Source organism: Pistacia vera, unplaced genomic scaffold (assembly GCF_008641045.1).
Source record: "Pistacia vera cultivar Batoury unplaced genomic scaffold, PisVer_v2 Contig706, whole genome shotgun sequence".
In the NCBI taxonomy this organism is placed as follows: domain Eukaryota; kingdom Viridiplantae; phylum Streptophyta; class Magnoliopsida; order Sapindales; family Anacardiaceae; genus Pistacia; species Pistacia vera.
The window spans coordinates 110,855-182,943 of NW_022196564.1; the positions used below are offsets into that span (position 1 = coordinate 110,855).

Below are 72,089 nucleotides of genomic sequence, written 5' to 3' on the forward strand. Positions count from 1 at the left end.
TATTCCCAAATCAACCTTGGGCCCTGTTGGGCCGTTGCTAATGTTGTTTACTTGGACCTAACTACTTACTGGAAAGGTAAAAAAAAATTTCCTCAAGGTTTAAAGGAAGGAAAATAAGAGAGTCACCGGGAGTAGTGCACCGAATTTATGCACCGAATGATGTGATGAAATCTTGACCATTGATTAATTATAACTTAATATTAATCGACGGTTAGAATTTCGCCATGTCATTCGATGCACTACTCCCGGTGACTGTAGCATTATTCTTAAAAGAATAATCATAAATTCATGATACCCTTTTGGTCATTTTTGCTAATATTGTTTACCTAAAACTAACTGATAACGGGAGGGAAAAAGGACTTTCCAAACATGATGAAATGAACATAGTATCCTTTTCAACCTATAATAAACTAGATTGGATAAAACTCACCCCAAAAGCTAGTTCAAGGGAGAAGGAAGTTTAATTGCATATATACACCATAACAGTCTACCAAATTAGTATGTGAGACAAACACAATTATTAGCAATAAATAAGATAAAAGAAGACAGAAAACAGAAAACAGAAGAAGAAAATCAAGAACAAATACAAAAACCGATCGAGAGCTTTCTTATAACAATAGTTTTCAGAAATCATCTTAGGTTAGATAAGAGAACAGGGAGAGTTTTAATTAACCATGATGGAGGGAAAGAAATTAACCTATATTTTGATATCCTATAAAAAAGGAGCTGCAGCTGGAACGACAGAGAACGATTCCAGGTAGATGGATCATTGACAAAATGAGTAGAGGTTGTGATGGAAGAGAGATCGCTGAACAGAAGGAAGCTATTTCCATCAAAAAGATAATTGAGTACACTCATCCTCTCCACAGGCTCTTCAGTCTCTGTAGAGAACATATTGAAAAGATGAGCAGCTACTGCTTTCTCTAAACCCAACTCAAAGATGTGAACCGTCATAATGTTGAGAAGATGAGCAGCTACTCCCTTGGAGAGTTGCCAACGTGAAAGATTCCATGCAAAACTATGGATTCGGAAAACACTAGGGATTCCTATATGGCCTCTCAAAAAATTCAGAATAAAACAAGCGCATTTCTGGTAAGCCGGTCGCTGAAGTTATTCGATAAAACAAGCGCATTTCGTTAACAACTTTTTCGATGAGACAATTTTCTTCCCTGTCATGAACATTTGATTAAAGCTTGTTGTACTGGAGCGCGGAGTTGACAATGTAAATTAATTTCATTGGTTCGTCTTACGCGGTAGTTGTTGAACATAAGATATTCATATATGAACATATTATTTGTGCATATATGACTACTCAATAATTAAATAACTTATAAAGGCACTAGAGTCTAAGTTTACAATTGTTTACTTGATTACCCCTTCAGCCGACGGTTGAGTCACCCTCTCTAAAATCATAAATATGAACAATAGATGACAAAGGAACCTTAATTTAAAAGTTGGAATATTGAGAGGGCGTTTGGTTGGGGGTAATATGGGATTATTGGAGTTATGTCATCTTATATTATTTTATTACTACGTTTGGTTATCAAGTAATATAAAATTCTAGTAATCTTCAAATATTAATAGTAGTTAATGTTGGTAATATTGAAGGTAATCTGATTACCTTTATTTTCTTATGTATTCTAAGATTACTTTTTTTTTTTTTTTTGTTACAATTCTATCCCTTATTAATAAAATTTTAGGACAATAATGCCCTTATTTTTAAATTTATTTACATGAATTTGGCTTTTACTATTTCACCCCAATTAATTAACTTTTTGGACAAAATTACCCTTGAATTCAAAACAATTTGCAGTCCACCCAAGCCACCACCCCCACCCACCTACCGCCGGCAACCACCACCACTGGAACGGCACATTGAAGTCCGAAAATGGTCGTCGTGCACTGATATGACCATTTTCCGCCAATATCTGGCCGGAAATGGCAAGATCATGCTAGATCTAGCCATCCGATCTGGCCGTCAACGGCCACATCTGTGGTCGTTGACGGTCATCGATCTGGCCATTGACCGGTTGGTGGGGGTGCTTTGTTGATTTTTCAAACTTTTATTATGAGATTGTTTTTGCTAAGTTTTTAAATGTGTCGCCGGGGGGGGGGTTATAATAATCCAAATAATAATCAATATTAAAAAATAATATTTAATTAGAAGACAATTCAATAATTTAAATAACATACCCACCAATTTATTCCTCCCAACCAAACATATTAATATAACATACCCACCAATTAACCAAATATATTTTCCAAAAAATTCTCAACAATCTTCAAGTTAATCTAACTTTCTAGTGCTCTAACATTCCATGAACCAAACGCCCCATGAGGGTTTTTAATTTGTAACGTGGGAGGACTTCATCAATGGAGGCTAATTATAATAATAGAAGTTGTTGAACTACTGACTTTGGAAATTTCGTTTTAGCAACAATGCAATATGTTAATACATATTTTTGTATCATTTAATTGACACCCCTAGTTTACTAAAAGAACATGCTTACCCACAAGTTTCAAAACTAACATTTGTACCCCTATACCAGATTGTGTTAGTAAAAATGGCATTTTGACTGAGAAATAGTGTTAAAAAAACAAAAATGCACTCAATTCCCAAATCAACACAAAACCAAACCTCAGTCTTCGATACCCAAATTGGAGGATTTGAAACTTCAAAGAACATAAATCAAGAAAAGCTGATGCCTTCATGGTGGTGGGTCAATCGTGGCAACGTTGTGAGCCAGACTTGCACACCCTAGCTTGCGGTGTTGGACACTCATGCAGGTTGCATGAGACCACGTCACATCAACGATCGACCCTACAAGCTTCATCATTATAGGTTCCCTATACCGTACGGTGTCTCCAATACACTAACCAATGCTTCATCGCACTGGTTATACAAAGTGATCATGCCAACCTTGTTCCCATTAGTGTGTAAAAAGTTTTTGATTTGTTTGAAGGAATGGAAGTGGTATAAATTGTCGAAAACATAGTAATAATGTTTTCAGATAACATATAATTAAAATATTTATACAAAAAAGGAAATAGTAAATTATATTTTTACTAAAATGTAAGCTATAGTAAATATTAGAATATTAATTCACATAAGCTTTCTATTGATTGGCTTTTTTTTCAAAAAAAAAAAAAAAAAATCAATTCAAATGATTGTGTTGTAGATTAGGGCATTGGTTTTGATACAATTAATCAAGTTTTAAAAACATTTATAATAGTAATTATTTAATATGTATTTGATTTGTTGAAGTCTCACACTAATTAGACACGCTTAAGTCTACTGCGATATAAGAGAGGATAATTCTTCCATTCAATAAGACCTTGTTGGGTGAGGAATCAGACCCACCTCAAATTCTATCATGATTTATTCGAAATTTGTAAATTTACATTATAAAATGAACTAATATTCAATAAACACCTTCCACCATGGAAAGAAAGGTAACTAAAATATATGGATGAAACTGTAAGATTATGAATATATAAGGGTAAAATTACGTAGGCTAAACCTTTAGAATGAAAGTGTTATTCCCACCTAAATAAGGTGGCTTATTAACCATTGCTTGGACATTTTCTAAACAGTAACAAATATAGAGTCGTTAGAACAACCTGATAATGAAATATTGCCTTTCTTTATTCTCAAGAGATGGAAAATTTTCCCTTTCCCATCACTTTCAAAAATTTATTAAATATTTCCCTTAAAATAATAATGATTTTTTGTTTGTATTTTACTAATATGTATTATATTTGCAAGTTGTTGCATTAAATTAAACAATAAAACTTAACTCAACAAAGAGCAAATAGTTATTTATCTCATGTATATGAAGGAAATTATATATTAAGTAAGAAATTAATACCCAGAAATTTGCAACATTTTGATATACATCCTACATAAATTCTTTTATTCAACTAATATCACTACATAAAATAATTGTAAAAAACTAATAAAAAGTGATAATGATCTTTCTAAAATATTTTTCAACTGGCCACCTAACTTGTGGTTTCTTAGATCTTTCAGTTCATGCAATAAAATATTTTCGATTTTTATCAGTTGGAGCCTTGGAGGTTGCTCATTAGAGAAGATATATAATTATAATATATTACAGAACTCTGCAAGATCAGAAACAATAACCCAGATTTGGGACGTGATCTGATCTTCATGGGAATCTTTTAAATTTTCTTTCTAATTGCTGGATTGATCCATAATACTTGATCCAGCGAAGGAAGCTTTTGTTCGATGATGAATCTGACACCTGTATTAATGGTGACTTGCATATATCCGAATAAAAAAACTCTGACGATGGTATGAATTTTTTAAGAAATAAATAATACTTGAATTTTGTATTAGCCTTTATTCTGGTGGTTGTTGATGTTTACGGGTATTTTTTATTTTATTTTTTCTCATTACTTTTTAATATTAATCATGTCAAATGACGTTTGTACCCTTCAGCTATTTTAAATTTCAACAAATATTAACTTCCTTTATCATTTTTCTGGTTTCTACCAAACTTGTTCTAGTGAATAAAAAACACCACAAGAAAAAAAAAATTATCCTTTTATTTGAATCTTTTTATTTTTTATTTTAAGTTATTGTCAAATTGATTACTACCCACATTACTAAATACTTTTTAAAATTTTTATTTAATATCGACTATAACTTTCATAGCTTTAGTAACATATTTTCGTCAAACAAATAAATGTTTAAAAAAAAAAATGTTTCAATAATTTAGAAGATTTAAAGTTACGGTTTATGATCATGAATTAATGGTTAAGAATTAAAATATATGATACAACACTGTCTCATAAGAGGAGGACACGTGGACAGCGAACTCTATCAATATATATAATAGAGAATGAGTGTAATTAGAAATTAATATGTAATTTAAAAAAAAAAAATTCATTAAGATTAAAATTGCTAAAAACAAAATAATATATATTTAAAAGTATTCACACTAATTTCTTTTTTCTTTCATTATCTATATAGCCAGAAGTATTCTTATGAAGCGTCGCAATATTTGTTGGATTAATCAAAGACAGCTATAAAGAAGAAGGAGCATCATTTTTAAAGAAGGTGCAAACTAAAAAAAAAAAAGTCAAATGTTATATGGATGTAATTATACGAGTAATGCTACAGTCATCGAAGTAGTGTATCGAATTTATGTATTGAATGACGTGACAAAATCTTGATTGATGATTAATTTTAACTTAATATTAATCAATGATCAAGATTTTATCACGTCATTCGGTGTACTACCTTTGGTGGCTATATCTTTTTCGTTAACGTACATAGTATTGTTTTTGTCCCATTCAAGAAAGTTGGTTTCCGAAGACCATTGGAGGTAATGAGTTGTTTGTCCGACAACGTGCACCTGTTATACATTGAGCAATAATCAATAGTATTACGACTGTGATCTTCTTTCCCATTACTGCAGGCCTCACTGTCTTCATTGCCAACATTCCTGAAACCAAACAAAAATGCAGTAGATGATGCCCAAGTCAATTACTAAGCAGTGTTTGCTTTCAATTTAGCCATGCACAGTCATGCTTTTCTGCTGTAACACATCAATGTAGAAACCTAGTTTATAGCAAAGACATTTCGAAACTTTGATATGTCAAAGGAGCAAAGCTCGTCAATTAAACCATTATTAAGAGCCTGTGTTATATAACAGTTACATTACAACAATCAAAACAATACCAAATTTTAGAAATCGAACAAATTTGGCAACCAAAAGGTGCAATTCAACAACTATACCCAGGAAATCATTACTTACCTCCCTTTGACCATGAAATTCAATGGTCAAAATTAAACTAATTAGGGGAGGTAATATATAATTTCTAATACTTGTCACAATGTTCTGAAAATTGGACCGGGTGTTTGACCGGTAAAGGGTCCGGTCCTACCAGTCCCTAAACCCTAAGGAAGTTATTAACCCCACTAATTTTTCTTCTCCGCCGCGAACGCCACCTCCCCCCAACAACTGTCGTTGCCATTAGTAAAAGTTAAAAGAACAAGAAACCACCCTCGAAACCTAACTCATCTAAAAAAATCCTAAAAAGAAAAGTCTTAACTTTCTCCATCTTTAGTTCTCCAAGGCTCCAAGCTCGCTGCCTCCAGCCACCATAGCAGCATAAGCAACAGTCGACCCTTACCTCCTTAAAGGCTACAAAGCCGCATCTTTACTTGGCGGCACCAGACAGCGGCTTGCAGCTTCAAAGCTTGGCCGTCCAAACGCCTCAAAGCCGCTGGAATTGTTGATAGTTGAATGGTTGATTTGGTTGGGTTCAATTGGCTTATTGGCTGTGAATTTTATGTTGAATTTTACTTTGGTTTCTTGATTGAGTCTTTGTTTCCTAATGTGTGGGTTTGAGAATGACGGGCAGTCTCGATGGGGATGGATTGCAATGGGAATAGCAGAAGTAGTGAAGAATGAGGAATGAAATTTGGGAAAGGCGATTAGGGGTTTTAATTATAGAATTTGAGAGTTTTAAGTGACCCGGTTTCGCAAACAATCCGATCGGACCGGAGGTTTGACACTATTTCGTACATCCGTTAGCGGTCCAAACTGTTTTTACTTTTTAGTGTACAACTGGATTAAGCTTTGGATCAGACCGGAGTTAGGGCCGGTTCGTGATCAAACCGGTCTGCCCAGTCAGTCCGATCCGGGTTTCCAAACAAAGCCTGTTAGTCTTCCCGCTCTTCTCTTAAACTCAAAGGAGGTAGAAGTATTAAGCCGAGGAATTGAAATTTTTGGAAACCTCACGTTTCTATATTATTCCCAAATCACCCTTGGGCTCTGTTGGGCCGATGCAAATGTTGTTTACTTGGACGTAACCACTTACTGGAAGGGTAAAAAAAAAAAAAACTGTTAATGAAACGTTGGCCTATTGTTGTCAGGGACAATATCCCCTTATTCCAATCCACTCAAAGATGTGAAGCTTCATAATGTTGAGAAGGATGCTCCCTCGGGGAGTTGCCGATGTAAAAGATTCCACGCAAAACTATGGATTCGGAAAACAGTAGGGCATTCCTATATGGTCTCTCAATTAATTCAGAATAAAACAAGCACATTTCTGGTAAGCCGGTCGCTGAAGTTATTGGATACACGAACCAATTAATTTCATTGGTTCGTGTTAAAATATCACATACTGAGAGTTTTTAATTTGTACACGGGAGGACTTAGTCAATGGATGATTTAATTAATTAATAATAGAAGTTATTGAACTACTGACTTTGGAAATTTCGTGTTAGCAATAATGCAATATGTTAATACATTTTTCTGGATCATTTAATTGGCACTCCTAGTTTAGTGGAAGATTATGATCACCCACAAGTTTCAAAACTAACATCTGTACCCCTATACCAGATTTCGTTAGAAAAAATGGTATTTGACTGAGAAATAGTGTTAACAAATCTAAAAAATGCACTCAATTCCAAAATCATGGCAACACCAAACCTCAGTCTTCAAAACCCAAATAGGAGGATTTGAAACTTCAAAGAACATAAATCAAGAAAAGTCGAGATTGATGCATTCATGGTGGTATCTAGGTCAAATGTGGTAACGTTGTGAGCCAGTCATCGCACACCCTAGCTTGCGGCGTTGGACACTCATGCGGGCTGCACAAGACCACGTCACAGCAACGATCGACCCTATAGGCTTCCTATACCTTACGGCGTCTCCAGTACACTGGCCAATGCTTCATCTTGTTAGTTATACGAAGTGATCATGCCAACCTCAGTTCCCAATACCGTGTAAAAAGTTTCTAGATTTGATTGATTTTTTAATTATTTAAGAATTATATTATTTTATTTCTTTTACGTTTTTCAGATATGTTTGATTTTAACCATACAATAAAATCTTCCATAAAATGAATATGTAGCAACAATCAAACAATTATTATAAAAGATCTACAATACTCTTATTTCTTCTTATTTATTTGAAGGAATGGAAATGGTATAAATTGTGGAAAACATTGTAATAATGTTTTCACATAACATATAATTCAAATGTTTATACAAAACAAAAATAGTAAACTATTTTTTACTATCAGATAAAGTATATTAAATATTAGAATATTAAATCATATAAGCTTTATATTGATTGGCATTTTTTCAAAAAAAAAAAAAAAATCAATTCGAATGATTGTGTTGCAGATTAGGGCATTGGTTTTGAAAAAATTAATCAAAATTTCTAAATATTTATAATATTAATTGTTAATATGTATTTGATTAATTCGAAATTTGTAAATTTATATTATAAAAATGAAATAATATTCAATAAACACCTTCCACCATGGAAAGAAAGGTAGCTATCATTAAAATATATGGATAAAACTGTAAGATTTTGAATATATTAGGGTAAAGGATACTTAAGCTAAACCTTTAGAACAAAAGTGTTATTCCAAGAAATTAGCTGGCTTATTGCTTGGACATTTTCAAATATATCTGTATCCACATCACTAAATATACTTCTATTATATTTTCAAATTTTCTCTTTAAAACACCATTTAATATCCCCTACTTAATTAGGTTTAATCAAGGTTTTGGTAATCTGAAGGGCTGCTCCTGAATTAAGGCCCTACTGTACACTTATCTAATATGCACTAAATGGATTAGATTTAGGATAATATATAGTATTAAATTGTTGAGTAATAAACGTGTATGGAATAGAAATGTCGACCCTCCCAATAGCTTAATGTTCAGGTATCTCACTGATTACACCATTGGTTTTCATGGGTGATTTTTAGAGACACTTATACATTCTCTGTAATCAGTGGGTTTAGTATGAAATCTAATTCAATTAAATTCATAACAAGAAATTTATAAATTGTTACTATTTGAGATATTAGATTAGGTGGGTTTTTTTTTTTTTTTTTTTTTTTAAATGATTGGGAGTGTCCGGATCAATTTACGTACACCTCAACTAATTTTATGGGATCCTGAAACTAATGGTCGAGTAAGAGCTCTAATGGTTACCCTATTAGCAACCGAGGTAGAATTCGAACTCAAGATTTTTTGAATAATACACGTAAGAGTGTTAATCGAACCATTCTGTCACCTAAAGGTAATTTAGGTGTGGTTCTTTGAATATATCGTCTTCTTTTTCCTATATAGACCATAGTTACTATACACGGAGTTGATAATGGCGAAGGCAAGTTCTGGTTTTTGTGGGTAGTTTTTCACAAATATAACAAATGCTTTACTTTTGAGAAAAAAAAAAAAAATATATATATATGACTTTCTCAATCTTACAGCGTAAAAATAACTTACAAATTCTCATGATTTAAATGTAATTATCCAGAATTAAAGAGTTGCGTGGGAGCCTGGGAGGGGAGGGATTTTCATTTTTAAATATCGTTATTGTTGTTCTCAACCGCGTTAAGAAAGAGATCTGACCCTTCCATTTTCATTTGCTCCACCCCAGTGGTGGACCAGGATTTTTACCCAGAGGAGGCCTCCATAGCTCTGTCATTGTTTATCAAACAACTAGTAAAGAATTTAAAAAAATCACCAAACCTTAAGCAAAAGAAACAATATAATATCAATAATCTGAAAAAAAATAATACAACAATACAATATTTTACCACTTGAATAAATCTATGAGAAGTAAAATCTTAAGTAAATTATGTTGAAAATAACATTCAATTCACGAGGAAACACAACAAATTTTTTTACGTGAAAAAACATTTTTAATTAAAGAGAGCAAAAGACCACAATAATCAAGCGATCAACTTAAATCCAATATAATTAAAAGAGTTTACAACAATCACAATCCACCAAAAGTAATCTAACGATCAACTTAAATCCAATATAATTAAAAGAGTTTACAACAATCATAATCCACCAAAAATATTCTACGCAAATTTCGTATTTCTCCTCTTTTTTTTTTTTAAAAAAAATATTATAATATAAATTTTCATGACTTTGATCAGGCCTAACCTAAGCTAAATTCAACCAAAACTTAAATTAAGTCAATGTTGTCTTGACTTTTAATATGAATTAATAAAAAAAAAGAGAAATTTTCTTAGTATAAACATAGATAATAACTTAAACTTCTTTAATAATTTTGAACAACTAAACGGTGACATTTGAAATGTAGGAAAATGGTAGGTGAAGAGTGAAAAATAATGTTCAGTAAAATATAGTTAAGGTTGAATTTATGAAAATGGGAACATTCTTAAACACAAAATAAACTCACAAGATCCATGCTTCTTTCCATCAAATTAGAATAAAAATCCTTAAAAAAATAAGCATGATTCAACCCTAAAATAAATTAAAATAAAATGAGCAATACACATACCTAAAACTGAGAAAACAGAAAACGAAGCTAATTGTGGCACTTTGATGAGTGAAAACTTCAACAATTTCAGTTTTCAAAAGTTTTAAAAACGAATAACATAGAGAAAGTGAAAGAGAAAATGAGAGAATAAAAAACTGTAGGGATAAAATCATAAAAAACAGATATACGTAGAAAAAAGTGGTGAGAGTTTTAAATTTTTAATATGATGTAGACGTGGAATATATATATTAATAAAAAGTTTTGTATGAGTCTGGATATATATATAATATTTCTTATTTTTTTTAAAATCTAAAGATAGGCTCTATATATACATAATTTTTTATAAGCCTATATAAAGATTTTTTTTTTTTTTTTTTTTTTTAAATGTGAGGGTAGGCCCAACGGGCTGGCTCGCCCCTGCTCCACCCGTGATTAGATGCTCGGAGAATTATCTCTGACAACATTGCTATTATTTTAACCCATCCCCTCGTTTTCCCCAGAAAACGCCTGCTGTGTTAGAATTGAATTATCTCTCAGCTCAGGTTTGGCTATTACCAGCGTTTCTCTCTGTTTGTAGAAACATCAAATATTCTCTAACTTAACCATCTGCATTTTTTTTTTTTTTTTTTTGTCTTGTCTTGTTCTGAGTTCCGCTGCTGTTTGGGTAACCATTTTTATTTCTGTTTCGGTTTAAACCATTATGATATCTCTGTTCTCCGAATTCTATCATCATTAACTTCTTTCTTTTACCGCATCAAACATGATAATATAAGCAAATTTTACTCTCTTTTCATTAACTGTCCCTTGTTTTATTTGTGTTCTTTCAACAGGGAAAAGTCAGAAGAAAACCATGAGGGGTGATAGTAATGGCATTTATTTTATTAAAAAAATTGGAAGTTGATGTGCATCAGCTCCCTCAAGCTCGCCTTCAACAACCAAAATGAATTTATTTTATTAAACTATATTTTCTAATCATAAATATAAATGGTGTTATGTGAGGCCTAAATCTATTTTTTAGTATTTATATTATTATATGATTTTAAATTGACATTTACTAAAATTCATGGATAACTGCATCCCATTTCATAAAACTAACCCTACTAGACATCTATACAAATGTTTCCTTCACTCCCACTCCCATAAACCCTAAACCTTAAATTTAAACCCTAAAGCAGAAGGTATATTGTATAAAAAACAAAAAAGGTAAATTGGGAATATTATTAGAATTAAATTTGATTTGATTGGTTAAAATAACACCCTCCATTTGTTGTTGGTCAATACTTAATGTGCTTTTGCGAATCATGGTTGTAAATATTTATTTATTATAATAATATGATATATTTTTATAAGTAATGTTATATTTACAAAGAAATATTATAAAAATCTCCATACAAAATAATATGGTAAAAAATAAATGGAAGAGTAAATATAATGAGTTTGAATTTTTATTTCACTATTCTATTCATTTTATATCACCTTACTTTATATAAAAATCTTTATAAGATTTATTTATTGGTACAGTATTATTATATTTTTATAAAATGATTCCTTTAACCCTCCTCTCTTTTTAATTAAATAACAAAATTCTCCTCGAATTTAAGAAGAAACAAAAGTTTTCTACAGTTAATTAGTTATTAATATTTAACAGATAGATAAATATTTACTTAATTATCTTTTTATTATTTATTTTAACATAAAAAATAATTAATAATAAAAGTAATATTATGTTTATAATTAAATTATATAACTGAGTCGTACTATACGCAAAAACAAATGGTAAAATAATTATTTTTATCTGAATTTTATATAATTTTTGTCTTATGTAAACAGAACAATATTAAATTCCATTATATAATATAATGATAAGGTTGCAATTTGCATGCGAGAATAGAATCTACAAAAAGTCACATTGATTTGACATTTACGTACGGATTAAATTAATTATATATTAACTTTATTAGAATATTCAAAGATGGAGTATAAAAACAATCATATTTATTATTATTTTTAAAAAGTGTAGTAATGGGAAAATTACACAAAAACCCCATGTAGATCGTCTAAAACTATTTGCCTCCACACATATGGGAAATTGAACCATAGCCCCCTTTACTTTTACGGACTGTTTGGTTTTTCCATCTCAAAAAGTTGTCAAAGATCCAAATGACCATTCTGCCCTTCATCATAAAATGAGTTGTTGCATGAAATTTGACTGTTTTAGTGTGATCCAACGATCACGTTTTTGGGGGTTATTTAAGTGCTTGACACGCATTGAAGTTAAAGAAGTAAATACATCCCTAAAATCAAATCCATTTTCGAATCAAAACATAGGGTTGCCTAAGTTGGAGAATCTTTATACAAGGCTTGATAAATTAGAGTCGTTGCAAGGTGTTATGCAATCAGAAATTTCGTTCTTGAAGAACCAAGAAGAAACTGGAAGGAGGAAAATACATGTCATATATTTGTTTATCATCATTTCCATTGCACTCCTAATTTTTATTTTTATTTATGACCAGAATGCCCGAGCCAGCTTGCACGTATCACAACTAATCCACGATACTCTCAGCTTATACACAACACAACTAATCTCTAAGGTCCATTAAACATCTTACAAGCCCTCCAGGGTATGCCACAAATGTGGTAAATTATCACAAGATGATTCAAACCTAAAAGGTCAATGAAGAGAACAAATCTTCTTGACCATCAAGTCAACCCCTTAGGTTTTTATACACTCTTATTTTGTATGTATAAACCTTAAAATAATGCAATGCATTCACATTATTCCTGTTATGACTAAAATTGCAAGGGCTGACATCAGGACCCTTTAGCCCACAATAGTCAGACCATTGGAACAGCCATCGTCTGCGTCTGCTAGGATAGTGGGTGCGCGTCAGGCTTTCAGGAGGCCGTGGTGCTCCCACGTGTCCAATCCTTGTTCTAAATCGCGCAAGTCACTCTGGAAGGTGGGCAATGTGACATAAAGAAGGATTCGCACGGATAATCCCACCAACTTGCAGATTTAGTGATCATTGCCTCAAGGCACCTGACTATAAATTAGGAATTCATCTCTCATTAAGGGGGATTGACACATTTTACGCTTGATTAATTACTCTCTCTTTTCTTGGTATTCAATACCTTGTAATATCATTGTAAAAGTCAGTCAGCTAACAACGACCTGACCCCTATCATCAATACAAGTATCAGTGGACATAAGACTTGCTACCTTAGCATCTGAACCACTTTAAAAACTGTCTCCATTGCATTTACTATACCTTATCGATTACTTTCACGTGTGGTTTCTGGGCCCATACAGGATTCCACACGTGCGTTTCGTTGGTGCAAAATCACACATCAACAGTTTGGCGCTAGAAGGAGGGCCTGATTTAGTGTTCATCCTTCATCAGGAGAGTCTCCAACTTACCTGTTCTACAGCAATGCATGGCCCGCCAACCAAAACATTAGCAAACCAACCAGGGCACTCAGGGGTCCCCCTAAGTTTAGGGGAATACTTCTTCCAAAAAACCTTCAGCCCCGCAGAACGCTGTGGGAGATATCCCGTCAAGCTCACAGCTTGACCTCGCTATAAGAAGCTACCTGGAGAGGTTTGACAATACTCTCCAGACGGTCAACCAAAGGTTGGATCGTTTGGACCAAGGCGCGCCATCCAAATCAGCTGCGGCGGTACAACCGCCAAAAACGCCTGCAGGTCGCGCGAAAGCACAGCAACGGGAAATAGCTGGTGCTGCGAGCACTGCAGCGCAAAGGCGAAAGTGTAAGCAAGTGGCAAAAAGCAAGCCCACGGGCTCCAAAGGGCCAACAAACACCGACCACGTCCCAAGCAGAATACCAGTCTCGCTGAGACTCGGTGAAAAGATGCAGCCTGAGCTGTCCCACTCCACGTCGCAGGTATGTACCCATAAAAGTGCTGGACGGGTCGATTCTTATCACCGTCAGCAAGCCAATCCTGGTCGCCACTGTGCGAAGGGGTCCCACACTTCGCGGGACGGTTCTTACCACCACGAAGGTCATGAGAATACCCTGCACCTCTCATCGCCATCGCACGCCTCTAGCTAGCATGTGTCAAGAGTGGCTAGAACCGCCAACCGAGGCGAAGAAGAGCCCGACCTTCGAACATTCCTTAATCGTAACTACGAGAATCGAACTGTCGTGGGTGAAAGCAACCCCCAAGCGGCTCCATTGCCGCAAATTGAAGAGCTGCAGCAAGCTCTAGACAGGCTAAGGGCTCAGCAAAACGAGCAGGGATAGGTCGCATCTACATCCCCCTTCTCTCCCGAAGTGTTAGCCGCTCCACTCCCGCATGGATTCAGGATGCCTGACATGCAGGCGTTTGATGGAAACTCCGATCCGCAGGATCATCTGTATGACTTCAACGACCTGATGGAGCTTCACCAGGTCTCAGACTTGGCAAAATGCCTCTGTCTAGCAGTAACATTGACCTCCCATGCCAAAAGATGGTTCAGGTCGCTCCCAGCAGGGTCAGTCGATTCGTGGCCTCAGATGAGCACGACGTTCCTAAGGCATTTTCAAGTGAATAGGAAGTTTTCAATGCCTTTGAGCTACCTTAACAACATAAGGCAAGAAAGGGATGAATCCTTCCAGTCTTACATCGATCGTTTCCACAGGGAACTTAACAAAGTGGCTCATACTCCCGAAGAGTCTGTTCGGACTCTCATCATAGCCGGAGTTTGCCCGCAAACCGACCTGTGGAAAGAACTACAAGCTGAGGACAATGTCTCCCTCACAGAATTCTACAACCTTACGGATAAATACATCCAAATAGAAAATTAGGTGGCGGCACTACGCCGTCGTGACCCCGACGTGACCCCGGCACATCAAGCAGTATGTCTGGTCGGGGGGAAAGTAGAAGAGCTGATCGCAGAGGGGATGCTAATGATCAGCGAAAAGGGAAGAAACCACACTACGAGCACAGGAAATCCTATGCTCCTGTTCCTCGTCGTGACCGCGACAGAGTTCAGTATACTCCACTGAATCCGTCTGTATCAGCCATTCTTGATAAATCCGAGGAGGCCAGTCTGCTCGATGAGCCAGAACCCATGAAAACTCCTGCAACAGCCAGGAATAATAAAAAATATTGTCGCTTCTATCAGGACAACAGGCATCATACGGATGAATGCCGAGCTCTAAGGCAAGCAATCGAAGAGCTTATCAAGAAAGGGCACTTCAAGGAGTATATTGATGATTCCGCTCCTGCAAAAGAGAAGAGCCAAGAGGAACATGGAAGAAAGCGTCGTGATCTCAGAGGGTATAGCAGCGTCAACATAATCTTTGGAGGACCACACCTTGCAGGAAACACACGAGGTGCACAGGAAAGGTACGCTTGCGAAGCCCATCACGACCTAATCAGGGTGATGAGCACATCGCAGCGACCACAAAAGGCTCGGAAAGAGGAGCCGATCGCCTTCTACGAGAAGGAGGCAGCTCGTTTGCATTATCCTCACAATGATGCCCTTGTGATCACGCCCCTGATAGGATGCCATAATGTCCGCAGAATGCTCGTGGACAACGGCAGTGCTGTGAACATCCTATTCCAGATCGCTTTTAAAAGAATGAACTTGGACGAGGCCGACCTGAAGCCTGCCTCGATCCCTCTTTACGGCTTTACAGGGGACCACCTGATCCCCAAATGAACGATCCAGCTCCCAGTCACGCTTGGTGACTACGACGAGGTGACTAGGGTTACTGAATTATTGGTCGTGGATTGCCCATCGGCCTTCAATGGAATCTTGGGGCAACCTCTGTTGAGAAGCTTCAAGGCAGTTACTTTCATATACCATCTCAAGATGAAGTTCCCAACTCCAACGGGGATAGGGGAAGTGAGTGGATCGCAAAGCGCATCTCGCGACTGCTACACAAAAGCAGTGCAAATGGCGTGTAAAGGAAAGGACATTTCGCGATGTGTGCCCCGACATGCTATGGCGATCAGTTGGATCGAGCCACAGCCTGGCCCAACAGAGGATAATATAGATCCTTGAATCCTGGAAATCCCTCCTAGCAGCCCGGTTGAGGATTTGTCTGAGGTTTCGGTAGATCCGAAAAAGCTGAGCTGAGTGTTAAGGATTGGGAGCTGTCTCAACCCCCAGGTCGTGTCTGAGTTGATAAGCTTCCTGATTGAAAACATCGATGTGTTTGCCTGGTCGCACGCAGATATGGTGGGGATTAGCCCGAACATCATTTATCATGCGTTTAACATCGACAGCGAAGCCAAGCCGGTTTGCCAGAAAAGAAGAGCAATGGATCCAGAGCGGTATGCCGCCTTAAAATTAGAAGTGGACAACCTCCTCCGAAATGGGTCCATCCAGGAGGCACTCTACCCGACCTGAGTTGCCAATCTGGTTCTGGTAAAGAAGCCAACTGGCAAGTGGCGAACCTGCGTCGACTTTTGCGACCTCAATAAGGCTTGCCCAAAAGATAGCTTCCCTTTGCCGAGAATTGACCAGCTCGTGGATGCCACCTCGGGGCACGAGCTGTTAAGCTTCATGGATGCATACTCGGGATACAATCAAATTCTGATGTATGGGCCGGACGAGGAGCATACGTCCTTCATTACGGACCGGGGGCTGTATTGTTATAAAGTCATGCCTTTCGACCTTAAGAATGCTGGCGCGACCTACTAGCGATTGGTTAACCGAATGTTCTCCGACCAGATCGGAAGAACAATGGAGGTCTATGTGGATGATATGCTAGTCAAATCCCGGGTCGCCTCAGGCACATTACGCATCTCACTAAGATGTTTGACATCCTTCGGCTGTATAGAATGAAACTGAATCCTCTCAAGTGTTCATTCGGAGTATCGCCAGGAAAGTTCCTGGGGTACATGGTTAACCAACGGGGGATAGAAATAAACCCCGAGAAGATTCAAGCTCTGCTCGATATGGAGAGCCCGACCAGCAAAAAACAGGTTATGTGTCTTAATGGGGGAATAGCGACACTTAGCCGCTTCATATCGAGATTAACAGATCGCTGCTTGCCGTTCTTCAATGTCCTAAAGGCCAATAAGAAGTTTGAGTGGACACCCGAGTGTGAATAGGTGTTCCAAGGTATAAAAGAACACCTCGGGAAACCGCCTCTCATGTCCAAGTCTTTTCCACAAGAAATCTTGCTTCTGTACCTGTCCGTCTCTCAGTTCGTGGCCAGTGCAGCCCTTATTCGGGAAGAGGAAAGTCGTAGTGGCTAGTGTACTATGCAAGCAAGCGCCTGACGGATGCCGAGATATGGTATCCAGAGATGGAACGATTAGCCTATGCCTTGCTGATCACCTCCAGAAAGCTGTGACCTTATTTCCACGCCCATACTATCCATGTGATGACTAATTACCCACTCAGGCAAGTCCTTCAAAAGCCAGAAGCATCGGGTAAATTACTTAAATAGGCCATAGAACTGAGTTAGTTCAACCTTAAGTATAAGCCGAGACCAACTATAAAAGGGCAGACAGTTGCTGACTTCATCTCAGAATTTTCCTATCTTCCGAGTGAGCAACAACCTGGCAAAGCCATTCAGGAAGATATTCAGAAACTGTCGACCTGGAGCCTCTATGTCGACGGGTCATCGAACAGAAAAAGGGCCGGTGTCGGTCTTCTTCTCTTGAGCCCGAAAGGGGCTCGCATTCATAGCATTCTTCAGTTCGGATTTAAGGCGACCAACAACGAGGCTGAGTATGAAGCTCTGCTTGTCGGGTTGCGGTTGGCCAGAGAAATGGGCGCGACCGCTATCAGTGTCTACAACGATTCCATGCTAGTCGTCAACCAAATTTTGGGGGAATATCAAGCCAAGGAAGAGAACATAGTCCGTTATCTGAAAGAAGCTAAGGCCGCACTCGAGCCGTTCAAACATTTTGAAATCACTCAGATTCCCAAAGATAACAACTCTGTGGCGGACGCCCTGGCAAGGATAGCCTCGTCGTTGGACTCAGAGGTGCCAGATAGCATTCCTGTTCGGCTCGTTGAAACCCCAAGTATCAGTCCGACGGAACAGGCCGTGAATGTGACGCAATCTGATTCCTGGATCACTTCCATCTTTCTGCACCTCAAGAATGGGATCTTGCCGGACGACAAGGTAGAGGCAAGGGTCCTGCGAATAAGATCTGGTCGCTATACCCTCATCGAGGACCAGCTGTATAAGAGGGGATTTAGTGCCCCTCTCCTTCGATGTGTAACCAGCAAAGAAGCGGATTATATCATAAGGGAAATTCATGAAGGGATCTGCGGTAATCACACCGCCACATAATCTCTTGCAAACAAGGTTGTTCGTCAAGGATACTATTGGCCCCGAATTCAAGATGATGCTCACGACTTTGTCAAGAGGTGTGATAAATGTCAGTGGTTCGCAAGCATACCGTGAGCTGCCTCCAACGAATTGATAACTATGACTAGCCCTTGGCCTTTTTCCATGTGGGGGATCGATCTCATTGGCCCCATGCCAGTTAGAAAAGGGGGAGTCAAATATGTCCTGGTTGCTATAGATTACTTCACCAAATGGGTAGAAGCCGAACCGCTAGCCGCGATCACGACCAAAAAGCTGAAAGACTTCGTTTTCAGGAATATTGTGTGCCGTTTTGGAATTCCTCACACCCTCATTTCAGATAATGGAAAACAGTTCGATAATGAGGAGTTCAAACAGTTTTGTGACGAGCTGGGCATCCATAAGAAATTCACCTTTGTGGCAAGACCACAAGCAAATGGCCAAGTTGAAGTTGTCAACAAAACCATCAAGCACACTCTAAAGGCAAAACTTGGCGCAGCTAAGGGAAATTGGGCCGACAACCTCCCCAAAGTCCTATGGGCATATAGGACAACTCTAAGAACCTCCACCTCGGAAACACCCTTTTCGCTGGCATACGGGTGTGAGTCAATGATTCCTGTCGAGGTAGGAACTGGTTCGCTTCGGAAGATTTATACAATGAAACTGATAATGAAGCACTCATGAGGGCAAGCCTGGACCTTATTGAACAACATCGCAGCAAGGCTTCGCTAAGGATAGCAGCGTATCAGCAACGCACGAAGAAGTTCTTCGATTCAAAGGTCAGGCGAAGAGACTTCCAGGTCGACGACCTGGTATTAAAAGAAGTTCTTCTGGAACCAGAGAACCAAGTGAGGGAGTTTTAGGGCCAAACTGGGAAGGTCCTTACCGCATTGATAAAGTAATCAGACCAAGGACTTATCACCTCAAAAGACTAAATGGTTCTAAGGTACCTCGAGCCTGGAATGCTGAACATCTTCGACCATACTATCAGTAATTCCGAACCCAGCTTTCCTTGTAAATTAATTTCTAATATTTTGTAAGTCTTTACTCTGTAAAGTTTTTATTTTTATCGTTTGTAAACAATCTCTATGTATGATCCTTTTCGCACAAATGAGTTATGAATGTAAACAATCAGAAAGCACTCATGTATGATAAAGCGAACAGAAAATTGTAAAGGCAAAAATGTATTTCATTACTATGAGAAAACAGCAGGAAAGAAGACATGATTACACGACCTAATCCAGCTCCTACAGGGCCGACCTCTATCTCCTAAGGTTGGTCGGCTGGGGGTTTGTCCGCGGCGTGTCCCAAACCTTCTAGTCAAAAGGTCGCCGCTTCATCATCCTCCCGTGCCATGGTCATGATTGTTTCCTGCCAGTCTGGCGGGAGGTCAAACATGTCAAGAAGAGGATTCTTTGGTCTCAAGGCATAAATGGAGTCGATTGCCCAATCGGCAGCCTTCTCCTCGAGCTCCTCTGTCAAGGAAGCAACTTTCCCTTGACTCTCCTGAAGTTCAACTTCAAAGGCCTGCCTTAGCTTTTTAGAAGCCTCTCTCTCCTTTTCTGCTCGTGCGACCTACAGAGAGGTCACTTTCAGCTCCTGGTCTTTCTCCCTGGCCAGTCTGGAGAGTCTGGCTATGGTCCTTTGCAGCTCCTTCATCTCCTCTCCCCGCTTCTCAAGTTGCGCTTTCTGAAAATCCACCATGCGAAAAGCTGCGTTTCTTTCATTCAAATAGCTGTTCGCCGATTCGAGAGACAGATTTCTCTCTGCTTCGGCAGCTTCCAGGTTTCGCTTAAGCACCGTGTTCTCTTCCTTCATATTAGCACCGCCCTTCGCAGCTCCCAGTTGTATCTTTTCCTTGGACATTCTCATGGAAAGAAGAGCCTGCGAACAATGGAAAAAAGAGTTAGTTAATCAAAAGAAGGTAAATTAAGTCCTTGCCAAGGACAGCTCACTCACCTTGCTGATATGTTGGATCGATGTGGACATTAGGTCCACGTCGCTGGAACTTGTGAACTACTCGAAAGATTCTGAGAGTTCGCATTCCAGCAAGGCGTATACCACCGGCTGCAAGTACTCCAACAGTTTCCCCAACGAGTCTAACACTGGGGGACCCTTCTTCGCGGCCTCTACAGCCGTTGTGTCGTCCATAGGCACCTTGCCCAACTTGCTCACGTTTGGCTGCGACCTCTTTGGTTGCTCGCCTTCAGATTCAGTCTCCGATTCCTCGACCTGAATCTGCTTCCTCTTCTTTCGCTGAGCCATGGTTTTCATTCTTGGCCGAGCAGGCGATGGCTGGGTGACCTTCGTGGTTCACGTTGGTACGTCCTCTACAGGCTGTGGCTGGGATGTTCCGAAAGGTCGCGCCGATTGGCTTGGGGTCACGTCCTCAGCCTGGGGGACTGTTCGTACAGCTTTGGCCGTCTTAGCTTTCTTCGTCCAAGGGAAGTTGGTGGGCCTTCGACGAGGTTGCTCTGGTTCCTTCGGTGGCATGGTTGTTGCTGCATGCAAGGCAAGGTTAGGAAAGGCATTCTGTTCCACGACTAAGAAAAGGATCAGTTAGTGAAACTTACATGGTAGAGGCTCTAACGATGCGCTCGCGTTAAAGTAATCGTACTTCTTCAAATTTGCGATTGTTACAAGTGTCCTCGCGTCGCGCTTGTCCTCAGGAAGGGAGCCGAACTGCAAGATTCTTCTTCTATCATGGAGCAGTCCTATTTCAGTTGTTTTGTTAACTGTCAAGAAAGAAAAATCAGGTCGTTAGAGCGAACACGCTTCGAGCACAATGAGTTCGCCAAAAACAAAACAGATATGCAAATAAAGAAAAAGAGGCCTACTCGGATCCTGGAAGCGGCAATGGCCATCATAACGAAAGAAGAAAACCTTTGTTTCGTAGGCCCCCGCATTGCTGGGATAACTGTGTATCCCATCAGCAATGGTAGGTCGCTTGGACAAGTAATACGAATCCTTGTCCTTGCTCTTCTTCAGATAATACAAGTAGCCAAGCTCTAAGGCTGTCAGCTCACCCAATCCATTTTCCCAGCACGCGATGTACATCGCAACAGTGATGACGTACGCATTTGGGGTTAATTACATCGGCGTGACCCTAAATTGGTCCAAAAACGACTTGATGAAAGGGTGCAGGAGGATAAGTCCTCCACCCTTAATAATCTCCTCGGAGATCGCGGCTAGGCCTCTTGCTGGGTATCGCGACGAGTGTGTCAGGTCGTGGAAAACGTCCACTTCGATCCCGGATTGGCTTATCACCCTCTCAAGTTCTTCCTCGGTGAGTACCGAGAAAACCTCAAGAGGGATATGCGGGGACAAGTTGGTTCCCTGCTCGGGTCCGATAGCTGAGGGGTCCATTTTGCCAGTCTGCAAAAGCGACAAGCAGAGGGATTATTTGGTCTCCGTACGCTATCTCGTACGATGACATGGGAGGAAATAAACTCCCTAAACCCTAAATAAATACCCTAGCAACATGGTTTGAGCCGCCATTCACGGCTCGAACCCAACACAGACGACTAGTCTCCGATGGGTTACCAGAAGACCGACGCCATTAACTCATAAAAAAAATGAGATGATGGCAAGAAAACTCTTACCTCTCGGAGTACGATGATGGTATCTGCTTCAGATGCCGGAAAAATGCAAGTTTGGAAGACAAAGGATCTTGGCCTACGAAAATCTTTTGCTCTCTGTGAAAAAGGTTTTGGTATCATTGCCTGAGAACGATTCGAAGTTTTTATAGTGCGTGGATCGGCGTTTGGATTTCCCGAAATCGAAACGACGTTTGAGTGGTAAAGGTTTTTTACCGTTGATTTTGGCCACGTGTCATTCATCAGCGGGGAAAGGTGAACGAAACGTCTGGATGAAGTCAAACTTTCATCTTTCTAGTTGAAAAGCTCAAACGATGGCCATGCATCTCTCAGAGCATTAATTGCGTTTCAAATCTTCATTTAATGCTCTAATAAGGTGCACCATTCCAACGCATAATGCATTTAATGTCTCGATAAAGCGCACTGTTTCAGCATGCAAGCCATTAAATGTGATTGGCCGACATTTACCACGCAAGGGACATCTATCAGCGCACGGGTTGCTTCATTAAATATCTTCATGTTATCAGAATGAATGGGTGACGTCAGACAAAATCAGGTCGCACATCCTTAAGTGTGCGAGGTCGCGCTCATGCAAATGCCGCTCCAACCTGCTCTCAAACAGATTAAAATTTCCAGAGATCATCCAGGCGCGGCATGACCTGTAGTTTCCAAGGTTCAATTCAAACCTTAAAAACTAGGGGGCTTCTGTTATGACTAAAATTGCAAGGGTTGACGTCAGGACCCTTTAGCCCACAATAGTCAGACCATTAGAACAGCCATCGTCTGCGTCTGTCAGGATAGTGGGCACTCGTCAGGCTTTCAGGAGGCCGTGGTGCTCCCACATGTCCAATCCTTGCTCTAAATCGCGCAAATCACTCTGGAAGGTGGGCAATGTGACATAAAGAAGGATTCGCACGGATAATCCCACCAACTTGCAGATTTAGTGATCATTGCCTCAAGGCATCTGACTATAAATTAGGAATTCATCTCTCATTAAGGGGGATTAGCACATTTTACGCTTGATTAATTACTCTCTCTTTTCTTAGTATTCAATACCTTGTAATATCATTGTAAAAGTCAATCAGCTAACAGCGACTTGACCCCTATCATCAATACAAGTATTAGTGGACGCAGGACTTGCTACCTTAGCATTCGAACCACTTTAAAAACTGTCTCCATTGCATTTATTATACCTTATCCATTACTTTCATGTGTGGTTTCTGGGCCTATACAGCATTCCACACGTGCGTTTCGTTGGTGCAGCATCAACAATTCCTTTGAAAATGCACAGCATGTAACACATAACAATTAAATAAATCCATTTTCACATTATCTCGAGTATATGGTGCATAGTTGATTGGTCATACATCCAATTACAACTTTTTTGCGATGTAAACAGAAGCAAAGCTAAGGAATGCTTTCCAGACAATATATAATATAGGAATTTCAGCATTATCTTTTAAAAAATAAAAAAATAAAATAAAATAAAATAAAAAACATTAGTCATATAATTGCTCAACATCACCCAGAAATTGACATTAATACCCAATGTCAGAAGATACAAAGTTCTAGTCAGTTTAATTAGGTAATGCATATAAAGAACAATGTAAGTAATCTGTGAGTCTGTGACTCAGGTAATGGCTGACTAGGTCTCGGGGCGTTTAAATCTCTTGGTCCAAAAGTTGTTGCAGTGGTTGAATATGGATTTGATTGAACATTATCCATAGAGGTTTGAGCTGAAGCATGATTCGGTGTAGAACTTGAGGCTGACAATATGCCAATCTGATAATTAAAATGGAAGTTTATGTAAATAATAATCAAAATAGAAGTTTATGTAAACAATAATCAAAATTGAAGTTTATGTAAATAAAGTAAAAATATGTATAAGGTTATCTAGTCAGAATTTGCCTTAGTTTTCTTGTTCTTCCTTAGTGAAAGCGGCATACATTCACAAGTCCTCTTGCTATGGCCAGGAGCTAAGCGGTAGCCACATTTTGAAGTTCCAATTTTCTTCAATGTACTCCCTCTTTTTCTTCACCCCAGTCCCACGTTTCCTTGCTGTTCTTGGTCTCCTAGCGTTTTCTGCACCACAGGTGGCTGTAGTGGTGTGTACTCAATCTCAGGGTATGTCAACAGGTACTTGTCCTTCTTCAATATATCATCAATATACATCAAGGGGGATTCTTTTCTAATGTTAATACCCACTTTTCACATTGTAAAATAAGAAGGATTTTTCACAGCAAAAGGTATAAAAAAAATACAAAGAAAAAAAGGTATTTTTCACAGCAAAATACCCATTTCTCACAAGTCACATGTAACCATTGTTACCAAACCTGTATATGAGAAACCCACAACGAAAAATCCCTAAAAAAATATCCATGTTTCACATTGTAAAAGAGAACGATTTTTCACATAAAAAGATATCAATAGTCATGTAATAATGGTTACATGTAATAACCATTGTCATAACCTGCCCCTCCGAAACCCACACCAAAACAACCAACCCACCCCCAAATACATTGGAAAAAAGAACGATTTTTCACAGCGAAATATATCAACAATGAAACATATCATCAGCTCATGCCAATAAACATGGAAAAAATAACTTTTTTTTTTTTCATTTTCTCCATTTATAGTAGAACTACTCACTTGTTTCGTCGTTATAGAATAGGAATAATGCAACGTTGCTAACTGTACTTGTTACATACTTACATTCAACACTAGCACTCAGTAATGGAAACCTTCTCGACGGTCAGCGGTGCTTCTTCTCCGGAAAGCCTTTCCGTAACCCCGGCTATGGTTCAAAGTGTTTGTTTGTCTTAGGGGTCAGGCAATACTTTGGGTGCTAGAGAACCCTTTAGTCCAATCTAAACACAAACGAATTATATTAGCATTTTATTGCTAGAGTTTTTTAGTCCTAGCTCAATTACTTATATGCCCTTAAGATTGATAAGTTAACCAAACAGTTCGTCAAAAATAGGGGTTATGGTCCAATTTCCCATATGTGCGGGGGCTTGGAATATTAGGCGACCTACGTGGGGGTGATGTAATTATCCCTATATTAATTGTCTACCTTTTTAATTTATTCTATTATCATTTTAAAATTAAGAAAAAATTAGTAAAAACAAATTGGAGGAAGGAGGCCACGTGGGGATATAAGCTTGAAGAGATGACATGTGGAGAGACTCTATAGAGTCTTATGACATGTGCCTAAAGCAGATGGTACGGTACGTGACATGTCAAATTATTAATGCTTGTACATGAAAGCGAATTAAACAAGGACGAGCGAGAAGTTCCCACCCAAGGTTTGGGCCTAACATCAGTTCGCGCCCAAAAGGTTTCAAAACGACAGTTTCCCACCCATCCATTTAATTTTTCTGTTATTTTTAACAACAGAAGGATAGAATAGTAATTTCACAAAACAATTAAAGGGCAATTATGTCAATTCACCCTTATATAAAATTGAAAAGCAAAATCCCTAATTCTTTTTTTCTCTTTTCTTCTTTCTTCTTTCTCCTAATTATACAAACCAACCCACTTCAGTATCTCATCCACTCTCAAAAACCGGTCTCCTTCATTTCTTTCCATTCAATTATACCTTTCTTCTTCATCTCCACTTGCCTCCCCCCTTCATATCTTGATATATATCACTCATTCTCCATCTGCATCTCTTCACCTCTCCCCCCTCTCCCTCTTCCCAAATTCTCCCCAAACACCTCTCGTTTCTTTCAAGTTTTTGCCATCAGAACTCTCTCCTAATTTGATCTTTATACAAAATCAGAAAACAGAAAAAAAAAAAAAAAAAAATGTCAGCCACTGTAGCTTTCGTTTTCGCCGCCACCTCCTCTTGCTACTCCTCTACAGCCACTTCTTCTCGTAGTCAGAACCACTGCCAGCACCACCACCATTCAGTTTTATCTTTACTTCCAGTCTTCTTTCCTTCTCCACCGCTAGTTTGACCCTCCTTCAATCGATACGAGACAAAAAAGGAAATATTGGAACACGTTTCTGCAATATCTCAACAACCACCGGCATTGAGGCAGATCCGTGAGGGCACGGCCATGATTCGGACGAAGGGAAAAGCGGGTGGTGTGATTGATTGTTAATTGTGTTGAAGTCGTCGTCGACGGCATTTGACCCAAAAAAGCGAGAAACGTCTACCACTTTTCCAGCCAAGTGTTGTCAACAATGGCTCCTCTATTTGTACCATTGGATAAATCGACTTGAGATCTACCCGACAGTGCCAGCGGTGGCAGTAGACTGGCCACCGTCGATGGTTCTGAGAATCGCCAGCAGCAATTGGCCGACAATTTTTTAATTTTCAAAATTTCTATTTATTTTATATAATTTTTGAAATGTTTTAATAATTTAAAAGAAAATAAAAAATTAAAATAAGCTGGATATACTATTCTCTCCTTCTGCAGTTAAAAATAACGGAAAAATTGGATGGATGGGAGGCAAACTATCGTTTTGAAACCTTTTGGATGGGAATTGTGATTTGGCCAAACCTTGTGTGGGAACTTGTCCTTTGCCCATTAAACAAAGGCAATTTCCTTGAATGGTAATAAGATTCTGGAAGATGCGGGTGGATCATGATTATTCATTCAACGTGGGTAGAGTTAAATAAAGAGATAATGTCATAATGGCAACATTTCTTCTACTTATAATTTCCAGCTACTGCTTCTCGCTACGCTAAAACTTCGGTTGCTCTGTTTCTTCTTTAACTTCTTCTAGTCACGTTTAATTTCATTAATGGCTCCAAACTTCGCTCTGCTTGTCTTCATCCTCTGCTGCTTCTGCTCTGCAGGTGCTACAACCATTTATGTGGGTGGATCTAAAGGTTGGAGTCCTGATTCTGATATTTCAACCATTCAGGCTCGCGTGGGAGACGCTCTAGGTACTACTTCTAAGTTCATATATTTCTCTAACTTGATTTTCCCTTTAAATTTGTTTTTAACGATTGATGTGTTGTTATTGGGGCAGTTTTCAGGTACACCCAAGACTATGACGTGGAAGAAGTACCCCAACTGTTATACACCACCTGTAATACAGATTCAAAGAAGCCGCATCAAGTTTATGACGACGGCGACACCGTTATCTCTCTGACTCAACCCGGCGATCTGTACTTCATTTCCGGCAATTTCTGCAGAACGCTCAGGTTGTACGTCTATGTTGATCCCTGACGCCTTGCCTCATGAGTGCCAATCCATATTTGCTTCATTATTTTATTATTTATTTCTTTTTCGTGTATCTAAAAATTTCTTATTTTGGTTGATATGTCTTTCTGAATTTCATTTATTCATGTTGGAATGAATATGTATACTAGCAGACATTGCGTTTTCTGATTGCTGAAGCCCTTGTTTCAGTTTTTTTAACCAAAAGTGCTAAATTGTAAACCACTTATTATCATCGTTAACTCGCAAACTTGACTCACCGGACTCATCAACCTCCACTTTCCTCTCCCGCTTCAACGACTCCAAAAACTCTATTACCTCCTGACGCCAAATCACCACCGAACGCTCTCGTCTACCCTGTATCTTCGTCGTCATCTCTGCCCTCGAAGAACTCATACTCCCTCCCCTCCTACGAATTCCGATCAACTCTACAACTCATCTCGAATTTGCAGCAAAACCTCATAATTTATGGAAAAATTATTTACTTGACCTTTTTTAAAAAGTCAAATTAAAAGTAAAACACAATCAATTTAATTAGTTTTATATAGGTAAATTGATATTTTATATATAATCTATTAGGTTGTTTGATTGATTGATTTAATTTGTTGAGTATATGCGATTATATTTTCGGGTCATTAACAAAAGATAATCTAAAGGAGATTGGATTTCAAGCAATAAAGTTGCTATAAAAACTAAAAAGTGGAGCCGACAGTGTGACCCACAAATCTATGTTCTCAATTCTTTGTTAAAAGGGTTTTTTTCAAAGTCGGAAGTCAAAAGCACTTATCTATATCTATATGTCTCTCAACTCACATGACTCATCTCATCAACAACCATGTGTCTCTCAACTCACATTACTCATCTCATCAGTGATCAAGCTTCACTTTCCTCTCCCGCTTCAACAACCCTGTCTGCTCCGCTGCGTCTCCACCCTTGAAGAAGTTGTACTATCGCTACTCCTACAAAGTGTGGTTATCTCTCAATTCGGGTTAAGTGTGCTGTTAACTGATTAAACACATTTAATATACGAAGACCAGTCATATTTCAAGGGCTGCCTGGCCCAAAGCCCAATTTCAATTTGAACTTGGATAACTATCTACCCAACTACTAAAACGGATCATTGAAACCCCTTACCCCTTTGACTAAAAAAGAAATAAGAGAAAATTCTATCACCTCCCCTTGAAGAACTCATACTCCCTCCCCTTCTACGAATTCCGATCACCTCTCAAACTCATCTCGGATTTGAAGCAAAATCTCATTGATACCCATAAACAAATTCGCCTTAAAAAACAAACCCACCGTTGGATGCTTAACTCAAATAATAATAAATGGATCAAGCATGCTTCTAAAAGATTAAACAGATTTAATACGTAATATGATGCTTAAAGTACACTTTTTCATCTATTCAAGCTACACCCAAACGAAAAACAACCACTGAGCCTCTAAAAGTTATCGCCATACCATCAGCCCCACTAGAACTCGTATGAGCTACAAAAGCTGGAGGTCCAGGAGCAGGAACACCTAAGATGAAGACTCATGTTAATTTCCCTCATTGTCAGCCCTTAGATTGATGATCAGAGGAACGCTAACAATAAGAGTAACATTAGCCCTAGCAACATAATCACTCTTGAGAACTTAACAACAAGTGCGCTAGCAACGCTCTCTTTTTCACTCTCCTTTTGAAATGTGTAGAAAAAATAAAGTGGTGGCTTCCTCATACTAGTAAAATTAAAATAGCAATTAACAAGAAGTTAACAGCTGCAGAACAGACAATATATATGTGCAATGTCAGACCAGGTATCACAGGCAATAATATACTCTAGAGCCAATCAATTCAACTAAGGCAGCAACCAAATGATGCATTATAAGTTACAACAAAAAGTGGCAAAGATTACCATACTGTTCGCACTAAACCACCATCAATCCAAGCAATGAACCATGAGTCCATGATCATTTCACCAGCACCACAAACACGCACAGGGGTCAAGGAGCCTCATTGACCCCTTACATTGGATCTCTCACATTCACTTGCCACTTGAGGCCATCTCTGCAAAGATCAGCCTGTTCGCTGATTATAAAGCGTGTCTGTGTATCAGTCAATGGAATCACGGTCACACTTCCCGTCTCTACACTAAATGGTTCCGATGTATTACAATTTATGTGATGCAATGCACTCACCAGTAGAAAGCCATCAGGTGTGTTGTTAGTGATCACTGCAACATGAAGCTAATTGTTATGATTAATTCACAAATCTTTACTTCTAACTAACATAAAAACGTAACAAACCCTGATCAGGATCCTCAAAAACAATCACTAAAGCTATAATCACCCCAAGAGCAACCTCCAAAAAAATACAAAATAAAAAAACAAACACATACTGAAGTTCCAGAGCCAAGAACATATCATAACCTACATACTCCAGAGCCAGTGAAATTTCACAAAGGCAGTAACCAAATGATGCAATATAAGTTACATGCGCAGTGCAAATTCTAAAAATGGGCTTTTAGGTCTCTCATTGTAATGTTCTAAGAACAGAGGAATTTCTCATACGAAAGCTCCTGTTCTATGATATTCTTTGTTATATCAATAGGAGAATGTTCTCAGCTCCTATGTTCCTATTAATTGTACTTGTTCAATAATATTGATACACAAGTTTCTGTTTCCATTCTATCATAGCAGCATTAAACAGTTGTATCAGAATTACAAACCCTCCAATGTATAGTAAATCGTAAAACTAGCACAGGAAAATAATTGTCCATTAATTGATGAAACAAAAAGAAAGAAAAATAGGAAGACAGCAAATAACCATGGCCAAGAGACTCTGACTGAAGTATTAGAACATGGATTCTTAGGATTTTTACACAACAGATTGAATGTTGGTCTCAAGAATACTCCTACCCTTGTATGATTAAAGGTCAGTCCTTCTATTTGTAACAAGCTACAGATAGCCTCTCAAGTAATACAAGTATAATCAATCCCCATTTTGTGATGAAAAGTTATTCAAATCAAAGTGGACTCATACTCTTTCTCTATACAATTCCTGTTAGTGGTATCAGAACCTTAAGAAAAAACCACTCCAACTTTACAAAACAAGCAATCTTTTTCTTTCATTATCCAGGGCCACAAGTATTCAGATGAAGATAACAATCAAAAAGAGGGAGCATCATTTTCAAAGGAGGTGCAAACTTAACAAACTACGAGAAGTCAGGAAAAAAGATGCCAAAGATGCAGCTTATTTACCAAGGGTTTCCCAAGAATCATGAATGCTACTAAATCAAGAGAGGAAATGGAAAAAAATAAAAGCATTCAACCACTTTCTTCAGAGTAGATGAAACTTTAAAACCAAAATAGAATCTTTGGTGATGAGGTTCAAGAAAAAAAAGTTTGACCCTGAGGAAGTTGGACACAGCTACGACAATTGAAGAATCCAGAATCTATTCTACACATACGTTTCATGAACTGATGGAATCCCTAAGACACCTGACCAAAGTATCAACAACCACTCTACTTGCCTTTAGATCAAGCTTTTCAGTAACATTCAAAGGAATCTCCTATTATCAATCCATAAAAAAAGAAAGAAAATAAGAACATAGGAGTTTCTTACTGAATCTGCCATTCAATCATCACAACTTCCACCTTCAAACAATAACAATGCTCTATTTCATAATTTCTAATTGTGATACAAGCTTCTAGATACAAAACACACCATTAAAATTAAAAATTGGAAGCAAGCTGAAAGTAAGCTTGACAAAATGGTAAAGATAAAGCTGTAAGGATATGGATTTTTTTGTTATTTTTGTAAAACAGGAAAAAAAAAGGGGGGGAAAGAAAGAAACTCAGTTGAACTTCTTTGAGACATGAATTTGTTAAAAAGAAGACAATAAATTAGGTGTTTTACCTCTCTTCCTCAGAAGAGTCTCAAGATTTGGGTCTCTTCATCTATCTTGGAGGTGCCAAGTGCCCTATCAATAGCCTTCAAAATTGTCTCTTACAAAGGGTGAAGGGAATATAGGAGGCAATGAGGCATGGTGGGGATATGAACAAAAAAGATAAAGAAACTTCAGTTGGATTAAGATGGTTGATTCTTTACAGTTCCATTTCCAGATCGAATGGATTTTGAGGGAGTGGAGATGAAGTTGACTCACCAAATACCAGGTTTACCTCAAAATCTGCAATTTTTTACACAAGGATTTTGTCCATAGCGCATATAAAAAAACCTTTTCATGCACCAAAAACATTTAAATATATGGAAGAATAAAATCAAAGTCCTAAAGCTCATTTGTTTGAGGCTATCTTTCTTTCATATCACTAAATCAGAGCTCATTTACATAAAATTAACTAAATTAAGCCTTCATATGCTCCAAATTACAAATACTCCCCTTCAAAATCTTTATGCTTTGAAGCCTACTTGCACATCTCAACATAATCATAATTTAATACCATTATTAAATCACAAACCTATGGAATATACCATAATCATAATTTAATACCATTATAATTCACAAGTACGACAACAAACAAAATCTATGAAAAAAAAACACGTTTCTCAAGAAAAAGTGATTAAAAACGAAGAAATTATTTTGGGAGATGTGTAATCTTAACTGTATTTTCTATAATTTTCACAATATTAGTGTTATTACTCATAAATTTTGTGGTGTGTTATGTGAACATCTACACATATAGGTCATAGCGCAACCATTAAAGGATAAAGAAACAAGCTAACCAAGACTGAAAAAGCGATGATCTTTCAGACCCGAAAGCTTTCATAGAACCGAATCAAACCTTACAAGCTGGTTTGGTCCGATTTCGGTTTTCAAGTTTAGGGTAGTTTTCACACCCCTATTAAATATAGCGCAGCCATTGAAAGAAAAGAAATAGAGAAAGAAGCTTACCCAGATTGTCACCGAGGGAGAAAGTGAAGATCATTCCAGGACTAGAATCAGACCAGAGAAGGTGATGATCAACTCCTGCGTGAACACGTATACCTGCAAAATGAAAAAGAATCAATGCCATGGTTGCCGCCATTGCCAATAAACCTCTCACCGCCATCGTTGTCGTTCTCAAATCGCAACCGTCTTAAAAATGTGGGTTGGTACATAATTGCTAACCGGTTAATAAACACATGTTTATATTACTTTTTAATTAATTAAAAAACAACTATCACAATTACTTTTATATTTCAAATAAGAAAGCACCTAAAATTTCATATCTTAGAACAACCAAATTGGAGATTGATTTCATATCTTCACTAAAATGAGTTAACGAACTTTTTCCCAACCAAGTAATAATTTAAGAAAAATGATATCTTTACAAAGACCATATAAAGAGGACTACAAAGTGACATCAGTCAGAAGAAAAAAATAAGAAAAAAATGGAAAAAGAAAAATAGAGAGAGAGATAAATCATGAAAATCAAGGGTGTAGATTATCTTTGTATACCCCATTTGTATGTGTCTTTGTAAAATTTATTCATAATTTAATGATACTTTTCTATCCACAGACTTTTAAAATACTATTTTACTACCAAAATTTATATTCTTGCGACGAATTGTAAATAAACTCAATCCAAACTGTTGGAGCTTTTAAAAAGTAGAGGCCGATGAGTCTTTTTGTAGTAGAAGGTTGGGTTTTCATCCAGAGTTGACCCATGACATATGGCTAGATATCCACCAATATATTTTCTTAATTATTTAATTTGGTATTTTTGTAATTATAATTTAGGATAATTGTATTATTTTTCTTATCAATAATAATATTAATGATATTTGATATTTACTCTTAATTAATAATTAATCCTCTGATAATATAAGTAATTAAGTAACTAAATTTTATTTATTTAAACAACGAGGTTGCTTAATTGATCACACAATCATCATTGATTAGCTGAGAACAATTTGATTGCTGTCACCATGCATGCATTGGTTTCAACTCTTAGAAAGATGATTTCAAGCTACCACGTCACCATCCATTATTATTTAATCTTATATTTATTAATTAGATTAAATGAGTCCCACTAATGCCCAATCGGATCTGGATTTCAAATTCTAATTATGTTTATTTATTAATTAGTTTCAGTTTGGAAGTTATTTGCTTTTGTTTAATTGTATTTTGTCCTCTCTCCACATGACAAATAATAATATTAATGTAAAATTAGGGTAACCTTACTGTAACTGTACTATTAATTTATAAATTATAATAAGAAATTGTAGGAAATTGATGGTAAATTTCATTTTTCTAATTTTAATTTAGATTTTTACAATGTCAAAACTTGTTTGGCTAACATTTACTAAACTTTATGTGAATTAAATAAATAATGAATGATTTTGATTGAATTTCAGCATTAATTATAATTAAAATATTGTAAGAAATTAATATTGCGATAATGAAATAAACGAGTATATCTCACAAATATAGTAACTACATCAAAGAGAAATCCAGTCATATTACTAATTGAAAACATAGCAACGATCATATTCATTCATTTTAGATTTTAGAATTTGGGATGCACGAGCCTGGTATGATGTTAGCCTTACTGGAGTTGACTTTTTTGATAATTTATATAGATAAATTGATATTACATATATAATCTATTATATAAAATATCGTAATGACAAAGAGTTATATTTTTGGGCTCATCAACAGTTTAATTAGGCCCAATAACAAAATCCAAAGAATATAATTAATTAGTCAAAAGTCAAATCATTACCAAAGATAAGTCAAAGGAGATTGGACGTGAGGGAATAAAGTTGTAGCAAAAAGTGGAGCCCACAGTGTGACCCACAAAATCTATGTTCTAAAGTAAATTCTTGTCAAAAGTGCTTTTTTAACTCAGAAACTCAACAGCACTTATCTCTTCAAAAGCACTTTTCTCTATGTCTCTCAACTCACCTGACACATCAATGATCAACATTTACTTTCCTCTCCCGCTTCGACGACTCCATCAGCCCTGCTGCCGTCTCCACCAGAGATGAAGAATCGTGTTCCTGGTCTTGTCACTGGCGAGCCTAGCCTGGGAGAGAGAACACATCAATGGAGAGCTTAATTAAGCAGCTCTCAGGTCCACCAGAGATGAAGAATCGTGTTCCTGGTTCACTAAGCTTGATCATGGTAGGACCACTGTTATATTCACTGACTGGGTTTGTAGTTAGGTAATTCATGAATGCGAGTTGGGTAACTTCCAGAACATTATACTCCGGCGTGTATTTGAACACTGTTCCAAGAAGACATGATAATTGTTATGATCATAGCCAAGCAAAGCCATAAAACTAACACAACAGAATAATTGTCCATTAATCCACGAAAGAAAAAGAAAGGAAAAAAAGGCAAAGAAAGAGCAAATAAACATAGCTTTGATGGCTCAGATACACAGGCCCATCATGGGGTTCCTATTAAGAATTAATTTTAAAAAAGTACTTTTCTCAACAATTTTATTTAGAGATTTCATAATTCATGAATGTTTCATGTATTATGCAAAGGATGTAAACTTCTCTTTGAAATTTATTTTGTCTGAATTAAAACATAGAGGCTTAGGATTTCTACAGAACAGATTACTGGATGTGATACTCCTAACTCTTGCATATGTAAAGCCAGTCTTTCTTGAATACTCCTAATTTCTGTATATCCATCTGTAACAAGCTACAGACAGACTCTTGAATACAGATTGATTAGGTGATGGTGCTGGCGATTCTGATTTCCATGGTGTTTAGTTCTGGTTCAAGGAGGAGAAGGTGCAGGTCTGCAAATTCTACAAATGGGCATTTAGGGTCTCATTCTAATGTTCTCTGTTCTAAGAACAGAGAAAGCTCACGTACTAAAGTTCTTGTTCTAAGAAATAATAGGGTTCTTAATTCTAGAGTTCATTATCATAACAAATAACAAATTCCTTAATCTCTTTGCTAAAGGGTATAACAAGTTCATTCACTGATATAGTAGATTATAAGCTCTTTGCTATATCAATTAGGAGAAACTTCGGAGCTACTATGTTCCTGTTAGTTGTTCTCATCAATTATATACATTGATAGACAAATTTCTATTCTATCATAGCCACGCAAAGCAATAAAACTAACACAACAAAATAATTGTCTATTAATCCAGCAAAGAAAAAGAAAGGAAAGAAAGAGAAAATAAATATAGCTTTGATGGCTCAGATACACAAGCCCATTAGGACTCCTTTTTTGGGTCCCAAATTTAATTTACTAATACGTGAAAATACGGCGGAGAAAGATTGAAAGAGGTACGCGTAGCTTTGGAATTCCTAGTTCGTAAAAATATATTTTTTTAAATCCCAGAATTTTAAAGCTAATTAACCATGATAAAGATAGAAAATAACACACCTGAAATTGTTGGTGTTGGCTGCGCCATGATTGAGCATCGGAAGAATATCCCAGCCAGATAGATGTTCTTTTGGCGAACATAAGGATGATGTTACCATCGATTCCCCAAACCCTCCTCCTTGGATGGTCGAGTGGTAATCCCATTTTCTGCTTAAGAAGCAATTGTTTGTTTAGATCTGTGATCTATATTCTTTATGAAAAGGACCATAAATACCTTGCGTACGAATCATTCAAAAATGCTTTGATATAAATACAACACAAAAGTAAGGAAAATAAAACTAGTTCTACAGACTCATTCTAGCATTTCTGCGTGATAATTCTTACAAAGGGGGGAGATCTTATTACCCTAATCGCTTCTTGTATGCTGACACCAACATATCCGGTGAATATAGGCAGAGAGCACTTTCAGTCATCTTGTCCAGACCGTCCGTCACACTGAAGAAAGATCAGTAAAGATCAAAACGATGAACCAAGTGATCTGTTTTAAGTCAACTGAAGGGATAAAATACTTCATAACGCAGCAACCAAGTCAACTACCGGACGTGAGAAGTCTTGTGTGCGGACACGAGATGTCTTCTGTGCGGATGTGAGAAGAATTTATGTGCGGAAATGAGTTATTTATGCACCGAATAAAAATCTTACCCCCTAAAGTTTGGGAAATTGAAGATTTTCGGGCAATTATTGCAATTTTAGTCAAGCTACCCTCAACATTCCAGAAATAAATCAACTAACCCCTAAAATCCTAACTTCGTCCAACCAACATTAAATTCAAAATAGTCTTCTCCACCCTTCCATTACTTTTCTCCATTCTCTCCTCCCCGTCTCCACCTGTTTTCCTTTTTTCCTTTCCCTCTCACCCCCACCATGGATGATGGAACCACCACTAACGAGTTTATACGCGCGGCTTAGGTTTGGTGGAAGAACAATCTAGTATCCCAGTTTCAAAAACCATCAGCTTTCCACCCTGGTTCAAGGGAAACTTTTCTTTGACCAGCTCTGACCTTTTAATTACTTCTTTTTACCCTTAAAAGCCTTTATTTTAATGATTGTTACTTTTTAACTCATAATAAATAAAATTAGCAAAATAAAATTCTATCTCTCAAATTTCATTAACTAACATCCTCTTCTTCACCTTTTTCATTCACTCCACAATACACAAACTCAAATCTTTCCATCATTCAACATCTCTAAACTCATCAACTGATAATAAAAATAAAATCAAAACCAAATATATCAGAATATAAAATACAAGAGAACTTAACATCAAAAATAAAAATAAAAAACTCAAATCTCTAGATCTACTTTATCATGGCGAGCAACGACGACTTAAACCTATTCACGTGTTTAAATTTTTACATTTTAATATGTGTTTAGGCTTTTTTTTTTTTTAAAAAAATTGAAATGATTGACCTAAGATTAGGGTTTATTGAGTTTTAATTTTGCTTAAAAGTTTATATATTTTGCAAAGAAAGACGTAAATCATAAAAAGATTGGGCGGGTACAGTAATTCCGCTTTGGGAAAAGCGAGAATTCGGCCCCACATAAAGAGACTGGTTACCAAACTCTTTTGGAAACCCGCAAAATCGATTAACCCAACTCGTTTAGAAAACCGAGAATTCGGCCTTTAGAAAGGCAAGAGAATATGATGGTGATAATTTTTTACAAAATACTCTCGGATGTTTGTTTTATTATTTTAATTAGTATTTTTAAAAATTTCGAGTTGAGTTATTATTTTGAGAATGGATTTTGAATTTAAAAATGTATTTGATAAGATTATCTTTAAATTTTATATTTGTTAATTTAGTTAAATACCTCATACAATAAAAGTTTAAAATTAACAAAAACACTCATACTCATCCATTAAATGTCGATAACCAGCCATCGATTATCGGGAATATGTGGATGGATGAAGGTGTTTTTGTCAATTTATAAACTTTTGTTTTTGAAGGTATTTAGTTAAATTAACAAAAATACCCTCACCCACTCATTAAATGCTGATAACCAGCCACCGGCTATCGATAATATGTGGATGGATGAAGGTTTTTTTGTTAATTTATAAACTTTTGTTGTTCGGGGTATTTAGTTAAATTAACAAACCTAAAAGGTTAAAAAAAATTAAATATTTTAAATTAAATAGAATAAGATTAGATTTTGTGAATAGTGAAACAAACATGTATTTTGAATAAGATAAAATAGGAATAATAAAATAAACACACTTGAACTTAATAAAATTATTTATATATTTCAAAATCATAAATTATAGTCCATTCATATATATATATATATACACACACAACGTAAATTAAAAAAAATTATATTATCAAAACACATATTGATTTTCAAAAATATAACTTTAAAGATAAAATTATTAATTTATTAAAAACCTTCAACCTATAAATAATACCCTAAATAATGCACTTGAAACCTATAACATAATATTTGAAATTACAAAGGACTTGACCCTTAATGATGTTGTATTTGAAATTGATAAGCCTATACTTGAAACTATTAGTCCCAACGACATGCACCAGTCATAGTAAAGATAATTTGATACCCAAAAAGTTTAAAAATGATAATTACCCACTTTTCCTTCAAATCAAATTCATTTAAATAAGGACAATATGATAATTTTATATCCAACCAAAAAATAATTTTTAATATTCATCTATAATTTTAAATTAATCCATAAAACCACCATTACATTAAACAACTTCAATTAATAAAAAAGTTAAACTTAATCTTTATAACAACAAAATTTTAAGAAGTCTTCCAAAACAGATTTCACAAAAATCTTTACAAAAATGATTGTACACAAATTTGCATCTTAAGGAGATGAAGTGACATTTGCAGATGAAGGAGAAGTTTGGTAAATGGAAATCGCAACTCTTTTAAAGAATTATAAGAGTGAATGACTACGGTATCCTTTCATTCAACCAAGATTTGTAGAAACTTTCAACTCCCATTAATTCAAACTCCAACCCAAATTCATCAAGAATCGCCAGAAAAAATCACCTCCCATAAATTTAAACACAATTGAAATTCATCCCCCATCTTAACACCACATTCAAAATTCATCCTCCATCTCAACTCCATAATCAAATTCATTTTACATCTCAACTAAACAATCATAGTCATAATAAGCACAAGAGAAGGAAAAAAAATCAAAAATCAAACCCATAAAACCCATTGCTAAAACCTATGAAAAAGAAAAATGAAATTGTTCTTGTCTCGGCTGGGTGCGATTCCAGTGCCTGGACCTCTACCAGCTCCAAACTCTCCAGCAAAACCACCAAATACAGCCATCACCGCTGCCACAAACCACCACAAATTTCAAACACTACCAACCCAAACAATAAAAAATTATAGAAATTTGAAAAAAATTAAAAAATGGAAGAGGAAAAACCTTTTGGAGAGAATTTTCTCTCAACTGGCTGCAGTGGGCACCGCCGCTGGTGGTTTGCACCACTTTTCCGGCACCCAACTGCAACCCTCACCCTGCCAGCCCCCTCCCGTTGCACTGACGCGGTTTCTGTCAGCCCTCACCCTCTCAGTCCATATTCCGGTGTTGGGTTCTTGCCTAGTGGTTTGGAGGGAAAAGAGGGAGAAGAAAGAAAAGAAAGAGAAGGGGAGGAGGGAAAAGAGGGAGAAGAAATGAAAGAAAGAGAAGGGAGAGAAGAAGAAGAAAGATAAGAGAGAGAAGAGGGCGTAAGGGCGTAGAAGAGATGAGATCCAAAGAGAGAAGAGAACAAAAAGTAAGATAAAAATTTAGGGGGACATGGATTAATTTAAAATTGAGGATTATTTTTTTATTAGATATAAAATTACCATATTGTCCTTCTTTAAACAAATTTTACTAATGTGGTTAATTGTCATTTTCAAACTTTTTGGGTACCATATTGTTGTTACCGCAAATTATGGGTGAGTGCAGATATTTCACCAAACTACCGATGTGAATTTGAAAAATAAAAACTATGAATAGTACTTGACAACTGGCATAATATATATGAAACCTATAATGTAAATGTGAAACCAATAACATATACTAACTTGAAATTTAAAGGAGTTGATACCATTTTTTTTTTAAACATTAAACTTGAAACCTATAAATAATTCCTGAAACCTAGAACAATATGTATGAAACTCATAATTAAATTAAATTCCAACTCTATCACATACATATATAAAACAAAAAATTTAGAATAAACCTTTAACTAATAAAAAATTAGTCAAATTAATATTGAAAATGAACTCAAATTTTCCACACAAAATTGATCAAAATCTTTAGTAAAAAACCAACCAAATTCCAGATCAAAGTTTACAAAAGAAACACCAGTTGATGCTGGAGCGTCTATCAAATCGTCACCAAACTTGTTTAGAAACCCGCAAAGTCGACTTACCTAACTCATCCACCTCCGCCTTCCTCTCCCGCTTCAACAACTCCAAAAACTCCATCACTTCTCAGCTCCAAACCACCACCAACCCTCTCGCCTCCCAGATATCTCTGCCTTCGAGAAACTCGTCGCCGAGAACTGCTACTTGTTAGTTTTTATGTTTATTTTATTGGTTTAGTGGTTAGTTACCACTACATCTATAAATACCTTTTCTTTTGAGTTCTGTTATTTGCTGATTTGGTCTTCTCAGCACGTTGTAGGAGTTGTTTAGACGTGGGCTATTTTCATGTTTGTTCAGTTATTTCTATTTTCTCTGTAAGGCTATATAATAGCCAAGTTTATTATTCAATGAAGTTAAGTTGATTTCCTCAAGTTTCATCTATACTCTTTGTTTAGCTTCTATTTTCTAACATTTGGTATCAAAGCCCCTCACAGGGGCCTGATTATTTAGAAGCAGCAGTCTTCTACGTGTGTTTTACTTGAACGATGACGATAGATAGTTCATTTGTCCAGCCAGCTGTTCCAAAGTTTGATGGCTACTATGATCACTGGGCAATGCTCAGGGAAAACTTCTTCCATTCAAAGGAGTATAGGGGACTTGTGGAGAATGGAGTTCCTACAGTGGCTGAAGGTGCTATTCTCACAGATGCACAGAGGAAGCACATTGCAGATCAGAAGTTAAAGGATTTGAAGGCAAAGAACTATTTATTTCAAGCATTAGATCATTCTATCCTAGAGACAATTCTAAACAAAAAGAATGCGAAGGATATCTAGGATTCTATGAAGCAGAAATATCAGGGTACCACATGAGTGAAGCGTGGAAATTTGCAAGTTTTAAGCAAAGAATTCGAAATTCTTCACATAAAGCCGGGAGAAACTGTGAACGAATATTTCTCTCGCACTCTTGCCATTGCCAAAAAAATGAAAGTCAATGTTGAGGATAAAGGAAATACTGCTGTTGTTGAAAAGATTTTACGGTCTATGACTTCCAAATTTGATTATGTTGTTTGTTCCATTGAAGAGTCTAAAGATTTAGACACTTCAACCATAGATGAGCTACAGAGTAGTCTTATTGTTCATGAACAACGCATGAACTCTCATGTGTTAGAAGAAGAACAAGCTTTGAAAGTTACGCATGGAGATCACTCTGGAAGCAGAGGTCATGGTTGTGCAAATTATAGAGGAAGAGGAAGAGGGCGCAACAGGAGATCTTTTGATAAGGCCCCAATGGACTGCTATAATTGTCACAAGCTAGGACATTTTGCATGGGAATGTCCAAGTTGAGAGACAGAGGCAAACTATGCAGAGAATCAAGAGGAGATGTTGTTGATGGTGTATGTGGATCTAAACAAAATCAATCAAGAAGATACGTGGTTTCTGGAATTTAGATGCAGCAATCATATGTGCGAAAAATAAGATTATTTCTCAGATTTTGATGGAACCTTTCGAGATTCAGTGAAGCTTGGGAACAACACAAGCATGTTTGTATTAGGAAAGGGGAATGTAAGGTTGAAAGTGAATGAAATGACACAGATCATCACAGGAGTCTTTTATGTCGAGTTGAAGAATAATTTGCTGAGTATTGGACAATTGCAAGAAAAATGGCTTACCATTTTGTTTCAACATGGAAAGTGTAAGGTGTTTCATTCACAGAAATGTTTGATTATGGAAACCAAAATGTCTTCAAATCGGATGTTTGTGTTCATGCTCTATCCCAGCCCATTTCATGTACTTGTTTTAACACGGTCATAGAAGACATTTTGTAGCTTTGGCATTGTCGATATGGCCACTTGAGTTTTCAAGTTTTGAAGACTCTTCAACAAAGGAAGATGGTGAATGGATTACCACAATTTTAGCCTCCCTCTAAACTGTGTAAAGATTGTTTGGTGGGAAAACAACACAGGTCTTCAATTCCAAAGAAAAGTAACTGGCGAGCTGCTGAAATTCTCTAGTTAGTGCATGCAGACATTTGTGGACCGATCAATCCAATCTCAAACAGCAAGAAAAGGTTCTTGCTCACTTTCACTAATGATTTTAGTAGAAAAACATGGGTTTATTTTTTGGTAGAAAAATCAGAAGCTCTTGCTGTTTTCAAGAGTTTTAAGGTTCATGTTGAGAAGGAAACAAGTTCATTTCTTAGAAGTTTGCGTACTGATCGAGGAGGCGAGTTCACATCCCCAGAATTTGCAAATTTTTGTGATGTTCATGGCATACGACGACAGTTAATAGCTGCATATATGCCACAACAGAATGGAGTTGTGGAACGCAAGAATAGAACCATTATGAATATGGTTCATAGTATGCTATCGGAGAAAAAACTTCCCAAAACCTTCTGGCCTAAAGCTATAAATTGGACGGTGCATGTTTTAAATCGAAATCCAACATTTGCAGTACAAAACAAAACTCCAGAAGAAGCTTGGGGTAAGCTCAAACCTTCAGTTGACTATTTTAGAGTTTTTGGATGCATTTCACATGTTCATGTGCATGACAGTAAAAGAACAAAGCTTGATGAAAAGAGTTTTCGTTGTGTATTGCTGGGAGTTAGTGAAGAATCAAAGGCTTACAGACTCTATGACCCAATTTCTCAAAAGATCATAATCGGTAGGATGTTGTATTTGAAGAAGACAAGAATTGGGATTGGGATAGGAAGTATGAAGAAGTCATCATGTGTGATTTGGAATGGGGTGATGATGGGAAATAAGCTATTGTGAATGAAGAAGAAAGTGACTCTAATTTTGATGATGATATAGAAGAAGACACAGAAGAAAATAATGCTATTGTTGCAATCACTAAATCTGATGTCGCAGTCACTGCATCTGATTCGTTAATTCAAAACAGAGGCAACCCTTCCAATTCAAATGTAGCAAGAAATAGAAGACCACTAGTTTGGATGAACAATTATGAGACAGGAGAAGGTTTTTCTGAGGAAGAGCATGAAGTCCAACTTGCTATGTTTGCAGTTGCCAATCCAATTTATTTTGAAGAAGCTGTTAAAAGTGAGAAATGGAGAATAGCTATGGATGTAGAAATGGAAGGATAAAGAATGGCACATGGGAATGACAGAATTACCTAAGGGAGGAAAAACAATTGGAGTAAAGTGGGTTTACAAGACTAAGTTTAATGAAAATGGAGAAGTAGAAAAGCACAAAGCTTGGCTTGTGGCAAAGGGTTACACACAACAGTATGGGGTAGATTATACTGAGGTTTTTGCACCTGTGACACGTATGGAAACAATTCGGTTGGTAGTTGCACTTGCAGCTCAAAAAAGGTGGTCCATTTATCAGTGAGATGTGAAATATGTATTCTTACATGGTGAGTTGAATGAAGAAGTCTTTGTCGAGCAACCTTGTGGTTATGTGCAAAAAGGAAATGAGCAAAAGGTTTATAAGTTAAAGAAGGACTCTATGGGCTCAAGCAAGCACCTTGTGCTTGGTACAGTCGTATAGAAGCATATTTCATGAAGGAAGTCTTTGAAAAATGTGACTATGAGCATACCTTGTTCATCAAAACTAACAAGGAAGGTAAAGTTTTGATCGTTAGTTTATATGTTGATGATCTAATCTTTATTGGCAATAATGAATTAATGTTTGCTGAGTTTAAACATTTCATTAAGCATGAGTTTGATATGACTAATCTTGGTAAGATGAGATATTTTCTTGGTCTTGAAGTCTTGCAAAAATCTGATGGTATTTTCATAAGTCAGAAAAAGTATGCTTTAGAGGTACTCAACAGATTTGGAATGGACAAAAGTAACTCTGCTTTTAATCGTATTGTTCCTGGTTGGAAGCTTGTGAAAGATGAAGGGGGAGTTAAGGTAGATAAGACTTACCACAAACAAGTAGTAGGGAGTCCCATGTACCTCACAGCTACTTGAGCAGATTTAATGTTTGTAATAAGTATCATTAGTAGGTTTATGGAGAATCTTACTGAGCTACATTTACAGGTAGCAAAAAGGGTGCTAGGGTATCTAAAAGGAACAATTGATTTTGGGATTTTCTATAGGAAGGGAGGAGATGATGAACTTGTTGCTTACACTAGCAATGATTATGTTGGAGATTTGGAAGATCGAAAGAGCACTTCAGGTTTTGTTTTTTTATTAAGCTTAAGGGCAATTTCTTAGTCATCAAAAAAGCAACCGGTAGTGAGTTTATCTACCGCAAAGGCAAAATTCATTGTAGCAACTTCATGTGCATGTTAGGCAGTATGGTTGAAAAGGGTGTTGGGAAAGCTAGATCAAAATCAAAGCAAGTCATGTGTTATTCAATGTGACAGTAGCTCTGCAATAACTTTTGAAGAATCTAGTAATGCATGGTGGAAGTAAGCACATAGATGTGCGTTTTCATTTTCTTCGAGACCTTACTAAGAATGGTACCGTGGAATTAGTATATTGCAATTCACAAGAACAATTAGCTGATGTAATGACTAAGCCACTCAAGTTAAATACTTTTTGTCAAGCTGCGAGGACAATTGAGAGTTTACTCAAACTGATGTAAACTGAAGCTTGTAGTGTTCAGTTTAAGGGAGGAAATGTTAGTTTTTATGTTTATTTTATTGGTTTAGTGGTTAGTTACCACTATGTCTGTAAATACCTTTTCTTTTGGGTTCTGTTATTTGGTGATTTGGTCTTCTCAGCACCTTGCAGGAGTTGTTTAGACGTGGGCTATTTTCACGTTTGTTCGGTTATTTCTATTTGCTCAGTAAGGCTATATAGTAGCCAAGTTTATGATTCAATGAAGTTAAGTTGATTTCCTCAAGTTTCATCTGTACTCTTTGTTCAGCTTCTATTTTCTAACGCTACTCCCTCCCCTCCTACGAAGTCCGACCATCTCTCAAAACCATCTCGGATTTGAAACAAAATCTCGAGAACTTAGCAGCACAGTTGATCTCCAGAAAGAAATTCGCCTTCAGAAACGAACCCACCAAAACCCAAACCCAGATCCCACAAAATGGTGTCGTTTCAGCACCAAATGAAGCAAAACCAAAGTCAAATTTCCCTGTTTGTGAATCCCCGGGTTATCGAGATAAACAAAACGAAGTATTGTTCCGAGGCTTTAAGGGTTCCGAAATTGGAGAGTTTACGTTAGCGGGTTTGGACTCGTGTGAGGTGAGATTAGTGGGTTGTGTGAACGCTCTTTTTGTTAATAAATTAAAGGGTTGTAGAGTTTACGCGGGTCCTGTGACGGGCTCGATTTTGATTGAAGAAGTTGAGGACTGTGTGTTGATTTTGGCTTCGCATTGAATTAGGATTCATTTTTGCGAAAAGTTGTACTGACTTTTATTTGAGAGTTAGGAGCAGACCGATCATTGAGGATTGTAATGGGGTCAGATTTGGGCCGTATTGTTTGAAATATGAAGGGATTGACAAGGATTCGGAAGCTGCCGCGTTGAGCAAGGAGACAGGGAATTGGGGCAATGTGGATGATTTCATGTGGTTGAGAGTTTTTCAAAGTCCCAATTGGTTGGTTTTGCCGGAAGAGGAGAGGCTTGAGACTGTTGATCTGGCGGATTTGGGATGTGGGAATGGTGCAAGTTAGCTAAAGCTAAGATCTTGTTTGGTGAATTTGATTTAAAACTAGGAAAAGGCCTTCGATATTAGGAAGTAGAGAAGTTGTGGCTTTTTGTTCAGTCTGGTGGCTCAACTTTTGGGAGCAAATGAACTCTACAGGGTTCTTTGTTATGCCAGTGCTAAGCTAGATTTAATGACTTTTGGTTGATTGTTGTAATGTTTTGCATCATTCTGAGGGTCAATTGCTAGAACTGGTTGTAGCCACATAGGTGAAATGGGCATTGGCTGGAGTTACGAAATCATGGCCTTTAGTTTTTGTTGGAACCATGGTGTTTAGTTTCATTGGAAATGATTTCATTAAGTCTTGATGAGGAACAAGAAAACAACATTACTTTGTGACCCCATTTTTTATTAAGTTATTTATATCAAAGAATATACCAAATGACATTTATTAGAAATACTTTTGACAGTAATAAATAAGTATTTGACATTATTCAAATCTTATTATATGCATTTACATATAATGTACTGTAGTTATTTAAATTAAAGAATAAATAATACTACATATACATCATTTCCATACAACATTTCTCATATAACATTATATGGCAAAATGTAATTGGGTGAAAGTTTAATTTTAATTTTAAATTAGCCAACCATATCTTATCACATAATATTGTATGGAAAATGTTGTATAAAAATGATGTATGTGTAGTATTGCTCTTAAAGAATATACCAAATGACATTTATTATAAATACTTTTGACAGTAATAAATAAGTATTTGACATTATTCAAATCTTATTATATGCATTTACGTATAATGTACTGTATTTATATTGAAATTGTGATAATTTTTTCATCATTATTTTATACTAATAAATCAATAAATTAGGTTTTATATTAATCACAAATCCTCTTAGTTAAAAAAACAAAAAAAAAAAAAAAAAAAAGGTTCACAATTTACTTCAGAGTTAAGATCCAATGGCCACTGGCCCACTAATCTAGTGGTATATTTAATATATATGGATTAGGAGCTAAGTTTTGAGCTAATTGAGCTTGACTCGTTTGCTACAATGTTAAGCTTGAGTTTGACGAGCTTGCAAATTTGAATTTTGGTATTAAAAATAAACAATGAAAGGGAAATTTGTTAAATTTATTAACTTATAAGAGTATAAATTTTAATAACTTATTAACAATTCAAGAGTAGTAGGGCGTTTCAAAAATAACAAAAATCTCTTTATTGTTAAATTTTGGTATTAAAATAAACAATAAAGGGGAAATTTGGTAATATTTATTAACTTATAAGCGTATAAATTTTAATAGCTTACTAACAGTTCAAGAGTAGTAGATAGATTTTTGTTACTATATCGTACATCGGGATCTATGTTTTAACGTAAAAGAAACTTATATTTATCAATCCAATTTCTTTTTCCTCAACATTTTCCCAGTTGAAGAGATATCATCCTTCAAAAAGGCACGGTAACACCCCACAAAATCAATTCAATTACGATTTTTTCAACACTCTAAAAAAGTATAATATACAACCCTTTCTATTTGGATACCGGGAAAATAGAAAGAAAATTTGTGGTTTTTGTTTTGTTTTCTATGTTTTTTGCAAGAGTCTTCATGGTTGACTTTCATTTGATTTCAAATTTACAATATCACCCTCGGTTTTGTTTTCCTGCTGCTGTTGTTTGGCTTATATGAAAATAGTAAGAAAATGTGAGATTTGTTGTTTTATTAGTAAGACAACTTCTCTAGTAACATATAATAATATTAAGAGAACAGAATCATAAGCTTATAGCTTTATAAATACAATGGGTGATATATAAGTATATAATGGAGTAAGAAAAACTTATGCTAAAGCAATTATTTATATTTCTACATTAAAATAGCTTAGAGTATGCAACATTTTGGCTTGAACCATGTCTAGTTAATTGTGAGGATCGAAATTGTCGAAAACAAAAAAGAAAATTATTTAATGGGAACTGAAAATTACTTGTCTTGAATGAGGCTCATTGAGGTCAGGCCCAATGAGATTTGGATTCTGGGTTGTACATAAAATGGAGTACTACTAAGGTCCAATCAGATCTTTCCCAAAAAGGCCAATAAAATTTTATTAGTTGGAGGTAGATTCAAAAGAGAGTGATGCTATAAATACATCCCTTTGTTTAATTTAAATTCGATTGGAACTTTCAATAAAAAGTAGCTAATAAATTTCAGTATAAAATTCTCTGTTTTAAAACTCAGCTAGGACAGGTTGATTCAACCAATTAGACCAAGAATCGGGCCAAATCTGGTCGAGAACAGCTAAAAAACCGAACTATTAATTGGCTCAGATCAACCGAGATTGGATCGGATGTATAGTATTAGACCATTGGTCTAACCGGTTAGAATCAAACAGAGTCACTAAAAAAGGGTAATATTACATTCACAAACACTTTTCAATAATTTTTTCTCATAAACATGATATAATAACTCGTAATTAATCAATGCCTCAAATTTTCAGTAAGTTTCTTGTTTAGGGTTTGTTTCTTAGTTGAAACTCTATCTTTAATACATTTTAGTTCTCTGTCTTCTCTTCTTTTTAGCCACGGAAATGACAATTTTACTGCTCTAATTGGAGCTCTGATGGGATATTTGAATGGGAAGGCCTCTTGCTTGTATGCATCTGTTGTAGGGCAAGATCTTTTTGTATCTGAAATTGAATTGCTTATCCTTTCACACTTAGTATGTTTTCTGATTTTCCTTTTTATCTATTGCTTGGGAGTTGGGACATTAATTCTTGAATATGACTCGCTGTGTAATTGTCACAAAAACAAAGACTTGATGTTTGAATAGTTCTGGGATTTGCATTAAGTTTTTGGTTAGTTAATGGGTTATCTCTGAAGTCATTTTTGATTAAGTTTGAAATCATTTTCAATGAACAAGTTTATAGAAATAAAAAATGTATTCTGTCTTTGTAGAATGATGCAATTTTTCTGTATTCACGTGGACACCTAATCCTGTTGAAGTAATAGGCTAATAGCATTGCAATTTTAGGGTTGCATTATGTATATGAAATATTAGTTTCATTTTGAAGGTTGTATTCATGTCATGTGGACACCTGTTGAAGTAATAGCAATTCAAGTTTGCTACTGCAGTTTGCAAACTGCAGGCAAACTTCCCAACTTTTATTTATTTATTTATTATCTATCACATTAGAAGTTACATTTTTGTTGAAGGCTACTAGATTTCCTTGAACTATGATTTAATTTCTTCTAATACTTTTTTTCTTTCTCCTTTTTCACATAAGCACTATGTGTTATTATGTTCTATTAGTTGAGGGTATATTTTAACATTCAAAATATAGAATGTTGTTCATGCATACTTACCAAAAAAAAAAAAAAAATGTTGTTCATGCATCCATGAAGTATGCAAATCCAAAATTTAAATTACTGCATATAGACAGCGTCAGTGGTATTAAAGTTAAGCATTGCATCTATCTCTTATTCAGTCAAAATCCTGCATAGTTTATGAACTTATGTACATCGGTTTTAATTAGTGAAAGATGGAAGAAATGTTAGTTTAGTACAGAGTATTAATGTAGTGTATATTGATACTATAATTATGGAATATGTTTGGGTGTTTTGTGGAGGGATGGTGTTCTAAGCTATTTTATGCAGAGTTGAAGCGCTGTGGAGAGTTAGTGATAGCCTGAGGATCTTTGATGAAATTGTGCTGTATTTAAATGAGAAAAAAGAGGTCTAGCTTTTGAGCTTGCAGTTTGCAGTTTAGATGTACTGTATTTGTTATAGTGTATTTTTTATTTTGTGGATTATTTTTTTTGGTCAAATTGTTATGTTGGATGATGTCATCAGGCTGACGTTAGCATGATGACATCATCGGTCTGACTTACCGGTCGAACCGGTTTAACCGATCAACTTGGGACGCGGCCACTTAGCTGATAAAACATTGGTATAAATATCTATATTTGGTAAATTGTAGCGGTTAGTAATTAATTAATTAACATATCCGCCTTCATAAATTACGCAAATTCGATTTTATTTAAACTAATTTCATAGCTCATTAATGCCTCGATCCCGTAAGCGGTTTGGGCTTTTATCATATATAGCTGTTGTAGGATTCCTTTAAGAAATAAAATTCCTAATACGGTTTGCCTTAAGAATAGGAATCCTGGTATTATTTTGTTTTTCACATTAAAACCTAGTATATCAAGACATTATTATCTTGTATGAGAGATATAGAAAATCATAGCAAAATACATCTATTATGACCAGAGAGGTGAGGTAATATTAGCAATAATATTGGCTCTACTAGACGTAGCCCAGTTTTGGGTGACCCAGGATAATTCGCATGTGTTTTCTTTCTCTTTACTAGTTTGATATTTGCATGTAATTGATTTATTTGATTCCAAATCGCTCTTTAGTTCTTTCAAAAATTAAAGAAACTCCTCCCTATCAACTATTAATATAGTGCTGCCCATTTGTTTTCTTTTGATCTTGTGAGAGTGTGATTGATTTTGTGTTTATGCTTCCCACCATAATAGATAACTAAATGTTTTGCTACGTTTTTATCTATTAACTTTTTTGTGGAAATGTCACATTGGAAAAAGAAACATTTATACAACTCTTAGCTCCAGCTGTAACTCCAACTCCAGTTTGCATGTACATTCTTATGTTTACTGTTTGATAAAGTTTATAAAAATTCAAAATAGTTTGTTTTCTTATGATTTATGTTTGTTAGAGTTTATGAAATTTGAAATATATAACATTGTTTATGTTTATCTGCTTAAAATGCTTAATTGATGTGTTAAATCTTAGATGAAGTATGTGAAAAATTTGAATTTGTTCCATAATATCCTCAAGGGAAACATTTCAAAACGAGGTCGATTGCTTGGGTTGAATGTGGGTGATAAATACGTTGGGTTGGCTGTTTCAAACACGAATGATAAGATTGCATCACCTTTAAGGTATTTAGTGGTGTAATTTAATTTTTGTTTTTGTGGGTGTTAATATGTAGAAATTGTTACTTTTGTTTTATATTCTTGTTGATTCTATGTTTATGTTTATGACTTTATGATTTAGGTTATTTGTCAACATTGCAGTGTTCTAGTTAGGAAGAGAGGAGATATTGATTTGATGGTTGGTGATTTTCAATGCCTGGTAAAGTTTCTCCCTCACTTTATCTTACTTTTTTTTTTTTTTTTTTTTTTAACCAATTATTTTAGTATAGTATTTAGTGAAGATCGTTGTTTGGGTTTTGTATCAAATTTTTTGAATGATACCCTTGGAATCGAATTTGCAGGGTTATGAATTATGATTGTGCATTGAATTATTAAATTAGGATCTGTTGAGGTGAATCTTGTGTTTATGGTGTTTATATCGATGAACCTGTAAGTTGGATCATGATAGATAACTTATCAAGTCAGCTTATAATCTTTATTTATGCAGATCTTGGAATTTGATTTGAAAGGTTTCGTTGTTGGCTATCCTTTCAATAGACAGTGGCGAAACACTCCTGATGTGAGTTTTCATCACATGAGCTGTTATTGTAATCTTTCCTTTAGTGTCTAATCTCATTAAACTGTTTTTACTTGGCTAGAGTGAACAAGTGAAGCAGTTTATTGACGAGATGTCTAAAATAGGAAAACTGGAAGGTTTAGAGTATACATATTGGGATAAAGAGTTTATATCAAAGGTGGGTGCGTTATAGTATAACTTTTTTCATATCAGTATAGCTCCATAGCAGGGTATGATATTAATTATTAGATGTTAATACTAAGTAGAAGTCGGTTATTATTAAATAAGATTAATTTTTTTTAGATGTAACAGCCGCCGCCAAAAACACAATTGTGAATTAAGTTACATGGATTTGTTAAAGTCTACGCTTAGTCATTCATTTTGCATTTTTAAAGGGCCTAGTTATGATACTGTCTTCGGTTTTAATAATTAATATGACTGAATCTTGTATTCATATTGTTTGTAGGACGTGGAGTTGTTCTTAAAGAATTTTAGTTTGCCTCAACTTGAGAGAAAGGAAATGGAGTACAAGTTTATTGCTGTTGAATTATTGCAGGTGACTTCTTTGTTATCCCTCCTATAGAGTGTTTGATTTTTGTTCTATTATAGATAAAGAAGAAGAAGAAGAGTACTACGAAGGTCCAATCAGATCTTGATTTCCCAAAAAGGCCAATAAAATTTGATTAGTTGGAGGTGGATTTAAAAGAGAGTGATGTTATAAATAGACCCCTTTGTTAAATTTAAATTCGATTGGAATTTTAAATAAAAAGTAGCTAATAAATTTAAGTATAAAATTTTCTGTTTTAAAACTCAAGAAATTTAAGCATAAAATGGATTTCTCATCCCTCAAGAAATTACTCTCCCTTGTTTCCCTAAGCCCGTTTGTTGCGTTTCATTTTCAACTCAACGTTGCTTTAGATTCTTCTCAAGAAGTACAAGCTCTTCTAAAATGGAAAGCCAACCTTCAAAACCAGAACCATTCTCTCCTATCTTCTGGGACTCTTTCTCCCGATAATGCCACCAGCAAATCAACCCAATTCACAGCCAAAATAAGCCCTTGTGCTTGGTTTGGAATTTCCTGCGACCACGAGGGAAGAATCCATAGATTCAACTTGTCTGCTGCAGGTTTAAAAGTTACGCTAGAGGAATTATCATTCTCATCATTTCCCCATCTTGCATATCTTGATTTTGCCATCAATGAACCCTTTGGCTCTAGTCCAGCGCAAATTGGTAATCTCTCTAAACTAAAGTACCTTGACTTGTCAATTAATTTGTTTTTTGGGAAATTGCCAATTAACACATCTTGAAATCCTCTACATGGTTGAGAATCAGTTGAATGGTTCAATGCCTCAAGAATCAGAGTAGCTAAGTTCTCTTTGTAAATTAGGTCTCGACAATAACCATTTGCATGGTCCAATTCCAGTTCTTTAGGAAATTTAAGTAACTCGTCTATTTTGTCTCTTTTTAATAAGTTATTTTCTGGTCCCATTCCTCTAGAGATGGGAAACCTCCCCAATCTGGTTGAACTTTACATGAATAATAATAGCTTAACTGGCTCAATCCCTTCAAGTCTTGGAAACCTAAAATACCTTGTTGAGTTAGGCTTAAACAAAAGTCAACTTAGTGGTTCAATGCCCGCATCTTTGAGAAATTTGAAGAACTTAGCACAGTTGAATATTTTAATAATTTACTTTCTGGTTTGATTCCTTCGGAGATAGGAAACCTTTATAATCTACTTGAACTTTACATGACTACAAACTATTTAACAGGTCCAAACCCTTCTAGTCTTGGAAAACTAAGAATGTTAACTGTGTTACACATATTTGATAACCAACTTTCAGACTCCATTCCTCAGGAATCAGGAAACTTGGAATCTCTCACTTTCATTAACCTTCAAAACAACAATCTTTCAGGTTCCATTCTATTGTCTCTAGGTCATTTGAGAAATCTCAACTATCTTCATTTATCTAGTAATAAACTTTCTGGTTCTATTCCCACGGAAATAGGAAACCTAGAATACCTTGTTGAATTATCATTAGCTGAAAATCAACTCAATGGTTCAATTCCTGCTTCTTTGGGAAATTTGAGCAACTTGTCTTGGTTGAATCTTTTCAATAATTCACTTTCTGGTTCCATTTCTGCAGAGATCGAAAACCTCTCTAATCTAGTTGAACTTTACATGGGTAACAACTATTTAACGGGATCAATCCCTTCTAGTTTTGCAAAACTACAAAAGCTAACCTTGTTGTATATGTTCAACAACTAACTTCCAGTTCCATTCCTCTGGAATTTGGAAATTTAGAATCTCTTACCGATATGAGCCTTTATAGCAACAACCTTACTGGTCTAATTCCATCATCTCTGGGTAAGTTGAGAAATCTCGAGTATCTTTAATTGTTTAGTAATCAATTCAGTGGTCCTATCCCTCTTTCTTTCAGTTTTCTGAACAACTTAAAGTCTTTGAGCCTCCGTGATGACAATCTTTCTGGTTTTATTCCTTAAGAGAGTTGAGATTTCACGAAGATCATGACTTGTTTGAACTCCCCACCTAATTATACTTCTATTCACAAGCTTGTGTATCATTTTTCATATTTCAACTAGAGGTGGACAAGCAGCCCAGCCCGGCCTGGCCTGGCTCGGCTCTACCCGGCCTGACCCGGGTTACGCAGAGTGGCGGGTCGATCCTGGCCCGCCCGCCAACATTGGCAGGCCAGGTTAGGCCCACCAATGTTGGGGAATTGGCTAGCCCAACCCGGACCGCCAACCCTAACCCACCGGGTTAGGTCGCGGGTTGGGTCGGGTTAACCCTCTTTTTGATTTTTTTTTTTGTTTAAGTTTAAATGTTTAATCAACTTTTCAAATGAATAATTAACAATTTATAAATGAATAAATGTAATTGTTTTTAGTTAAGTGTTAACTTCTTTTCAAATATCAATAATTAAATTAAATTAATTTTTTTTTTTTGTTAACATTCCAAATATTAATTCAATTTTAATACATTAAAATTGTAATATAAGAATAATTAAATTTATTCATTTATTAAAAAATAAAATAAGAAATTACAATAATTATTGCCTCGTTAAAAACCTCACCAAGAAAAACCCAATGGGACAAAAACTTGGTAAGGAAAAAAGAGTGCAATAATTGACAATTAATTTACAAGTTACAATTTACAAAACAACTAATTTTGGGGTTGACTAGGACCTCCCTCATCCGTATCATCTATATTACAAAATTGAAATGATTCTATTAAAGTATCGTCGACAACCTCGTATTGACCTTGATGGCGCGACCATTCCCAATCTCGAAGACATGTGAGGACTTCAATCATTTTTTGTGAAAGTTTAGTCCTCCTTTCATTTAAAATTCTTCCACTTGCACTAAATGTTTGTTCGGATGAGACGGTTGAGACAGGAACAGCGAAAACATCCAAGGCAAGTCTTGATAATACCGGAAAAATACATTTTCTGGCTCTCCAATAGTCTAAGAGATCAATGTTGGCTCTCTGTTGTGGATCTATTGGTAACATTTTAGGGGTTGCCAAATATTGTTGAAGCTCATTACTCTGCGACTGCATGGAAGACAGTACATTAGTTGTTGTTGTTGGTGGAGCTTCTGAAGAGGAGGTTGTGCTTCGGATTCGGGTCCTCTTCGGCCTATTCAGTGCACCCCAAGAGTAGAAGTCTTCATTTGTTTCTTCTGATGCAGCTTCCCTGGATGTTTCGCCTCTTTGCGGGTTCCCATACCTGTTTTCATACTGGAAATATACTTTGAAAAGTGTATTTTTTACCTCTCCTATTTGATTGGCATATACTTCGGTTTGTAAATTTTCACATAAATTGTCAAAACCATTTTCTAAACCTGCTAATTTAATTCTAGGATCAAATATAGCACCTAAATAATAAAGAAAAGGAATGAGTTCCTAATATTTAAAACAAAAAAATTTCCATTGCCTTTATTGGTGCATTTAAAATTTCATTGTCTTTGTTTTTTATAAATAACTCAGAAATTTTTATAATTGTATGTATTACCAATAGACTAGTAGGATAATACACACCAGAAAATTGTAAAATGGATTGGTAAAAAATTTTAAGAAAAGAATGAAATACTTTAGCTATTTGTCAATCATTTTCTACCAAATAATGAGGACCTCTATTATTTACTACAAAATAATTAATTATATTAGTATAAGGTAAATATGAATCAAACATTAAATAAGTGCTATTCCATTTAATAGGCATGTCTAATGCAAAAGTTCTAGGAGACATATTTGATTTTATACAAGCGTCTTGAAATTTAACATTTCTTTTATTACTACTAGTAATCCAAGCTAAATAATCTCTAATTCTATTAATATTTTCTTTAATTGTTTTCATATCACTTTTCACAATTAAATTAATAACATGGTATGCACAACGTTGGTGAAAAAACTTCAAATTGTTATATAAAGGATAATTACTTTGAAAATAATCTATAGCTTTACTATTAAAACTTACATTATCTAAAGCTAAACTTATCACTTTACTAACAATATCATAATCATCTAAAACTTCAACAATTTTATTATAAATTTGTTGACTACTATGATCAACATCCATTAATCTAAATCCTAATAAAGATTTATTTAATTTACATTCATTATCAAAATAATGACTAGTCACACAAATATAATCTTGTTTAGCTCTACCACTCCAAATATCAGCAGTTAGAGCCACACTAACATGACAAGTATGTATTTTATTTTTTAATTCTAATTTCATTTTTCTAAACAATTTTATTAAATCATTTCTAGTTGCAGTTTTAGAATAACTTTTAAATCCTGGAAAAAATGAATTTTGAACAAATATTTCAAATATTTATCTTCAGCCATATTAATAGGTTGATCAGATACATCAATATATAAAGCTAACTGTTCCCTATATACATCAAAATTATAACGCCAAGTAGTACCTATATTAGTTATTTGAGTTTGATTGCTTTCTCTATTTCTATGTTGATTAATATGTTTATTAACATGCCTTTTTAAAGTACTAGCACCATTACCTGAATCAGCTTTATAAATATTTCCACAGTATTTGCATATCACTTTCTTGACTTGAACGTCATTTTTTGTCTCGTAAAACTTGTCGAAATACACCCAAACGTCTAATATGTGTCTGTCTTCGGTTTCGACGGCAGTTGATGATCCCGCCTCAGCTTGAGATGAAGTTGGACGAGCACGACGATTACGAGGATGACTTTTAGAACCACCGGGAGCTGTTGGAATCGGGGGCATATTTTGAGATGTATCGGATTCTGAGAATGGGAAAGCGAGACTATTTGAATCTCCTCCTGCATTTATGTTAGTAAAATCATTGGGACTAGGACTAGGATAGTAGTTTCCTTCATCATTGTAATTGATGGGAGAGAAATATCTATCCATTGTAGTTGAAAAAAAAAATTGATGTAGAAGAAATAAAAATTAAAGAAAGAGAATTGGAATATGGAAATTGGAATTTTGAAAATTGGAAATATTAATTAAAAATTGCAAAAACTAATAAAAATTAATCCATTGTAGTTGAAAAAAAAAATTGATGTAGAAGAAATAAAAATTAAAGAAAGAGAATTGGAATATGAAAATTGGAATTTGGAAAATTGGAAATATGAATTAAAAATTGTAAAAACTAATAAAAATTAAAATACGAGCAAATTGATAACAAAGAGATTAAGACTTAAGAGAATAAATGAATAATTGAGAGATTAGAGATTAGAGAATATGAGAGAATGAGAGAATTTGAGTTGTGAGAAAAATATGAGAGTTTAGGGCCAATTTATAGAAAAAAATGGGAAAGGAAAATGACGAAAAAAACCCTTCTAACAACTATATTTTAAGGGTAAAGGGGTAATTTGAAAAAATAAAATAAATTTTTTATTTTTTTTAATTTTTTTTTGACCAACCTGTGGGTCAACCCGGCAGGTTGACTGTTGCCAACCCGCGGGTCAACTCAGTGGGTTGGATGTTATTGTATAACAGCCAATCCGTCGGGTTGACAACAGCCAACCCATCGGGTTGGCGGTCCTTTCTTTAGAAAAGACAAAACAGCAACCCGCGGGTCGGCGGGTTGCTATTTTGTAACCCGACCTGCTCGGGGGTTGTTGTTGGGTTGGGTTGAACCCGACCCGGGTTGTTGGAGGTCCGGGTTCAACCCTCTTCATTTTGGGCCGGGTTAGGGTTGACCCACCTAACCCGGCCCATTTATTCCACCTCTAATTTCAATTGTCTTATTTGATGTAATTGATAAAACTGAGTTTTATGTACTCAAGATTATTGATGAGGCTAATAAAGCCTTAAGCTCATGATTTTATGCAATTCATTATAATTTTAATCTGATTATTTCTATTCTATATTAGAAATATGAAAGTTATAATGAGTGAAAAAAGAAAATGGACTAGTGAAAGTCATTTAAAATTAATATATTGTAAAACAAAGTTTAATTTCACAACATGCTAAATGTAAACTGTAGTATATAAGATAAGTGTGCACGTACTGATTGCCAAAATTCTGTGTTAATGGTAATTTTCGTATTATATCTGGAGGTGATAACTTTTTCTTCCTTTGGTTTGGCAAAAATATCGTCATAGTAATTTAGGTAAGATTAATACTACACTTATAAAGAAATTTTACAAAGATCTTTACACAAAATGATATGGCAAAAAATGAATGGAAGAGTAAATTTAATGAGTTTGACTTTTTGTTTCACTCTTTTATTCATTTTTTGCCATATACTTTGTATGAAAATCTTTATAAGATTTCTTTATAAGTATAATATTATTGTTTGGGTAATGATTTTTCATTCCTTCATTCCTGAGATCTTGATTTTGTAATACCCTATTTTCTCTTGTTAAAAGGTAGAATGGAATAGTCCTGATTATAACAGGGCAGAAAATTGTAAATCATTAGAATGGTCTCAAAAATACAAATAGTTTATTTTAGTATATGATTAAAAAAAAACAAAAAAACAAAAAATCCTTGCAGACACGAAACAGAGTCCTCTAACACTATATTAATAATTTTCACTACGCAAAATGAATGTTAATGTTACTAGCTAGTGGGTACACTAGAATATCCAAGCAAACAAACTTCATCATAAAGAACAGTCATTTACCGAGAGGAACGTAGCAATCTCTTTACAATATTCAAACATGCATTTTGAAGATGTTTAAGTACAAGACAAAGACCTTATATTAATTGATTTAATAGTGATTATAAGATTTTAATCATGAAGGCAACGTTTGTGGTGTTGCATAAAGTAGATCAATATGCAAGCATCCATTTAGAGGATTTTGTACTAATATTTCAAGAAGTATCGGTTTTATATTTGAAGTATCTTACATGATGTACTTGATAAAATTGATTTTTATGTAATTAAGATTCATGTATGATGCTAATAAAGCTTTAAGCTGATGTTATGCTTGTTATTACAATTTTAATCCAATGATTTCTATTGAAACATTAATGTGTGGCATTAGAAAGATGAAAGCATTATAAGGTGTGAAAAAAAAAAAAATAGACAAGGGACCATATGCAAATTAAATATATTGTTATATTGTATAAAAGGACAATTTGCATAAGCAAAATACTATAACATTTATAGTAGTGTACATATACATGGTACTTAGCCACCCAACATTATTGATAATGGTTTTGTTATGTTATGGTATGTTGCAAGATTAGTATTTATGTGATGAAATTGTTGGAGCAATCAAACTGTGATGTGGCATACACCATTTACATTTGCAACTCACACGATAAAGAATGCTTAAATCAATGCTGATGAGCACGTTGCTATAAAAGCCTAGTTGGAGTAGCAAAGGAGAAATCCGGAAATATATTGTATGGGCTATATATAAGAGACGTAATTGATAAGGGCCATATCAGCTCAAGCATTTGATGAAAATAAAGATTTTGCAAGACCGAATTACTCCTCAAGGCATATGGAAAATTTGATTGTTTCAATGTTTTGATTAGGTGTGACTAAGAAATATGAACAAGCCAGAGAAGAGGTCTATTGTTGTCAAATTTCAAAGTCGTGAAGGAATAAAGGAAGTCCACTGAATTGCATTGCTTTTAGATTACTTGGCCATGCAATCTTATCCTTAAAATTTAATAAAATTTAACAATAAATTGTAAAATAATAATAATAATAAATAAATAATTCAATGATAGACTTATGAAAAAGACATCCTTGCATAATTGCGCCGCTGACAATCCTACAAATAATTTTCAACACTGTAAAACACACTGGATAAAATATACAATCTTAAGTCAAGTCTTAAAAAGGCGACATTTACGTTGGATAAAATCTAAATTTTAAATTTGATATCATAGCTTTCCAAACAAATACAAGACTATATCTTTTTTTTTTTTTTTTGGTTAGCTCAGGTGTTCGGGCCAGTTTACGCATACGCTTGTGGTGTTGCATAGAGTAGATCAATATGCAAGCATCCGTTTAGTTTTGATTAGGTCAATGACCTTGATTGACTTGAGAGTTCCAAACTCTGTTTATAAAATATGTGACTTCTGAATTAGGCTCTGCATTTCACAAATTTAACTAGTTTAAGCTATGGCATTCTCATCCTTCAATAAACTCTCCCCTGTTTTCTTCATCATCTTTGTTTTGATACATTTTCAATTTAGACCAGCTTTTGATTCTACTCAAGAAGCACAAGCTCTTTTCAAATGGAAAGCCAACCTTCAAAACCAGAGCCATTATGTCCTCTCTTCATGGTCTCTTTATCCTATTAATGCTACCAATAATTCTAATCAACAAAGAACCAAGATAAGCCATTGCACTAATTGGTTTGGAGTTTCTTGTGACCATGCTGGAAGCATCCATAGATTGAACCTCTTTATTGCAGGTTTAAAAGGTAAGCTCAATGAATTGTCATTCTCATCATTTCCCCATCTTGCATGTCTTGATCTTGCCATTAATGAACTCTTTGGAGTTATCTCTACACAAATTTGTAATCTCTCCAAATTGAAGTATCTTGACTTGTCAACTAATCAATTTTTTGGGAAAATACCAGCTGAAATCGGTCTCCTCATGCATCTTGAGACCCTCCACCTGGCTGAGAATCAGTTAAATGGTTCAATTCCAAAAGAAATAGGACAACTAAGTTCTTTTAGTGAACTGGCTCTGTACAGTAGTGGCTTGGACGGTTCAGTTTCTGCTTCTTTTGGAAATTTGAGCAACTTGGCTTGGTTATATCTTTTTAATAATTCACTTTCTGGTTCTATTCCTATAGAGATGGGAAACCTCTCAAATCTGGTTGAATTTTACATCGATACAAATAGCTTTTCTGGTCCAATCCCCTCAAGTCTTGGAAACCTTAAAATCCTGGAAGTCTTGTACATTTTCTGCAACCAACTTTCTGGTTCCATCCCTCAGGAATTAGGAAATTTGGAGTTTCTCACTAATATTAGTCTTCGTAGCAACAATTTTTCAGGTTCAATTCCAGCGTCTCTTGGTGGCTTGAGAAATCTACTTTATATTGACTTATTCAATAATTCACTTTCTGGCTCTATTCCCCCTGAAATAGGAAACCTGAAAAACTTGTTGATTTAAAGTTAAGCAGAAATAAACTTAGCGGTTCCATTCCTGATTCCTTTAAAAATCTGAACAAATTAGAGTTTTTATTCCTTCATAAAAACCATCTTTCCGGTACCATTCCCCAGGAAATAGGAAATTTCATGTTCACTGTATTGGAGTTAGACACTAACAATTTCACTAGTTAGTTACCCCATAATATTTGTGTTGGTGGTTCACTTCAAATATTCACTGTGCATCACAACAATTTTTTTGGTCCAATTCCTAAAGGCTTGAAATATTGCACAAGCCTAAAGAGACTCAACATGGACCAAAACCAATTCATTGGTAACATATCTGAAAATTTTGGTGTCTATCCTCATCTAAAATATTTAGATATCGGCCATAATGAATTTTATGGTGAAATCTCATCTAGCCTGGTACAGTGTCAAAACTTACGCATCCTAAAGATGGCAGGGAACAATATTGCTGGTAGCATACCAGTTGAGCATGAAACTTAACTCATCTTTGGGCAATTAAATTTTATGGTGAAATCTCATGTAGCTTGGGAGAGTGTATCACTTAAACTTTTTGTATTTTCTGAATTACCTATTGTAGAGTTAATTTGTACTCCTAACACTCAAAATCATCCACCAATTTCACACACAACACACACAAACGAAGAATGTAAAGAAAACAAGAACAAAGACACACGAATTTTTACCGTGGTTCGCTTATCCTATATAGGATAAACTACATCCACGTTGAGCTCAAGAAACTCAGGAGCTTGCTACACTAAAGATTAATACAACCTGATACAAACAAATTCTACACCCAAACCCACTCTTAAACCGCGTATCTCTCTCTCATAACAAACTGGAATCTTTCCTATGAGAACTCTAAAACAGATCCTCAAGATTCAAGGGAAACACAACCCTTACAAGTGATTACAACCAACCACACCAAGATTACAGTCAAGAAAGAAACGATACAGAGCAGATTTTCTTTACACAGAATACACAAAACTGAAAAATAAACCCCAGCGAGCAGACTAAAACGCAGTAGCAAGGTGAAGTTGTTTTTTTCAATTCTGTTTTGAGTAGAATAGATCCTGGCCGTCAGATATTAATGTCCTTCAATGGTCTAGATTCTGTCTTTTAAAAAACAAGAATAAAATGACCGCGTTGCACTAAAGGTACAACAACAGCGTTTTTGTGTGCTTCATTCTAAATTCTCCACCTTGAAGCTCCAAAAACACAAACACAACCAAACTGCTTAGTCTAACTCTCTCTAGTGCAGCTTCCTCCCAAGAATCCTTCTCAACTCTATTATTTTGCTGCTTATTTTATAAACAGTAGGTTCAAACAATGTTTGAACTTTGTAATAGTTACTACCTTTGTGCCCATGTCAGTTGGATTGTCCTCAGTTTATATTTTCTTCAAGTCTATGATTCCTTTGAAAAAAAAAAAAATAGACAAGGGACCATATGCAAATTAAATATATTGTTATATTGTATAAAAGGACAATTTGCATAAGCAAAATACTATAACATTTATAGTAGTGTATATATACATGGTACTTAGCCACCCAACATTATTGATAATGGTTTTGTTATGTTATGATATGTTGCAAGATTAGTATTTATGTGATGAAATTGTTGGAGCAATCAAACTGTGATGTGGCATACACCGTTTACATTTGCAACTCACGCGACAAAGAATGCTTAAATCAATGCTGATGAGCACGTTGCTATAAAAGCCTAGTTGGAGTAGCAAAGGAGAAATCCGGAAATATATTGTATGGGCTATATATAAGAGATGTAATTGGTAAGGGCCATATCAGCTCAAGCATTTGATGAAAATCAAGATTTTGCAAGACCGAATTACTCCTCAAGGCATGTGGAAGATTTGATTGTTTCAATGTTTTGATTAGGTGTGACTAAGAAATATGAACAAGCCAGAGGAGAGGTCTATTGTTGTCAAATTTCAAACTCGTGAAAGAATAATCGAAGTCCACTGAATTGCATTGCTTTTAAATTACTTAGCCATGCAATCTTATTCTTAAAATTTAATAAAATTTAACAATAAATTGTAAAATAATAATAATAATAAATAAATAATTCAATGATAGACTTATGAAAAAGACATCCTTGTATAATTGCGCCGCTGACAATCCTACAAATAATTTTCAACACTGTAAAACACACTGGATAAAATATACAATCTTAAGTCAAGTCTTAAAAAGGCGACATTTACGTTGGATAAAATCTAAATTTTAAATTTGATATCATAGCTTTCCAAACAAATACAAGACTATATCTTTTTTTTTTTTTTTGGTTAGCTCAGGTGTTCGGGCCAGTTTACGCATACGCTTGTGGTGTTGCATAGAGTAGATCAATATGCAAGCATCCGTTTAGTTTTGATTAGGTCAATGACCTTGATTGACTTGAGAGTTCCAAACTCTGTTTATAAAATATGTGACTTCTGAATTAGGCTCTGCATTTCACAAATTTAACTAGTTTAAGCAATGGCATTCTCATCCTTTAATAAACTCTCCCCTGTTTTCTTCATCATCTTTGTTCTGATACATTTTCAGTTTAGTCCAGCTTTTGATTCTACTCAAGAAGCACAAGCTCTTCTCAAATGGAAAGCCAACCTTCAAAACCAGAGCCATTATGTCCTCTCTTCATGGTCTCTTTATCCTGTTAATGCTACCAATAATTCTAATCAACAAAGAACCAAGATAAGCCGTTACACTAATTGGTTTGGAGTTTCTTGTGACCATGCTAGAAGCATCCATAGATTGAACCTCTTTATTGTAGGTTTAAAAGGTAAGCTCGATGAATTGTCATTCTCATCATTTCCCCATCTTGCATGTCTTGATCTTGCCATTAATGAACTCTTTGGAGTTATCTCTACACAAATTTGTAATCTCTCTAAATTGAAGTATCTTGACTTGTCAACTAATCAGTTTTTTGGGAAAATACCAGCTGAAATCGGTCTCCTCATGCATCTTGAGACCCTCCACCTGGCTGAGAATCAGTTAAATGGTTCAATTCCAAAAGAAATAGGACAACTAAGTTCTCTTAGTGAACTGGCTCTGTACAGTAGTGGCTTGGACGGTTCAGTTCCTGCTTCTTTTGGAAATTTGAGTAAATTGGCTTGGTTATATCTTTTTAATAATTCACTTTCTGGTTCTATTCCTATAGAGATGGGAAACCTCTCAAATCTGGTTGAATTTTACATCGATACAAATAGCTTTTCTGGTCCAATCCCCTCAAGTCTTGGAAACCTTAAAATCCTGGAAGTCTTGTACATTTTCTGCAACCAACTTTCTGGTTCCATCCCTCAGGAATTAGGAAATTTGGAGTTTCTCACTAATATTAGTCTTCGTAGCAACAATTTTTCAGGTTCAATTCCAGCGTCTCTTGGTGGCTTGAGAAATCTACTTTATATTGACTTATTCAATAATTCACTTTCTGGCTCTATTCCCCCTGAAATAGGAAACCTAAAAAACTTGTTGATTTAAAGTTAAGCAGAAATAAACTTAGCGGTTCCATTCCTGATTCCTTTAAAAATCTGAACAAATTAGAGTTTTTATTCCTTCATAAAAACCATCTTTCCGGTACCATTCCCCAGGAAATAGGAAATTTCATGTTCACTGTATTGGAGTTAGACACTAACAATTTCACTAGCTAGTTACCCCATAATATTTGTGTTGGTGGTTCACTTCAAATATTCACTGTGCATCACAACAATTTTTTTGGTCCAATTCCTAAAGGCTTGAAATATTGCACAAGCCTAAAGAGACTCAACATGGACCAAAACCAATTCATTGGTAACATATCTGAAAATTTTGGTGTCTATCCTCATCTAAAATATTTAGATATCGGCCATAATGAATTTTATGGTGAAATCTCATCTAGCCTGGTACAGTGTCAAAACTTACGCATCCAAAAGATGGCAGGGAACAATATTGCTGGTAGCATACCAGTTGAGCATGAAACTTAACTCATCTTTGGGCAATTAAATTTTATGGTGAAATCTCATGTAGCTTGGGAGAGTGTATCACTTAAACTTTTTGTATTTTCTGAATTACCTATTGTAGAGTTAATTTGTACTCCTAACACTCAAAATCATCCACCAATTTCACACACAACACACACAAACGAAGAATGTAAAGAAAACAAGAACAAAGACACACGAATTTTTACCGTGGTTCGCTTATCCTATATAGGATAAACTACATCCACGTTGAGCTCAAGAAACTCAGGAGCTTGCTACACTAAAGATTAATACAACCTGATACAAACAAATTCTACACCTAAACCCACTCTTAAACCGCATATCTCTCTCTCATAACAAACTGGAATCTTTCCTATGAGAACTCTAAAACAGATCCTCAAGATTCAAGGGAAACACAACCCTTACAAGTGATTACAACCAACCACACCAAGATTACAGTCAAGAAAGAAATGATACAGAACAGATTTTCTTTACACAGAATACACAAAACTGAAAAATAAACCCCAGCGAGCAGACTAAAACGCAGTAGCAAGGTGAAGTTGTTTTTTTCAATTCTGTTTTGAGTAGAATAGATCCTGGCCGTCAGATATTAATGTCCTTCAATGGTCTAGATTCTGTCTTTTAAAAAACAAGAATAAAATGACTGTGTTGCACTAAAGGTACAACAACAGCGTTTTTGTGTGCTTTATTCTAAATTCTCCACCTTGAAGCTCCAAAAACACAAACACAACCAAACTGCTTAGTCTAACTCTCTCTAGTGCAGCTTCCTCCCAAGAATCCTTCTCAACTCTATTATTTTGCTGCTTATTTTATAAACAGCAGGTTCAAACAATGTTTGAACTTTGTAACAGTTACTACCTTTGTGCCCATGTCAGTTGGATTGTCCTCAGTTTATATTTTCTTCAAGTCTATGATTCCTTTAGCCACTAAATCCCTTACGCAATGATATCTAACATCCATGTGCTTCATCCTTTCATGGTAGACTGGATTTCTACTTAGGTGAAGTGCACTCTGAATGTCCAAAAACACTACTGTCTTCTCATCAATCAGCTCCACCTCAGATAAAATCCCCTTAAGCCATAATCCTTCTTTGAATACATCTGCTACAGCAATGTATTCTGCCTCAGTGGAGGAGAGGGCAACAATGGGTTAAAGCTGGGACTTCCAGCTTATGCAATTTCCTCCCAATGTGAAGTAGTACGAGGTGGTAGACTTCCTTGTGTCTTTATCTTCTGCAAAATCAGAGTCTACATATCCCATAAGATCAAGTGAGTTTCCTCTTTTCTTATATTCTAACCCAACATATATTGTACTATTAATATATTTCATTAACCATTTCAATGCTAACCAGTGTTCTATACCTGGATTGGACATAAAACAACTAAGAAGTGAAATGGAATAAGATAGGCCAGGTCTGGTGCTAATCATGGCGTACATGATTGATCCTATCACATTGGCATAAGGAATTTTTTCCATCTTAATGAATTCAGATTCAATCTTGGGACTTTGTGTCTTACTAAGTGTAAAATGGCTAGCTAAAGGCATGGATACTGGCTTGGAATCTGACATTCCAAATCTGGATACCAGTTTCAGTAAGTAGGAGGACTGCTAAAGTTTTAGTTCACAGTCCTCTCTTTTCCTGTCAATGACTATCCCTAGGATCCTTTTTGCACTACCTAAGCTCTTCATGTCAAACTCAGAATTCAGCCTAGACTTCAAGTCATTTATTCTGGTTTTGATTTACTAATTAGCAACATGTCATCTACATAAAGTAGTAAATATACAGGCATACCAAAATTTAAATCATAGTAAAAACAACTGTCATACTCACTTTTTTTGAATCCTATACTGGTAATGAAGGTGTCAAACCTTTTATACCACTGTCTAGGGGCTTGTTTAAGCCCATACAAGGATTTGTGTAATAGGAAAACATGTTCAGGACAGTTTTTATCAATAAACCCCATAGGCTATTTCATGAAGATTTTTTCATCTAGATTACCATGCAAGAAAGTAGTTTTTACATCTACCTGTTCTAGTTCTAGGTCTAGATGTGCAACTATCGATAGCATGATCCTAATGGTTTTATATTTGACTACAGGGGAGAAGATTTCGTTGAAATCAATCCCTTCCCTTTGGGTGTAGCCTTTGGCTACAAGCCTAGCTTTAAATCTAGGAGGATCAGTTGAAGTCATACCTTCCTTTACCTTATATAGCCATCTGCAGTCAATAAGCTTTTGATTTTTAGGACAGGGTACTAGGGACCAGGTCCCATTTACCTTCAAGGAGTGCATCTCCTCTTCCATGGCAGCTTGCCATTTCTCCCTATCTTTGGACCTTATTGCTTCATCGTAGCTGTCTGGTTCAGTTATCTGAATTTCAGCACCTGCAACCAAAGCTGTAAACAATAAGTCAGCATATGAGTATCTTGCAGGAGGTCTAATTTCTCTCTTGGTTTTGTCTCTGGTGAGTTGGTATTGTGCCAATGATTCGGTTGATATATAAATATATAACGGAGTAAGAAAAACTTATGTTTAAAGCAATTATTTATATTTCTACATTAAAATAGCTTAGAGTTTGCAACATTTTGGCTTGAACTATGTCTAGTTAATTGTGAGCATCAAAATTGTCAAAAACAAAAAAAAAATATTTAATGGGAACTGAAAATTACTTGTCTTGAATGAGGTCCATTGAGTTGAGGCCAATGAGATTTGGATTTTCAGTTCTACATAAAATGGAGTACTACGGACATCCAATCAGATCTTGATTTCCCAAAAGGCCAATAAAATTTGATTAGTTGGAGGTAGATTCAAAAGAGTGATGTATAAATACATCCTTTGTGTTAATTTAAATTCGATTGGAACTTTAAATAAAAAATAGTAATAAATTTAGTATAAAATTCCTTGTTTTAAAACTCGGTCTGAACAGGTTGATTCAACGGTTAGACCAAGAATCGGGCCAATTTGGTCGAGAACAACTGAAAAACCGAACTATTAATGGCTCAAATCAACCGAGATGGACCGGATTTATAGTATTGGACCATTGGTCTAATCGGACAGGACCAAACAGAGTACTAAAAAAAGGTATACTTATAAACACTTCTCACAAACACGAGATAGTAGCTCGTAATTGATCAACTTATAACTTATAATGAGACTTCTGGCTAATTGTGAGCTAACTTACCACCTGTCATGTCATTTTTGTGAAAACAACAAGTGAGAAGGGTTGTTAACCTGTCTTTATTTCTACCCTAAACTGCATCTTCGTTCTTCCCAACTGTGCAAACGTGGATCAGGCACTCATCACGCCAAATATCGGGTGAAATCGCGACTGGCCTCAAATTTTCAGTAAGTTTCTTGTTTAGGGTTTGTTTCTAGATGAAACTCTACTTTATACATTTTAGGCTCTGTCTTCTCTTTTTTTTAGCCACGGAAATGACAATTTTACTGCTCTAATTGGAGCTCTGATGGGATATTGAATGGGAAGGCCTCTTGCTTGTATGCATCTGTGTAGGGCAAGATCTTTTTGTACTGAAATTGAATTGCTTATCCTTCAACTTAGTATGTTTCTGATTTTCCTGTATATCTATTGCTTGGGAGTTGGGACATTAATTCTGAATATGACTCGCTGTGTAATTGTCACAAAAACAAAGGACTTGATGTTTGAATAGTTCGGGATTTCATTAAGTTTTTGGTTAGTTAATGGGTTATCTCTGAAGTCATTTTGATTAAGTTTGAAATCATTTTCAATGAACAAGTTTATAGAAATAAAAAATGTATTCTGTCTTGTAGAATGAGTGCAATTTTTCTGTATTCACGTGCACACCTAATCCTGTTGAAGTAATAGCATTGCAATTTAGGGTTGCATTATGTATATGAAATATTAGTTCATTTTGAAGGTTGTATTCATGTCATGTGGACACTGTTGAAGTAAATAGCATTTCAATTTGCTACTGCAGTTTGCAAACCGCAGGCAAACTTCCCAACTTTATTTATTTATTATTCTTTCACATGTAGAGTTACATTTTTGTTGAAGGCTACTAGATTTCCTTGAACTATGATTTAATTTCTTCTAATACATTTTTTTTTTCTTTTTCACATAAGCAGTATGTGTTATTATGTTCTATAGTGAGGGCATATTTTAACATTCAAAATATAGAACGTTGTTCATGCAACTTACCAAAAAAAAAAAAAAAAAAAAAATAATGTTGTTCATGCATCCATGATAATATGCAAAATCCAAAATTAAAATTACTGCATATAGACAGCGTCAGTGGTATTAAAGTTAAGCATTGCATCTATCTCTTCGGTCAAAATCCTGCATGTTATGAACTTATGTACATCGGTTTTAATTAGTGAAAGATGGAAAGAAATGTTAGTTAGTACAGAGTGTTAATGTAGTGTATATTGATACTATAATCATGGAATATGTTTGGGTGTTCTGTGGAGGGATGGTGTTCTAAGTATTTTATGCAGAGTGAAGCGCTGTGCCAGAGTTAGTGATAGTCTGAGGATCTTTGATGAAATTGTGCTGTAGTTAAAGAGAAAAAAGAGGTCTAGCTTTTGAGCTGTGCAGTTTGCAGTTTAGAGTACTGTTTGTTATAGTGGTATTTTTTATTCACATTTATTTTGGGATTATTTTTTTTCAAAATGTTTTGTTGGATGATGTCATCAGGCGGGGACTTAGCATGATGACATCATCGGTCTGACTTGTTGGTCGAACCGGTTTAACCGATCAACTTGAGACTCGTCACTTAGCCGATAGAACTGGTATAAATACTGTATTTGGTAAATTTTAGCGGTTAGTAATAATTAATTAACATATCCGCCTTCATAAATTACGCAAATTTGATTTTATTTAAACTAATTTCCTAGCTGATTAATGCCTCGAACCGTAAGTGGTTTTGGCTTTATCATGTATAGCTGTTGTAGGATTCCTTTAAGGAAAAAATTCCTAATAGGGTTTGCCTTAAGAATAGGAATCCTGGTATATTATGTTTTCACATTAAACCTAGTATATGAAGACATTATTATCTTGTATGAGAGATATATAAAATCATAGCAAAATAACTATTATGACAAGAGAGGTGAGTAATATAGCAATAATATTGGCTCTACTAGACGTAGCCCAGTTTTGGGTGACCCAGGATAATTCGCATGTGTTTTCTTTTTCTTTACTAGTTTGATATTTGCATGTAATTGATTTTTTTATTCCAAATCGCTTTTTAGTTCTTTCAAAAATTAAGGAAACTCCTCCTATCAATTTAATATAGTGCTGCCCATTTGTTTTCTTTGATTTTGTGTTATGCTTCCCGCCATAATAGATAACTAAATGTTTTGCTACGTTTTATCTATTAACTTTTGTGGAAATGTCACATTGGAAAAAGAAACATTTATACAACTCTTAGCTCCAGCTCCAGCTCCAACTCCAACTCCAACTCCAGTTTGCATGTACATTCTTATGTTTACTGTTTGATAGAGTTTAAAATTCGAAATAGTGTGTTTTCTTATGATTTATGTTTGTTAGAGTTTATGAAATTGAAATATATACATTGTTATGTTTATCGCGTAAAATGCTTAATGATGAGTTAATCTTAGAGAATGTAGTGAAAATTTGAACTTGTTCCATAATATCCTCAAGGGAAACATTTCAAAACGAGGTCGATTGCTTGGGTTGAATGTGGGTGATAAATACGTTGGGTTGGCTGTTTCAAACTCGAATGATAAGATTGTATCACCTTTAAGGTATTAGTGGTGTAATTTATTTTGTTTCTGTGGATGTTAGTATGTAGAAATTTGTTACTTTTGTTTTATGTTCTTGTTGATTCTATGTTGTGTTTGTGACTTTATGATTGGGGTTATGTCAACGTTGCAGTGTTCTGGTTAGGAAGAGAGGAGATATTGATTTGATGGCTAGTGTTTTCAATGCCTGGTAAAGTTTCTCCATCACTTATATTCTTACTTCTTTTTCTAACAATTAGTTAGTATAGTATTTAGTGAAGATCATGTTTGGGTTTTGTCTCAAATTTTTGAATGATACCCTTGGAATTGAATTGCAGGGTTGTGAATTTGATTGTGCATTATGATTGTGCATTGAATTATTTTATTAGGATTGTTGAGGTGAATCTTGTGTTTATGGTGTTTATATCGATTAACCTGTAAGTTGGATCATGATAGATAACTTATCAAGTCAGCTATAATCTTTATTATGCAGATCTTGGAATTTGATTGAAAGGTTTCGTTGTTGGCTATCCTTTCAATAGACAGCGGCGGAACACTCCTGATGTGAGTTTTCATCACATGAGCTGTTATGTAATCTTTCCTTAGTGTCTAATCTTATTAAACTGTTTTTCTTGGCTAGAGTGAACAAGTGGAAGCGGTTTATTGACGAGATGTCTAAAATAGGAAATTGGAAGGTTTGGAGTATACATATTGGGATAAAGAGTTTATATCAAAGGGGGGTGTTATAGTATAGTTTTTCATATGTATAGCTTCACAGCAGGGTATGATATTAATTAGATGTTAATGCTAAGTAGAAGTCGGTTATTATTAAATAAGATTAATTTTTTTTTTTTTAGATGTAACAGCTGCCGCAAAAAAACACAACTGTGAATTAAGTTACATGGATTTGTTAAGTCTACGCTTAGTCATTCATTTTGCATTTTTAAAGGGCCTAGTTATGATACTGTCTCGGCTTTAGTAATTAATGTGACTGAATCTGTATTCATATGTTTGTAGGAGTGGAGTTGTCTTAAAGAATTTTAGTTTGCCTCAATTGAGAGAAAGGAAATGGAGTACAAGTTTGCTGCTGTTGAATTATGCAGGTGACTTCTTGTTATCCCTCCTATATAGTGTTTGATTTTTGTTTTATGTAGATAAAGAAGAAGAAGAGTACTACTAAGGTCCAATTAGATCTTGATTTCCAAAAAGGCCAATAAAATTTGATTAGATGGAGGTGGATTTAAAAGGGAGTGATGTTATAAATAGATCCCTTTGTTAAATTTAAATTCGATTGGAATTTAAATAAAAAGTAGCTAATAAATTTAAGTATAAAATTCTCTGTTTAAAACTCAAGAAATTTAAGCATAAAATGGATTTCTCATCCCTCAAGAAATTACTCTCCCTTGTTTCCTAAGCCCGTTTGTTGCGTTTCATTTTAACTCAACGTTGCTTTAGATTTTCTCAAGAAGTACAAGCTCTTCTAAAATGGAAAGCCAACCTTCAAAACCAGAACCATTCTCTCCTATCTTCTTGGACTCTTTATCCTGATAATGCCACCAGCAAATCAACCCAATTCACAGCCAAATAAGCCCTTGTGGTTGGTTTGGAATTTCCTGTGACCAGCATGAAGAATCCATAGATTCACTTATCTGTTGCAGGTTTAAAAGTTACGCTAGAGGAATTATCATTCTCA

General features: G+C 35.5%; 4 protein-coding genes and 4 long non-coding RNA genes across 11 annotated transcripts; 5 read left to right on the forward strand and 3 right to left on the reverse strand.

Moving 5' to 3' along the window:
- Positions 1–29,160: 29,160 nt before the first annotated feature.
- LOC116114272 lies at positions 29,161–32,402 on the reverse strand. 3 transcript variants are annotated; one of them, XM_031400431.1, is made up of 3 exons: positions 32,229–32,402; positions 29,515–29,549; positions 29,161–29,421 (listed from the first exon to the last, which is right to left on the reverse strand). In XM_031400431.1, the coding sequence occupies exons 1-3, from the start codon at positions 32,383–32,385 to the stop codon at positions 29,341–29,343; spliced, it is 273 nt and encodes a 90-aa protein (XP_031256291.1). In that variant the 5' UTR covers positions 32,386–32,402; the 3' UTR covers positions 29,161–29,340. The 3 variants fall into 3 exon arrangements, 2 of the variants coding, with proteins under 2 accessions (XP_031256291.1, XP_031256290.1); XR_004125528.1 differs by lacking the exon at positions 32,229–32,402 and adding an exon at positions 31,235–31,368 and having other exon boundaries at positions 29,161–29,549; XM_031400430.1 differs by having other exon boundaries at positions 29,161–29,549.
- A 1,543-nt stretch (positions 32,403–33,945) lies between these two features.
- LOC116114318 lies at positions 33,946–36,312 on the reverse strand. The gene is made up of 3 exons (XR_004125545.1): positions 36,014–36,312; positions 35,669–35,815; positions 33,946–34,545 (listed from the first exon to the last, which is right to left on the reverse strand). It is a non-coding gene; the product is annotated as an uncharacterized LOC116114318 (long non-coding RNA).
- Positions 36,313–38,669: 2,357 nt separating this feature from the next.
- LOC116114271 lies at positions 38,670–39,363 on the reverse strand. The gene is made up of 2 exons (XR_004125527.1): positions 39,072–39,363; positions 38,670–38,976 (listed from the first exon to the last, which is right to left on the reverse strand). It is a non-coding gene; the product is annotated as an uncharacterized LOC116114271 (long non-coding RNA).
- A 3,746-nt stretch (positions 39,364–43,109) lies between these two features.
- On the forward strand, positions 43,110–45,593 carry LOC116114281. Its single transcript, XM_031400439.1, is given in 5 exon segments — positions 43,110–43,327; positions 43,498–43,873; positions 44,003–44,141; positions 44,850–45,322; positions 45,324–45,593. Coding segments are annotated over 5 exon segments (1,476 nt in total).
- A 4,841-nt stretch (positions 45,594–50,434) lies between these two features.
- LOC116114315 lies at positions 50,435–54,542 on the forward strand. Of its 2 annotated transcripts, XR_004125544.1 has the most exons (4): positions 50,435–50,538; positions 50,674–50,731; positions 51,555–51,644; positions 54,503–54,542. It is a non-coding gene; the product is annotated as an uncharacterized LOC116114315 (long non-coding RNA). The 2 variants fall into 2 exon arrangements; XR_004125543.1 differs by lacking the exon at positions 54,503–54,542 and having other exon boundaries at positions 51,555–52,505.
- A 5,149-nt stretch (positions 54,543–59,691) lies between these two features.
- LOC116114282 (probable leucine-rich repeat receptor-like protein kinase At1g35710) lies at positions 59,692–60,693 on the forward strand. Its single transcript, XM_031400440.1, has one exon. The coding sequence runs from the start codon at positions 59,692–59,694 to the stop codon at positions 60,691–60,693; it is 1,002 nt and encodes a 333-aa protein (XP_031256300.1).
- Positions 60,694–63,180: 2,487 nt separating this feature from the next.
- On the forward strand, positions 63,181–64,182 carry LOC116114284 (probable leucine-rich repeat receptor-like protein kinase At1g35710). The gene has a single exon (XM_031400441.1). It carries the CDS (start codon positions 63,181–63,183, stop codon positions 64,180–64,182), a length of 1,002 nt encoding a protein of 333 aa, XP_031256301.1.
- A 3,703-nt stretch (positions 64,183–67,885) lies between these two features.
- On the forward strand, positions 67,886–70,960 carry LOC116114300. Its single transcript, XR_004125531.1, has 3 exons — positions 67,886–68,023; positions 70,551–70,607; positions 70,890–70,960. It is a non-coding gene; the product is annotated as an uncharacterized LOC116114300 (long non-coding RNA).
- The last annotated feature ends 1,129 nt before the right edge of the window (positions 70,961–72,089 follow it).

Coding starts and splice junctions, on each gene's coding strand:
- LOC116114272 (XM_031400430.1), bottom strand. CDS start 32,385: ATGGCGGTGAGAGGTTTATTGGCAATGGCGGCAACCATGGCATTGATT. Junction 29,550..32,228: donor CTCCCTCGGTGACAATCTGG/GTAAGCTTCTTT, acceptor TTCATGTTGCAG/TGATCACTAACAACACACCT.
- LOC116114282 (XM_031400440.1), top strand. CDS start 59,692: ATGGCATTCTCATCCTTCAATAAACTCTCCCCTGTTTTCTTCATCATC.
- LOC116114284 (XM_031400441.1), top strand. CDS start 63,181: ATGGCATTCTCATCCTTTAATAAACTCTCCCCTGTTTTCTTCATCATC.